This window comes from Primulina huaijiensis, chromosome 8, assembly GCF_012295235.1.
Source record: "Primulina huaijiensis isolate GDHJ02 chromosome 8, ASM1229523v2, whole genome shotgun sequence".
In the NCBI taxonomy this organism is placed as follows: Eukaryota; Viridiplantae; Streptophyta; class Magnoliopsida; order Lamiales; family Gesneriaceae; genus Primulina; species Primulina huaijiensis.
In genome coordinates this window covers 20,334,556-20,401,721 of record NC_133313.1, presented here as the reverse complement: position 1 = coordinate 20,401,721, position 67,166 = coordinate 20,334,556, and the positions used below count along the sequence as shown (strand labels likewise).

The following is a 67,166-nucleotide window of genomic DNA, read 5'->3' as shown; positions in this document are numbered from 1 at the left end:
TGCATGTAAAAATCAACCGTGTTCGTCTATGTGTCTATATACATATATAGGTCACTTTGATATCATTTTAAACGGATCATTTTCCAATGGTATTTTTGTAGGACACTCGTCACTTATATATGCAATCTTCATCTGTTTCTGTGTGTTTGATTCATTTCACTTTCTCCAAATGGTCCCTGCTCGCACTCGTGTACTAATCTGATGTCCTGCTCTGCCTAAGGGGATTGGATTGGGTTGGGTGTATTTACTCTGCCTTCTTCCATTTTTACTGCATTAAATTCTGCAACACTTTTGCATCATGAAATAAGTATTCAGATACTATTTTTTTTTATTTAGAAAAAATGAAGGTGTGGGGGACAATTTTGATTGGTTAGCACTCAAAATTATTGAAGGGAAAAGCTTTGTACTGATGCCTTTTTGGCATGTGTGTGCACTTAATGATTGTTGGAGACTTGGAGTACTGATGACTTTCAATTAGCTAGCTGGGTAAATTTTACCTTCTTAATTCTATTGACTGTGTCCCACGCATAATGAATGAGATTTCTCATTCAATCCCTGAACTTGAAGCTAGTTCCATAAGATACCATAAAGAAAAGTGGAAGTAATCAATAAGGCAATAAATTAAGCAACTAGAAAACTGGTCATTCATTTCACATACAATACAATTGAATAATGAATAATGAATAATGAATAATGAATAATGAAAGAAACACTACTCGACTATGTGGTATTCATCATCCGATCGGTTGATATAATATTTTAGGTTTGTAGCAGATTTGACAGTGTCTGAGTCTGACACACGTCATTAATGTCATTTTTGAAGGAGAGAGGCCAGCTAAACTCTATTGTTCTTTGCTTTTACCAGTAAGAAATATCTCACCACATTTGTTGACATCTTAACGTTTATAGAATTACTATTGGATCAAATAAAAGTTATAATTGGATTTCGAACATGAAATTTACTCTCGGATGTAAGAATTTGATGTCAAATAAGTTATTAATCATGTTTATAATTAATATTGGATTCTAAATAATATTACAATGCATCATCAATTATTATTTTGTAAATGTCTACATGGTGATGTGAGGTAGAACAAAACGAGAGACAATAATAATATTCTCGGTTGTAATTGAAACATCAAATAAACGTACGACTGTTAGAACCTCTTGGTACAGAGAATTCTTACCCGGTCCGTCGCTGGCGAATTCAGTCTCAATAATTGCTCCAACTTGTGTTTTGTGACATCCAACATTTGACCTTGAATCTAACATTAATTGTAAAAATCGAAAACTTGTTCCATTTGAATATCAATATATTTTAAGCTCATGTAACACCAATTGAATACGGAATTAATTTCATGGAATGGTGATCCGTCCAACAGTATCCCCCACCCAACCAAACCAATTTCCTCTCAGCTGACACACTGATTTCTTTTTTGGGACTAACTTTTTCTCACACCTACTCTCTTCTCTTTTATCATCCACACACTCAGTTTCTTGCATCTCTCTCTCTCTCTCCAAAGACAACAGTCAACAACAGTGAAAAAACACCATTAATACTGATCAAATACGACCAGTTTGATTGATTCCCAGGCCCCTAATCTGATCTCTCACAAGTTCTCTGTCCCCCTCTCTAACTTTGATAAGTTACCCTATGTTTTGGAGATTCAAGAAAAATTTTGATTTCTTGAATATTTGACACCAATTTCAAACATCTCTTCAATTCCCGAGAGATTCATGGAATTCATGGAGTCCCATACCAAGAACCAAGGCAAGTCAGACCACCATGAATCAGTTTCCTCCCTGCAACTCATCTCTCACCATAATAACCACCAAAGTCAACCCCAACCCGCTTCAGGGTCCGATCCAGCCCTTTCTCATGGCCCCTTCAGTATGGGCTCCATCTCCATGCAGCAATCAAGAAGCTTAGTCCCCTCCGTTTCCACGCCTACAGCCACTACAAACCCCCTTTCTACGAGTATCTTTAGTGCCGAAAACGACAGCAATCCAGTGGATGGCAAAGCTGTAAAGAAGCCATCTAAAGACCGCCACACCAAGGTCGATGGCCGAGGGCGGCGCATACGCATGCCGGCTCTATGCGCAGCTCGTGTTTTTCAGCTCACCAAGGAATTGGGCCACAAGTCTGATGGTGAAACAATAGAGTGGCTTCTACATCAAGCTGAACCCGCGATTATAGCTGCCACAGGCACCGGCACTCTCCCGGCTAATTTTTCAACCCTCAACGTGTCGTTACGCAGCAGCGGCATCGCTATTTCGGCACTACCGTCGAAATCTGCACCGCTCTTCATCGGCGGATCCCATGGAATGCTGGGTTTCCACCCCCAGCTCACATCGAACAGTAATTTTGGTCAAGACCCAGAAGAGAATTTCATGAAGAAACGGTTCAGAGAAGATAGCAGCTGCGCAGCGTCAGCTAAACCGGGAAGAACAGGTCTTCCAGACCAAGAACCGGTATCAGACCCGAAACCCGGGTTGACTCACACATCGAATTACATCTCCGCTCCCGCCATGTGGGCGGTGGCGCCTGCAGTGGGCAACGTGGGAAGTGCTTTTTGGATGCTTCCGATGACTGGAGGCGGGCCCACAGCACCGGTAGGACAACCTGAGTGGCAGCACATGGCATCTTCCATGCAGAGAATAGGTGGTTTCGAGTTTCCTGGTGCCAGCCGGTTCAATCAAGTTCCGATTGGTTCGATGGTACTGCAGCAGCCGCAGGCACAGCTACCGGCCGTTCAGCAGCTGGGTTTAGGTGTTACGGAGACTAACATGGGAATGCTTGCTTCAATCAACTCATTTAGTGTTGGTAATAACAGTAGAATTATTGATTTGGGCATGAATTTGGATCGAAACCAATCGCAAAATAGTGACAGTGGTGGTGAAAACCCCCAAGATTCTCAATAATTTCAAACCAAATCCAATATTTTTGCCTTTTCTTGGTTAGTTATTGGCGTGCCATTGGTTTCTGGGTAGATTAATCTAAGTACATGGTCATGTGCAGATCTTTTATTTGCCGTTTGTTGCGTTGTCAAAACTCAAACCATTTCTTTAATATGTTTGAATGCAATTTTCTGGGGATTAACAACATTGGAATGTTGGGTTTGAAATAGAAATGAGGCATTTGTCTTAAAACTGTAAAATCTTGGTAACTACGTACGTCATGTTATTCCCAACCCCGTTATTATTTCTGTGCTAAAAAGCTGTTCAATCCAAGCTAATTGAATTTTGATTGGAGGATGGATTAGGGTTTCACTTTGACTTTTTCTGGGAGTCTTTTCTTTTCTTTTATGATTATTGTTTTTAATCAGTAAATAAATGTTGTCTTTTCTTTCTGTTGAGCGAACCGCAGTGCTTCCGGTTTCCTTATAATTTTCTCATCATAAATCAGACCTGCTTTAACTAACTACCAAATGTCTTGAAATTTCAGAATAAATATTTGAGCGCAATCAACGGTATTCCTTAATTTTGGTGTTATAATTTGACTATTATATATGAGTATGTCTCTTGTGAGACGGTCTCATGAATCTTTATCTGTTAGACGGGTCAACCTTACTGATATTCACAATAAAAAATAATATTCTTAACATAAAAAGAAATAAGTTTTCATGGATGACCCAAATAAGAGATTCGACCGTCTCACAAGAGTTTTTTTGATTACATATAGTATGATTCAAGCTACAATTCTGCTTGAAAATCTGCAAACACAAAAAGATTTGAGGCCAAATAATAACTTAAAATTACTCTGTAGTTCATATTATTTAAGATGAAGAAGCATTCCCCATACATAACGACGTTCTAGTAGGTGAAACTCGTCTCATGTGCTAAAGCTAAATAATATATACAAGTATATAATGAGTTTTATCATTAATTATATAATTGCAGAGAAAACAAATTGCATGCTTTTAAAGCGAAAAGAGGATTAGGGTAATTAAAGTGATAATGAAATATTAATTAATCACTTTATGTCTTTGTTTTTTTAATCTTGTCGGTATTTTGTAATCAATAATATAACCAATAATTATTATTATTATTATTTTTTGGATTTTCTACGTTTATTAGTAAAGCATGCTAGGTCTTTTTCCCTTCACTTTAACTCTTTATGAGGGAAAAAAAGCCCTGAAATGTCCCTTCGCCAAGTCTTTGGATCCCATACTTTTTATTAGTGGCTAATACTTTTACCCTCGGCATTAGACCGATCATTATTAGACAAAGGAAATAATAGATACAATCATATATATGATTATTTAAAATAAATCAACTGGAATGTTCAAGATATATATTTATTCAACTGATCACTTTGAATGATACTAACAAATTGCTTTTTATTTGTAATCAAATATTTTATTCTTTCTTCAAATAATTGCCTTAACTTTGTCANCCCAAAGAATATCATCATGGCTAGAAGAATAACACATACGGGATGAGCATATTCTTTTTCCAGGATCGCGAATATATTTGAACACTTATTTCTCCAAAATTAATGTCGTTTTCTTGATTGTACTTACTAACTTGTGATTATGTAATTTATGTGAATAACATTACCACATTTCCATGAAATCAATGTATACTTAAAGTTTGTTTTTTCAGTGCGTAAATAATAGAACAAAGGACCCCATCGATTTCGAGTTTAAATTTCAATCAGTTGAAATGATATGTGTTGCTTAGTTTTTGAATTGATTGAATCTTCCAGAAAAGGTGAACCGGCCTTTTGATTAAAAATTAAGCCTAAATGCCCAATTATAACTTTATGGGGTTTGATCTTTTCGCTACATGGGATATAAGACACTGATAATCTTTATAAGAATCATACTATGAAATATGATTTATCATCGAGTTGGAGAGATAGTCCAACAAGAAGCAGCAGCAACCGAAGACTAACTAAGAGTTCTTTCCAATCCCATCGGAGCTCGTTCGATTCAAGTCAAACAAATTTATGAATTGTTTATGTTTTCTTGCTATTGAAGATGGTTTAAAGATTTCGCAACTTAATGATTCATCAAGTTACATCATATTCTCTACTCGCAGTGCAAGCTGTCACAAGGCCAAAAGAAAACCTCGATTACGTAGGGTCTATAGCTACAGATATCAGAATTATCCTGGATTCTCAAAATAACGTTACTCTTATTTATGTTCGACGATCTGCAAATGTAGTTGTACATTCGATCGCTATTTTTGATATTTCTTCCTCATCCCATTTCGTGTGGGAGAATGAGAATTTTGATTCATCTTGTAATGAATGACATCTTAGTTTTTTCATAAAAAAAACACGCACTTTAAAAAAAAAAAAAAACCTCGAAAGACCTTTTTTCCCTTGCTCAAACTCGAGCTTGAGTAATACTTTTTTGTTGATTCGAACTAAACTAGGTTGCTACTTGCTACGCCTCTGACTGCTGCTGCTCCTCTTGTAATTGTGGGTTTGCATTTGCAATACATGCAATATCCATGAGACATCCATTCATTTACATAGATAGCTGGAATGCAAAGAAAAGATCAACTACGAATACACCAAAGAGCGAATTCATATCGATCCCAAAGTTACGATACTCCACAATTCTAAAAGCCGTGGTTCGCGGGTAAACATCTTTTCATAGGAATCAAACCAAAACACGTACTTTGAACACGTGAACAAGGAGGAGTGACATTGAGCAACTGGGGCATACACGACATGGCGTGTCTAAATCGCAATGACTCGAGAGGTGAATTAGGAAAAGGTGGTGCACCAGGCATCCGCAGCTTTCCGTCACAAGGAAGTAAGACCTTGATAGCATATGTTAGTGATTGGTTAGCGTTAGTTAGATAAAAGTAAAAGTCGCATTTTGCATTACGTTTTTCTTATTCACTCATCTGTGGGAATCTATATAAAGAAACATGTACAAACATTTCTCAATTCTATATATCTTGATATTTCCTTATCCCTCCGAAGCGATTACTCCTTTAACACACCTGAGGCTGATTGCTCTTTGTTGAATCTTCTCTTCCAACCTTCGAAGTTGAAGCTTCTTCTTTTTCTGCACAAATTCAAAGAATTCGGGGACTTGGCTAGCATACCTTAAAAGAACATTATCATAAAAGTTGTTATTGGAAAACAATGATGACAGTTCAAGAGCAAAGCTTTGCTTAAAAGCTGTGAATGACAAGTTTAGAGCACCGCGTTCGAGACTTAACTGTGGACGACATTAAAGCATATCAAACTCATTATATGTTGTTTCGATGGGTCTAGGTGCAGCAAGGATAAAAATTCCAAAACTACGAACATTAATTCAGGGAATGTTAATTCACATACTCCAGCTTAGCTTCAATGTCTCTACTTATAAAATCAATGTCTGGTTCACGGTCAAGAACCAAAGCAGGAACCTACGCATCACCACAAAAGATAAGTACTGATTATGAAAAAAATCAAACTCCTCAAAAACAGTTGAGAATTTTTGAGATGCAAGTTTCTAACACATACCTTTTGGATTCTTGAGGGCATGAGGTGACCATCCAAATAAAAAACACACGATCTTGTATTTTGCGATGTAAAAGTCAAACACTGCTGTTTGGTAGCTTACTGACGGACAGAACTCCATGATGCCCTCTTTGGAATGGGAACAGACAGCTTTCCTGTTTTTCATGCAAGCCACGCAGATAATCCAGAGAGACTCCACCTTCCTCTGCTCTCTTACGCAACATCATAATTAGTTTGTGGCAAGTATCCGGGCTTGCTCTCAAGTAGATAAAACCATCAGGAATAAGAAGACTAGACAAACTTGAAACAACAGGATCAAACCATGAGTCATATATACCAATCTCCATTTGATTAATCCATGCACAGCTCTCACGAAGACCTATATATGTAAAAATAAAGGCAAATATATAGCATATGTAATATTAATAAGAATTCATGTCATGAAGTACTGAATATGGTAAACAAGATAAAAAGTATTTACCATTCTATCACTGAAAAGACTCCTTTCCATCGACCTCATTCTACCACTTTTCAACTGGATCAGGAAGAATTTCCACAAGATCTCTAAGCTCGAGAGTTTCTTTAGCTATTCTCTGCAAGAACGTGGTTTTTCAACACTGATATTTCTTTCTGAAGGGAAATAATATTTCCAAGTTTAAATATATATTGATTTAAATTATTTCCCCAATATACTTTTCCTTGTTGATTTGATTAAGTAAATATTTAATATGATTTTGCCCTTCTTAGATAATTAGACATTAATTCAAATATATTCGAAGATTTGTTATTTGTGATAGAAGATTGATGAGATATAATATTAGTGTTTAAAAAGAGTTTATTCCTATTAAAACTCTTACCTTCCTTGTGGTTTAGGTTTTCTTGTGGAGATAAAAGTCTACATCTATAAATAAGAGACCAAGGACATCATTGAAGCTTCTCTTCTCAATCACAAAACGCACGCAATTTTGCACATTGAAGATTTCAGAGAAAATATTCTGCAAGGACGTTGCTGTTTCGAAGTGTGCTGTCTCGAGTGTTGCCTTGAATGTTGGGAACATCTGCAGACAACATCCGTAACGAAGTTGGCTGAAGATCGTTTTCATGGATTCTCTTTTGGCATCACGTTTTGCTTTCTTGTCTACGTTTTATTATTGTTGGTTATTTGTTTTAGAAAGCTTTATTTTCTCAAAGTGTCGAGGAAATTGATATTCGTGAAAATCACTAGTGATAGGTTTTTGTGTAAACGATTTGATTTTCTAGTGATTAATTTTTGCCATAAGGCACCGTACAAGTATTTATACTCGTGCATATTTAATTTTGTCCATCGATTTATTTCAAGTCAATTTGTGTTATAAAAAGTTTTCGCTGCATGAAGATGTTGTCCGAGATGTTGTAACATCTGGCACAACATTTAATTCTGACAAAACACAAATTTAATACTTTTACTCTTATTCTGATATTTTCATTATTTATTGATATCTGTCGGACAAAATAACCCTAACAAGTGGTATCAGAGCTGACTCTTGACATACTAAGTGCTGATTCTGGTTTGTGTTTTGTTTGACAGAATTATTTGAATGGACACATCACTAGCAAACGCAGCACTTCGACCACCAGTCCTAGATGGTACAAATTACAGCCTATGGAAGGTCAAAATCAGATACTACATAAAATCCATAGATGAACGAGCATGACAGCGTGTCATCAATGGATGGACTTCACCAAGTGTGACAGATCAAGATGGTGACAGCCTGCCAAAACCTGAAACTGACTGGACTGCTAATGAGGTGCAAAACTCGAACTACAACTCAAAGGCCTTAAATGCTATATTCACGTCGGTTGACATGAACATGTTCAGCTTGATCACAAACTGTACGTCTGCTAAAAGTGCATGGGATATCCTCCAAAGACACTGTGAAGCTTCTGAAAGTGTGCGGCGAACCAGATTAAGGATGCTCACTTCCAAATTCGAGATGATGAGAATGGAAGAATCTGAAAATATACTAGATTATGATCATCGCCTACGGGAAATTGCTAATGAGGCGTTCAGTCTTGGAGATCCTATCTCAAATGAGCGTTTAGTCAGCAAGGTCCTTCGCTCTCTGCCTGAAAGATTTAACATAAAAATCTGTGCAATAGATGAGGCCAAGGACACTTCTCAGATGGCTTTGGAAGATCTTATCAGCTCACTCCGCACTTTCGAGATGAACACGCACATGCAGAAGAAAGATAAGGGGAAGACAATTGCATTCCAAGTCTCGAATGACTCTTATGATGATCTTCTTCAAATATCCCAGGAAGTTAATGAATCAGATCTTTGTGAGGGCTCTATCTCCTTTATCACAAAAAAATTCGGGGATTACCTAAAGAGAATCAGAGATAAAAAGAAGGATGCACAACCCTCGAAATTTTCAAGTCTTCCTGCACCTCAAAGACCACAAAAATTCCCAGCCAAGCAACAATTTCAACCAAAGAATGAAGGCAAGGGACAATACAATTCAAAGAGGTATGATTCGGTGCAGTGTAGAGAGTGCAAGGGCTTTGGACACTATGCCAATAAATGTGCTAACAGATTGCGGAAAAATAAAGGATATAATGTGTCCTTAAGCGATGAAGAGTCTGATGAGGAGGAGAAATCTAATGATGAAGATAATCACACCTCCTTGACTGCACTGCTGATAAAAAAACACTGCCTACAAGTGAACCCTTTAGGTGTTGCCACACCTGGTCGCAACATCTGCAAAAATTCAGTCTGCTTAAAATATGCAACTTCTGAAAACCCCAATGCAGATGATGACTTGGATGATGATGGTGAAGAAATCACTGTTAAGAGTGTCCAAAAGCTTTATGAGGAGTTGTATGCCGATTGGACCAAAAGAAACAAACTTAACTCAACTCTCATGAAAGAAAACACCGAACTAAAAGCCGTGGTTGCCAAACTTAAAGTAATTCTGAGCAAAAAGGACTTAGAGATGGGCAAGATCAAGGAAGAGCTTCAAATAGCGACTGAAACATTGACAAAGTTCAACTCGAGCACGTCTAAACTTGAGTCCATACTTTTGATGGGAAGAGATGACAAGAAAGGCTTAGGTTTCAAAGACAGTGTGTTTGAAATTGGTGAATCATCAAAATCTCCTGTCTTTGTGAAAGGGAAAACTGAAACATTCACACCGCCACAAACTACATCTTCAACTAAAAGCTCTTCACCGAAAAGACAACATGCTACATATACTCCTAAGAAAAGAAAACGTAGGTATGTTTGCCATTACTGTTTTAAGGCTGGACATATCAAGCCATATTGTTTTAAACTCAGGGAAGACCGCATGAATCAAAAGGCGAGTCGGATGTTGCCCCGAATTTTGCACAACATTTCCCGCAACACCTCCTATCATCGACCTACAGTAAGACAAATTTGGGTCCCGAAGGTAAAAACTCATTGTAATGTTGTTTATACCTCACTGAAAACTAACATTGCAGGTCATGTGTACTTTGATAGTGGAAGCTTACGCCATATGACAGGATCACGATAATATCTCATCGATTATGTTGATAAAAAAGGTGGTAGAGTGACCTATGGAAGCGGAGCTAAAGGAAAGATTGTTGGAAAGGGCACTTTGAATGTTGAAGGACTACCTAAGCTCCACAATGTGCTTCATGTTGAAGGATTAAATTCGAATCTTATAAGCATAAGCCAATTGTGTGATGATAATCTACTTGTTAAGTTTGATAAACATAACTGTGAAGTTTTCAATGAAGCTAACAAATGCATTATGACAGGTAGAAGGTCCTCAGACAATTGCTACCAAATAGGTGAAGAACTTTTATGCAAACATGTGCAAATCACCGAACTTGAACTGTGGCATCAAAAACTCGGACATGCAAATTTCAAAACCTTGAAGAACTTAAGTAAGTACGATGCAGTACGAGATATGCCTAATCTTTCATCTGGAATACCATATGTGTGCGGAGATTGTCAAAAAAGAAAGCAGACTCGCGTGTCGCACCCAGTGTTGCCAATTCTGGGACAACACGCTGTCTGGAATTACTAAACATGGATCTTATGGGTCCTATGGAAGTTGAAAGCCTCGGAGGTAAGAAATATTCCTTTGTATGCGTTGATGATTTCTCACGTTTTTCATGGGTTAGATTTATTAGAGAGAAATCAGATACCTTCGATGTATTCACAAATTTGATCAAAAGCATCATCAACTTCCACAACTTGAAGGTAAGAAAGATGAGAACTGATCATGGTAAAGAATTTGAAAATATTTCATTTTCATCCTTCTGTAGCAGGAAAGGTATTTCACACGAATTTTCTGCACCAAAAACACCACAACAAAATGGCATTGCCGAATGTAAGAACAGAAATTTGCAAGAAATGGCAAGGGTGATGCTAGCTTCAAAGAATATCTCAAAGCGTTTTTGGGCAGAAGCCTTTAATACAGCATGCCATATTTCGAATATGGTCTATTTAAGAAGTGGATCAACCATGACTTCTTATGAAATAATCATGAGAAGAAAGCCTAACCTTAAATATTTTCATGTTTTTGGCTGTGTGTGTTACACCTTGAATGACAGATATCAACTTGCTAAGTTTGATTCAAAGAGTGACAAGTGTTTATTTTTGGGTTATGCCACTAATAGTCGTGCTTATCGAATGTTTAACTTAAGAACTAGAACTATTATGGAATCTATTAATGTTGTTTTTTATGATTGTGCAGATCTCAGGAAGAAAGCTACTGAAGATGAAATTGAAGCCCTTCTGGAGAATCAAATGCCACTGGGAAATACAGATGTTGTCCCAGATGTTGCAACATCTGGCACAACATGTGAAAATGAAGTCACTAACTCATAAGAAGATGATCACAGCGATGATGAGACAGTAGATGATGGACCGAACATTACAAGCAAAATTCAGAGGAACCATCCATCATCTCAAATAATTGGACATATGCAAGAAAACGTTCAAACCCGTGAGAAAGAAAAAGTTGATTACCGAAAAATGGCTGGACTCATATGCATGAGCTCTACTTATTCACAGATTAGATTTTCATGTTTTGTATCCAATGTCGAACCTAAAAATGTTGATGAAGCACTAAAAGATGAATTTTGGATTAATGCAATGCATGTTGAGCTTGAGCAATTTGTTCGAAATGATGTTTGGACTTTGGTTCCACCTCCTGACCTTGGGAATATAATTGGGACAAAATGGATTTTTAAAAATAAAACTGATGAGTCGGGGAACATCATTCGAAACAAAGCAAGGTTGGTCGCTCAAGGGTACACACAGGTTGAAGGGGTTGATTTTGATGAGACCTTTGCACCTGTTGCCCGTATTGAGTCAATCCGACTTTTGCTAGCCATTGCATGCATTATGAAAATCAAACTGTTTCAAATAGATGTTAAAAGTGCATTTCTGAATGGTATCTTGTGTGAAGAAGTATATGTTAGACAGCATAAAGGATTCGAAGATCCACATAATCTTGATCATGTGTACAAGTTGAAAAAAGCTCTCTATGGCTTGAAGCAAGCACCTCGTGCTTGGTATGGCAGACTGACTGAATACCTACTCGAAATCGGATTCAAAAGAGGTGAGGTAGATAAGACTCTGTTTATTCAAAAATCCAAATGTGAGATCCTTATTTGCCAAATCTAAGTTGATGATATTATTTTCGGGCCTTCATCCCAAAAGCATGCAAATGATTTTGTTGAATGCATGTCTACTACATTTGAAATGAGTATGGTTGGTGAATTACACTTTTTTCTTGGCTTACAAATCAGACAAATGCATGATGGCATCTTCTTGTGCCAAAGTAAGTACGCCAAAAATCTGATGAAGAAATTTGTTAATGAGAACACCAAGCACATGAAGACACCTATGGGCTCAAATGAAAAATTATCCAAAGACGATGCTGCCGAAAATGTTGACAACACCCTATATCGCAGCATCATAGGAAGTCTCTTGTATTTGACTGCCAGCCGACCTGACTTAATGTTTAGTGTTTGTTTGTGTGCTAGATACCAATCTAATCCTAAGATTTCTCACTTAAAAGCCGTAAAACGTATCTTACGATACATAGCCGGAACCATTGACTTAGGATTATGGTATACACGCGAAACCAACTCTAATCTAGTAGGGTTCTCAGATGCTGATTGGGCTGGGGATTTAGACGATAGAAAGAGTACTTCTGGAGGATGTTTTTATCTTGTAAATAATTTGATCTCGTGGCATAGTAGAAAACAGAACTGTGTGTCACTTTCAACTGCTGAATCTGAATATGTGGCAGCTGGAAGTGGTTGCACTCAACTTTTGTGGATGAATCAAATGATTAAAGATTATGGATTAAAGAGTGAACCCTTAGTTATGTACTGTGACAACTCCAGTGCGATTAACATTTCAAAAAATCCAGTACAACACTCTCGAACAAAGCACATTGACATAAAACATCATTTTATTTGAGATCTTGTAGAAAAAGGATTGATTCGAATGGAGTTTGTTGATACAAATAACCAATTGGCCGACATATTCACCAAAGCATTAGATTTTGAGAGGTTATCCAATCTTAGGAAATCTCTCAGCATGTGTTCTGTTTAATCATTATTGGATGTTGTATCAGATGTTACAACATCTCAGACAACATCTACCATGCATCTGCATCTTTAGGACTGAGACATACTTCATTGCATTCATATTGTGATATGCTGTGTTGAAACTGTGTAGCATAATTTTCTGATGCACTTAATCACAAAAGAATTGAAGAATGGTCACTTAACCGTAACCAATGTGACAAGTAATCCAAGAAAAATTTGAAAAGTTGTGATTAAAATCTTGGGTCTGTGATTAGAAGACAAGATGGAAAAAGCTGCCTAAAGTAGCCCGATGAAGGCTGGACTTTTAGTGCGGGAGCTACCCCTTTTAAATGTTAACACAGAAATAGAAAAAAATGGAAAAAGCTGCCTAGAAGAGTCCTTGGAAGACTGTTCTTCTAGTGTGGGAGCTGCCACTTCTATGTTCAGAAAATTTACAAGTTAGTGTGGAGAAAAACTGAAAATTGGTTCTGGAATTGTAGGTGTTGTCAGAAGATGTTGCCAACATTTGTGACAACACCCCATCTGTACACAAATCTCATTTTTGTTTTCATGTTTCAATTTAAGTTGCATTCTGTTATTAGGCATCAATAAGTCATGCATAAACATAACATAGTGAATATTGTTGGGTCATAAGGATATTTGTATTTTTTTAACAAATGAAAATTCTGTAAAAATCCAATTTTTGCAGGAAATTGAAATCATGTGCTCTATAATGTTAAGTGGAGCTAAAATTCAATGTGGGTTTTATCTCTGGATTTTTTAAAGTAATTGCTCGTAATTATCAAGATAATTTTTGAAGATAGTAACGGTTAAATTTTGTATACCCATTTTTTTTACCGTTGGACTGAGTCAATTACTGATATGGCATGTTACCGTTGCACTGTAGGCTTATTTTTATCCGTTTTGATTTACTTAGCCTAAATTATCATTATTGGCCTAATTGTTTCTCGAATTTCCTTGCTCGCAAATTTCTCTTCTACACTTTGCTTTTGAAAAGTTTTGCTTCTCACAATCTAAACAATGGCAGGAAATGGTTTCGATCCCCAAGATATCCGCAGTGAAATGGGTCATACAGAGGATGTTGCCTCAACTCCCGCAACATCTGATGAAACACCCACAGCTCCGCATCTCCAAATCATCCCGGCTGTTCTAACCCCTGAACCGTTGGAGGTTATTATTCCAGGAGAACCAGGGAACCCAGTAGATCTTGACAACCCTCCTATGTTCAGGTTTCCAAATCCACCACAACCACCAAAGAGACGATGAAAGAGACAAGCTGGGTATAACCCAGACCTCACGCCTGGCAAACGTTTTCGATACAAGGGCCAGCCGTCCACTCGCCCATCACTGATTGATCCTGCTGAATCGTCAGGAGATGACTCGAATGATGGTGACTGTGAAATTGTGGCTCGCAAGAAGACTGTCCCTCCACCTAAGGACAGTAATACATCCAGTGAAGCCACTGAATCTGATGAGGCCGCACCACCTGTTCCTCCACCAAAGCCCTCACCGTCTACTGAAGAGGAAATCACGTTGGCCCAGTTTATGGCCAACTTGAGAAATCAAAGAGCTGACACTTTTGATGCTGCCGATGCACCCCAAGAATCGGGAGGTTCTACTGAATCTAGCAGTTCTACTGACAAACCTGCTGAGGAAACTATGATGTCTGAAGAACTGGGGTCTGATGAACAATATGTTGCCGAGGATGTTGTACACATTGAGGACATCACTGACCTCAGTGATAATGACTTGGAGATTGCCATCTCTACTAAATTCTACACTGAGCACGCAGTTGCTCAGTGGCCTCTTTATACAAATCGCGACTTGATTGAAGAAAAGAACGTTGACACTGATGCCTTTGAGAAGCAAAATTTGATTGCTTTTCTGAAACACTGCTCTCTGCTCTCCACAGTCTCAGCAGTCTCACCGTTTAGCCGATGGCCTGTGTTAGAATTTTATTCAAACCTCTCACCTGGAGTAGGTAATGCACGATCTGCGAAATATGGGAAAGTGTTTGTTCGGAACAAAGTCTTTGAGTTCAGCCCGAAATCCATCAATTCTCATTATCAGACTCCTGCCGCGTATGAGGATGGTCTTGATCCAGACATTCATCTAGTTACTTCCACACTCACTGGGGGCCTTGTGACTCACTTTCCAAGTCATCCACAGAAGCTATCAGCAGTGAAGTTAACTTCATTCTACTTAGTGCTTCACAAGTTGTCTGTTCGAAATTGGACACCCTCTACCAATACCACTGTTGTCACTCGACACCAAGCACTAGTGTTGTACTCAATTGGAACACATAGGGGCTTTAACTTTGGCAAGTTAGTATTCAATACAGTGCTGCAGTATGCTGATGGTGGACTTCAAGCATCTAAGCTTCCATTCCCTAGTCTAATATATGGACTACTTATCTCACAAGGTTTTGTCAGGGATATAAATGAGCAATTATCTGACCTTGGTGAACCTTTCAAGATTGCTCCTGCATTACTCAAGGGAAATCGCAAGATTGACCTTCCTTGGTCTTCATCTCCTACAGTTTCACCGCCTTCTGCAGTACCTCATGAACCCCCAATTACTCATGCTCCTCCACAAACCACTGATTTCATCAAGCTCACTGTTCCTGAAGTACAAGCACACATTGATCATGCTATAGCCAAGATTGAACAAGCCAAAGCTGACATTGCCTACTATGAAGATGTGGCTGCTCACTTCAAGTTACTTCTGGACGTAGGTATCTTTCCAGGACAAAAAAAGGGAGTTGGTCAAACAGCAGCTGACCCATCTGGGACCAAAGAAACTGATAAGGAAGAAGAAACAGATGAAGGGGATGATGAGGATGGAAACTAAGTATCTTTATGTTGCCTTGGTTCCTTGTTCTGGTTTTGTTTCTTATTTTGCTGATGTAGCGGTTTGGGTTTCTTACTGTCTTGATGAACTGTAAATGAAATGGTGCAGGTGTTGTCTCAAGTGTTGCCAACAATTCTAACAACACCCGTACTAACAGTGTCTTATTCAGGGGGAGTAAATCTCTAACTCAGGGGAGTTGAATTGAGCATGTCAAGTATTAATGGTTTGATCTCATTTTGTCCAAGAAAGGCAAGGGGGAGATTGAAAGGAAATAATATTTCCAAGTTTAAATGATATATTAATTTAAATTATTTCCCCAATATACTTTTCCTTGTTGATTTGATTGAGTAAATATTTAATATGATTTTGCCCTTCTTAGATAATGAGACATTAATTCAAATATATTCGAAGATTTGTTATTTGTGATAGAAGATTGATGAGATATAGTATTAGTGTTTAAAAAGAGTTTATTCCTATTAAATCTCTTACCTTCCTTGTGGTTTAGGTTTTCTTGTGGAGATAAAAGTCTACATCTATAAATAAGAGACCAAGGACATCATTGAAGCTTCTCTTCTCAATCACAAAACACACGCAATTTTGCACATTGAAGATTTAAGAGAAAATATTCTGCAAGGACGTTGCTGTTTCGAAGTGTGCTGTCTCGAGTGTTGTCTTGAATGTTGGGAACATCTGCAGACAACATCCGTAACGAAGTTGGCTGAAGATCGTTTTCGTGGATTCTCTTTTGGCACCACGTTTTGCTTTCTTGTCTACGTTTTATTATTGTTGGTTATTTGTTTTAGAAAGCTTTATTTTCTCAAAGTGTTGAGGAAATTGATTTTCGTGAAAATCACTAGTGATAGGTTTTTGTGTAAACGATTTGGTTTTCTAGTGATTAATTTTTGCCATAAGGCACCGCACAAGTATTTATACTCGTGCATATTTAATTTTGTCCATCGATTTATTTCAAGTCAATTTGTGTTATAAAAAGTTTCCGCTGCATGAAGATGTTGTCCGAGATGTTGTAACATCTGACACAACATTTAATTATGACAAAACACAAATTTACTACTTTTACTCTTATTCTGATATTTTCATTATTTATTGATATCTGTCGGACAAAATAACCTTTACACTTTCAACACATAAGAGCGATTCTCTTTTTCTGAGCAGGCTTCAATCGATCCTTGTTCTGCTCGGCATCCACACTCTCCTTGATAAAAGTGGTTATACCCTCGGCATGGTTCTTGTGTGTAATCCCAACCGAACTTGAAATTGCATCAGTGAAACTCATCTTACAATATAAATCTGTCAGACCGTCCTATAAGAGATTACTCTTGATATTTTTAAACTTGACCGATTAGAATGATTTGTATACGTCGTCCAATCATTCTGCATTAACAAATTTAGTATTATTATGTTTGAAATACGATATTTTTTGCTCATATTATCATTGGATTCAACATTTTTTCCTAACAACTATAAGACCGTAGATTCTACTTCATCAAAAAGTCTCAGCTCCTCATACTTTATAATAAATAGAATGATAATTTATCATTAAATTGCTTGTAGTAAACCTGATCAGCGTCAAATCTTGTTTACGGTTGGTTGGGTAGTTATTGGAATTGGGCTGGAGAAAATGCGGGTTGTGGCCTAATGGTCTGCCGTAGTGGGCCAATGGAAGCCCTTTCGTATTGGGATTCTAAGGTGGACGAGAGCTAGAAAATTAATCTTCAAAATGGGCCAGAGGATCCATCTTAAGGCCCAACTATTTGACTCGGACAAGACGGCGCAATCTTTCAAACCCAAGCCAAGGATGCTTGACAGGGTGCTTTTTTGTATAATCAGCATCTTCTACGTACGCTATGCTTTATTGATGACACACAATAGGCACTCTTTTAGATAACTGACTGGATTTTAATAAAAGAAGCATCCAATTTTGAAATTTGATGGAGTAGGGTATCAAAGTTTATATCTCTAATAAAAATACATAATCTATGCTTTTTCTTCCTATTTTTGGTTATTTTATCATTCGCGAGTATAACAATATATCAAACAACACATAACATATTGACGTTAGAGAAAATTATCGACGAGAAGTGGTATTTTCAAGGGAAAATCAGGTGGAAGCTATTATTGATATTTGTATGACAAACTCATCAAAGAAAGTCTTGATAGAGAATTGAATCTATGACCAATTGATCACGAATATACACACTCCATCAAATTAGATGGTAGGTTAGTTTAATTATTGATATAAGCTTGCCTGACACTGTTAACTCGTAACCTAGATATACATGATTCTCTGGCTAGTATATGATTTTAAGTAATCGAATTGTATCATTAAAACCTGGCACGCGCAATATAATATAACTTTTTTAAAATTTAATTCCATTTTCAACCAACCAATTTCCACTTTTCTAGGAGTACTTCCCTTTGGTGTCGTTGTCTACAAATTTTACCAAGTTATTTATACATTGTGTATATGTCCAAAATTGTCGACAATAGACTTAATATTATTTTACCGACTTAACTATCTTAGCAAGGATTCACGCCCGTCATTTGTGTTCATGCTAACCTACGTATATATAATATAATAATACAATCAAAGATCGAATCAGGACTTATTTTAAATATTTATATTTTTATAAAGTGACGTGTAAATTTCGATATATGATATAATAATATAACCAAAGATCGAATCAAGACTTATTTTAATTTTTTTTATTTTTATAAAGTGACATGTAAATTTCGATATAAATCAAGTTAAGATGCACACGCTCAACCTGTATGACCGCTTTAAATTTTAAAAACACAATTTCATTAAAAAAAATTAAGAATAAAATTATATTACGACGGACAGCAACGATTTCAACCTGTATGCCCGCTTTCAAATGAGTTGAGATTTCTCCAACTTAGCCCGTCCCATTTTTATGACAGGGCTGGCCGACTGACACAGCTCAACTTGACAACTTTATCGACAATATAGAGCAATTTTCCCCTAAATTTCAACGCCATCACGTATCGTATCGGATTGAAAAGATGAAAAATTATTGGATCAGCGACATACTTGTGTAGTGCAGTTGGATTATGGTTGAAGTTTAGCTTGGCTGGCTTAAAATTCTTGCATGAGTGTTGAATAGTCCACCGTGAACATGACTCATCCCCGACCATCTCCCACCTACTTTTTAACTACTCAACTGTATTATTTCCCCTGCCCTTTTTGTTTTATTGTTAAAATATAACCAAAAACATACACTATAAGGTTCGGTTACCTACCAGCCTAACATGCTCACGTGTTCTTCATATATCCCTTTCTCTTATCTTCATTTTTCATTAAAAACCCCGAATCTGCAAGTGGTCCTCAAAATTGACTATTCTCGATTATTTGTGAGAAGAACGTGGTTTATCAGACGGTCTCACAAATTTTTATCTTCGAGACATGTTAATTCTACCGAAATTCACAATAAAAAATAATACTCTTAACATAAAAAATAATAATTTTTCATGGATGACCCAAATAAAAGATACGGCTCACAAAATATGACCCGTGAGATCGTCTAAGACAAATTTTTGTTTTTGAGAAATGTATTTCAGCCAACAGCGATTGCCCGATTCCGATGCAGGCAGGGCACGTGACGTATGTGTAAAAATAATACATAAATATCCGCACAAATTAAATATAATTATAGTTAATACAAAATATATATTTCAAAAAATACTTACTTGAATTAATGGAATCTTTAGGAATGCATAATCCAATACAATATATATATATACATAGTGATATAGACATATTAAGTAAGTATATATTTTCTATTGTTGAGTGCGTATATGGGTGTATATAGGCAGAGGAATATGCGCCATTTTTTGTGGAGCACGAGCACAAGAACTTAATTCCATATTCAAATATTTTCNATTTGAATATGTATCTTATGATATAATATCACGTATCTTTTTACGCGAGACAAGTCAACTTGATTCATACTTAAAGTGAAAAGTAATAATTTCATCATAAAATTATTATTTTCATAATTGAATCGGGTTGAAGATTATCATAAAATCAATATGTAAAACCGTCTCACAAGAGTTTGTGAATATTTTTATATCGTAATTTTTAAAATTATGATTTGTCCTAGAATTCACGTATATACCACAAATCTTTCTAAATGAAATAAGAATATACTCGTCCATTCAATATATATTTTACTTATTTTTTTCATGTCCCAATTGCAAACCCTCAAACGTAACCGTATAATAAACTCCTACATTAGTTATTTTGTATCCGTATTTTCATTGTATGAAAATGATTAAGCTAAGTTATTATAGAAGCATTGCAACCTATTATAAAACAATTTAAATCCCATTTAATTATATATGTGTGTGGGATGTGTATCAAAATTTTTTTTTATCAATTCTTTATTATGATATAAATTTCAGTTGATTCTTTTTCTCAGCAAGAATTTTACCAACCATATATGATCTTGATAAAATAATTTGACGATAATTAGCCCTATGAAAACCCTACAAACGTCAAGATTGGAAATTCCTGATGCCTAATTGGAAACATTATTCCTTTGGATCAGATTTTTATGATCAAAATTTTTTTATTGATAACCGATTTTGGGAAATCTTAGATTTGATTCACCAGAATAATCCAATTATATAATTCTATAAAATATAAATATTTTTATTTCATAGACAATAATTGTAACAGGTGCATTCGTCCAACATCGCTCGTTAGTCCCAAAAATATTATAAGGTCTTATATTATATATGATTGAATTATCGATGATAAAAATTATTAAAGAATTACTAATAAATTAAACATAATTCCCGTTAATACGGAGCCGCCGTGGGCATGAGGCATGGCAGTATATATTATTAATATTTATTTTAGAGTAAGATTTCAAAAGTCAATGAAGACAATAATAACATAATTCAAAAATTAATACAAATCAGTTGATTAAATAAATGACAACGAGGTGAATTAACAGTTACGCTACTTCAAATTAACGAGGTATGTTATTTTTCGCCGGTAATAATTCTCTTTGTATCTCAATATCATTTAATCGTGTAAGTCCGAGGTTCATAACTAAAATTTAACTTCATTACATGTGTGAAAAACTTCATGTATAGTATAGAAAAATCACAAATGAAGTCGTAGAGAATTATTTTGATGTACAAATGTAGCTCTCAATTCTCAATTAAAATCTAGATTAACTGTTTAATTTATTAATTATATTAATCGTCATTGAATTTTTGTCATTTCTCTGATGACAGACTAGATTAGTGTTATAATTAAATATTAATATATTATATAATTTGCTTCTATTTTGTCAAGATTAACGGTGTTTTAATATAGGCCTGTAACCGACCGTTTAATAATTAAATCCATAAGCCATGTGATTAGCCAAATCATATGTTCTGGAGAAATTTTATTCCTCATACGTGTAAGAATCTTAACTCTTGTAGTAAAATATTATGTAATAAAAATAATTGATTTCAAGACATGTAAATATTGATTTTATAGACAGTACTTATATGAGTATTGCTATCATCCATTCAGCACATGACAAATGTGTTAAGTAATGAATCAGAATCACTCATCTATATATCATAGTTGAATGAATGATCAAGATTTATCTATTCAATACCCCACAATAATAACACTATTTGGTGGCATAAACTAAACCGTAAATATGTCATCTTATGAGGTTTGGTAGAATGTTGGGGCCAAATGTGTGCCTGTAAATATTTAATTAAATCAAATTAATAGGCTTTTCCTATTTTATTTAATCTATGTGTTGGTACTGATTTTGCATGAATTGTTTTCAAAATGGATGGACTGAAACAATTTCACACGTTGTATTTTGTGAGACGAATCTCTTATTTTAGTCATCCATGAAAAAATATTACTTTTTATGCTGAGAATATTGTTTTTTATTGTGAATATCGGTAGAGTTGACCCGTCTCATAGATAAAGATTCATGAGACGGGTCTTACAAAAACCTACTCATATCTCATTCAACTCGATCGAGGAAATATCAACTAGTTATAATCAATATTCATACAATATCAACTTAACTTGATTACTGGTCAGATTAGCTAGAACGATCACCCAACTAATTTTATGTTCGCTTAAATTCAGAATAACACCGAGCAGAGGACCAATATTGATAATATGTAAAACAGTCTCATAAATCAATTTCATGAGACGGATCGAATCGATTCATGAAAAAAATATTATATTTTTATTTCATATATATATATATATATTTTAAATACGGATCGGATTGACTATCTCACAAAAGACAAGCTCAATACTCCACAGCCAATTAAACTCCTTGACCAATGAAACCAAAAAATGAATAGTTAAACCTGCATATCCATCTACATAACGACGAAACAGAGGCGATTCCCCTATTATACTCAGTAGACGAAATTAAATATCTTTTTTTTTTAGTAAAAATATATTAAACATCCTAAGTACATGAACTCGATAAAGTGTGAGAAAACAGTGATTTTAAAGTTTTAAAAAATATAAAAAGGGGCATTAATTTCTAAATCTAAACATCTACAAATTGATTGAGAGCGTCAGCGAGGTCTGTCTAACCCATAAGATTGACAATTACTACACGACTGACCCTTCTGAAACCCCAACTGCCAGCACAAGCACATGGCTTGCGTCACCACCGCAGCCGAACTCGCCGGTGGTCGCAGGAAGTCGTAGAAAGCCTTGAACTCGGCTGATGATAAGTTGAAAGAATCATTCTTTCTATAGTTGGACCGAGAAGGAAAAAGTCCTATGGACAGCTCAAGGTCCAGTGCAATTGCGGTGGTTTCCTCCTCCTGAAGTGGGAGTGGCGGCGGCGGAGGCTGAGACTCCTCTGTCGTGCTGCTGTTGCATCTGGTGTCATCGATGGATGACGAGTTGTCTGTCACTGGCTTGTAAACAATATTCTCATTCGTTGGAGCGGATTTTCTGAAGTCTAGGCAAGTGCTGGAGGCGGCGGCGGCGGCGGATGCGGTCGTGGCGGTGGAATAGAGTGGACGATGGGTTTGAGGGTCGATGCCACTGCCAATAAGTTTGCGTTTGATGTGTGTGTTCCAGTAATTCTTGATTTCATTATCTGTCCTTCCAGGTAGCCTTCCAGCAATCAAAGACCATCTGTTGAAAGAGAACACAAATAGCCCAAGCTTCAATGTTAGAAATCTCTTACTTTCACAGAAGTATTAAAATCCTTCATTTAACCAACCAAGACAAGAAAATTTATGACTGCGTTATTTAATAAATCTTGATTGATTCTTGAATTTATTACTCTGTTCTCCAATTTCACTTCCATAGCATTCAACCATGGATAAACGCAATATTTATTTCCTTTTTATAAACTAAACCAAGTTTTCCCTTTTATTGCTAATAATAATAGAATTACCACCTATCCAGTCCAACCAAAAACCAAAATCTTTGATAATCCAAACCAAGATTAATACGAAAATGAAAGGCATGCATACTTATTTCCCAGCAAACTGTGAAGTTTGATAATGATCTCATCTTCTTCATCACTAAAATTGCCTCTCTTCAAATCAGGCCTCAAATAATTAATCCATCTCAATCTGCAGCTCTTACCACACCTGAGAAGTCCTGTACATAAACTCACACCATAAAATACTCAGAACTTCAAATTCAAGAAACAAGAAAATCCCTCACAAAATCTCGATACACGCGGGTGGAGGGATTATATGGTACCTGCAGCTTTGGGGAGTGAACGCCAGCATCCTTCACCATGAGCGCGGATGTAATTAATAAGGCGCTGGTCTTCTTCTTTAGTCCAAGCACCTTTGTTGGTGTGAGCTTTTTCACAGCAAGGTGAGCGCCCCATCTATTTGGAAGCGTTTGTTTTATTCTCTCAGAAATATGAAGAACACCCTTGTTTTCTGTTGATTTCTCGCAAGTGCCGATGGTTTGATTGAACGGGAGAGGTTACGAATAATGAGAGAAGTGGGGAAGGTGCGTATATATATTGGATGATGATGATGAGATGAAAATAGAAGAGTAACTTGTATTTTTAAGGAGGGAGGTGAAAGGAAGTTTGACCAAGTTGTTGAGAACGACAAGTATTTAGTGGATGAGGTGGGGATTTGGTAGGTTGGTACACTTTTAACATATGAATAGGCCTTTTTTTAATTTAATNAGACACATACATTTCAGTGTAAAGTATCCCGTTTGACGGTTCGATTGAGATGAACCGGCCAAAACATTTAGCAAAGGCTGAGCATATCAGAAGATAAACTAGATCGTGGAGGGGTTTGGTCAATCTAATGACTCTCCCCGTTAAGAAAAAAGTTGATTTGGACCCGTTCCGTCCACAAATCCAATTAGATTAGATCCGCGACTCTCTTTAGTACTAGCAAATATATAATTAAAAAATGGTATATATGGAATTAGACAATCATTACTCCTTAGCTAGTTTTTGGGTTGAATTTGGTCAAATTCTCAATTTTAACGTGATACCAGAGTCCAAACTCAATGTTATATGTTAGACTGTCCTGTGAGCCACCCGATATCATATTTTAAACTTCACGCTCCATTTGTTGATTAGTGATTGTGAAGGGTATGTGTTAAATGTCTCACATTACTTGAATTAAGTCCTTAAGATTTGTATATATGGATTTAGACAATTCTCTATTAAAATAATTTTTTGATGTTGAATTAAATTCAAATCTCATTATTGAACACATAATACTCATTGAATCTCATTAACTTATTTCAAGATCGTTGAGCTCTTATATATCACTTTTTCAATTCAATTTTTGACTAATTTTTATATATGCCCAAGCAGTTACATCTTTCTTGGCTACTCAAAGAGTCACTTTGATTTTCACTAAAAATTTAGGGTCTGATTTCAACAAGTGACATTAGTCCATACGCAGGTTTCGAATTTGCCCTGAGCCTGAAATCACGAAGAAAACCGTTAGAAGGGAGCGGGGAGGGTGTCCCGGCGTAGCCCTTCCGACGCTCAAGTCAGATACTGGGATATAAGTGGAGAGCATCTAAGGGTGCTGCTGAAAAATAATATATGTTGAATGTATAACTAGACTCCAAAACCTGATATTTATAGAAAAATATCTGAATATGTCATGGGTCTTTTACCTTAACTAGGGATGGACCGAGGGTTTAGATCTAATCTAGATGGGCCTATCCATAAGATATCATACTTCATTGATCAACAGTTAAAAAAACTTGACCCCTTGTATTCTTGTTTTATCGGAAGTCAAAAACTTTTGAATTCAAATGAACAAATATGTGCAACTCACGTTTTTATTATAAAGTCGATTGTTATTATACAACTGCCATATGGTTGGTTCATCTACCCTATTAATGACGAAAATGTTATCGCACCCAATCTATTTATTTGATGTATGAGTCAGTTTAATGCTGTAAAGCTCACATGGTTGAAATCAAGATTAATCTTTGTGTTAAAGAATGTTTGTAATAGTCAGAATGCGCGCGTGCACACACACAGTTATATTACTTTGTCAACGAACTGTGCCCAACTTTGTGTTCACAAATGAAATGACACTAACTTATTAAATATAAAATTTTAATATTTATCATCACATCTAATATGGTGGACAACATAACAAAATTATATATATATATATATATATGTATATATATAAATAAATGATATCATATAGTTTAATTTTTATCCGTAAATATCGTGACAGGCTTTATGAAATTTTATAGGTTTTAAATAATTGCAATAACATCCAGATTAAATGAACATACGTATGTGATCTCACCAAGATCATTCAAGTTGGAAGACTCGCAATAATTATTATGGATATATTATATTATATTATATTATATATATAGTATCCAAAAGCATCAAGATTTCCCTATCACAAGTCTTCGGTGGCAAAAATTTCCCTAATCAAATAATTGCTTTTAAGCCCATTCAGATTATAGGCTTGGTGGAAACTCTCTAGCACAAAGTATGAGCCCATCTTCTTTCTTTCTTTATTTATACTAGGAAGAATCTAATTAGTAAAATACAATTATTCTCCGTTGTTGTCGAATACATTAAATTCCAACCTCCATGTATAGCTGTTAAAGCGAGTTAGGCCTGTCCCGATGGCCCGTTTCGACATTTAGGAATCATCACTTGAACTGAATGAATTATTTCTGGAGTGTACGTATATTGATAGATTGACAAATTGAATCGTGTGACGATGAGACACGACGAGAAACTTTGTAAGAATTTGGATAATTGTTTTATAGAAGCATGATTTATGCGAAACATATAGTTGTTGTCGAATTCATTTTCTTGAGTTGCACTTGCATTGGTCCACACGTCATCGCTTTAAATTATATTACGAGAGTGTTTGAGAGAGCTTTTGCTTATTTTAAAGTGCTTTTTCTAGAAATTATTTGAAGTGGATGAAAACAAAAGTATGAATTATTTGAAAATAAAAGTATAAAGTTAATATAAATTAAAATTTGAGTGTTTGAAGAAAAATTACTTCCAAGCTTAATTTTTAGTAAAATGATAATAATATATCCTTACTCTATACATAATTATATTTTTAATCATTTAAAGTTTGATACTCAAACCATTGACAATGCATTTATATAATTATGATTATAAATATTTTGTATCAAAATTAATTTATTTTTCTAATATGAATGCTTGAAAATTTATATAAGATTAATAAAAAAAGCACATGAAAAAATTTGTATAAATGCACAAAAAGATGTAAAAAAAATCTGAAAATGCAAATTATAAAAAAAAAATAAATGCTTGTAATAAAACATGATTGAAATGTTATGAGTTCAATTCGTAACTCTTAAAAAGTGATATATAAATAAAATTTAGCATTTTACAAAATCTCAAAAATTTTTTTAATAGAAATTAAGAGGAACTGTGGCATATGATAAATGTTTTAATGATACAAATATCAAATTATAACTTTAAACTATTAGAAAAAACAAAAAAAGAAAAAACATGTCAATTTGAAACAGAAGCTGATATTCACAAATAACTAAGACTACTTCCACCGAGCTAGAATGTAAAAGTGCAGCTCCTCCAAACTCTCCCTCGACTTGTATAATCTATTGATATTGTTGACTTCTACAACCGTGCAAGATAGCTCTGTAGCAAATTTAGCATCTCGAAAGGGTACGTTTCCAGTTGACTTCTCTACTGATATCCTATTCAATCTCGAAATGTAAGCCCTCTAAAAACAAAGGGTAACACGTAAAAATAATTTCAATATTATACTACAATTGCCTAAAATTTCCAGTAAAGGAGGTTTTAGCAACTTTAAGTTAATATGGGGATTTTTCTGCAATTTATCCAAAGATTATCGATCGAGTATTTGATTTTCTCCATTAGTTTTCCTTCGTTTGCTAGTTATAGATCATGCAAGCCCTGTAAAGTTCAGAACTCAAGCACCACTGAACGGTTGAGGAAGAATGTGTAATGTACATTGAACAAAATTGTTTCTAATAAGGTTAACTTGATTGGTCAAGATTCATTGGATCAACTCGTCAATTAACGTGGTTTGACTATTGGGTATGCAGAATAATAACCATCTGCCTAGAATTCAACTATTGCTGCTTGAGGCCATCGATTTTCAACTATCTTGACTGCACGTCATCCTATAGAGATAGCTGATTAGTTGCCATGCGAACAAAATGTGTTTAAAATATTTCATTTTTTAGTTTGTCTTCTCAGAAACAAGAAACCAAGGGAACAATTATGGCTGCAGATGCTAACAAAGTTCAAGTTGCGGTGTTTTTGTTGTATGGTAAGTGCATCTATCCCATATCTGATCATCGAATTTATCTCAGCAGCACTACTGATGTTTGTTCGGAGAAGAACGACGTTTAGCTTCGACTATATATCCTCTTTCCTGCTTCAAGAACAAGGGTTAAGTGGCTTGATAATAATCCAAATATTCTTATATTTAAGTGTTGTTGGATTAATCTCTTGGGAATTCAAACTTTTAACACTAGTATTTTATATCATAGTAAGGTCATACAAATGTACATATGCCCATCTCAGATGTTTTATTACACGCTTACGTTCCCCCCTCTCTATGATATATATGTGTTCAAGATATATGAAGCTATATATTATTTGTTCATCTACCAATAGCTAGCTTGTGATTTATTTTCTCCGAGTTACGGCTACCATGAGTTTCGCTGAGTATGTTTTGTTTGTGATGTTCATTATTTGCATGTTGCAGCTGCTAAAATTATATTGTTGTGGTTTTTTATTGTGGTGGTAGCAAGCATTTTTCTGTTGGGAATGAATGGAGCAGTCATTCGAGTGAATGCGTGCCCTCTGTACTGCTTAGATGTGGAATACATGACTTGCAATGGGACAACAGTGAATCGGCCTAGTTGCACTAACTGCTGCCTGGCGCCTAAAGGCTGTACACTTCACTTTTCAGATGGAACCTCGGAGTATTGTGGATAAGAAATGCAAGCTTGTGCATGAAGATGTACCCTGTACTTTTATCAATGTAATAACAAGAACACATGAATAAATGTCAGGACTTTGGCCTTGTGGCACTACGATTTTGATAATAAACAAGGTTTCAGAGTTCGAGATCTCAAGCAGATATTAATAATACATATGACGAATAAAAATAAAAATAAGGACAAATAATTAAAACCAAGACTAATTTGATCCACGCCTATTAAAGATAGTGCTTGGTTGTAGTTCTCTTTATAAGATATTTTTATTATTTTTTAACATTAATTAAAAATATATACTTATTTATTTACTAATAAAAAATAACTTTTAATATTTTAATTTTTAGTGGAAATGCGATTTACAGACACTTTTCTTCTTGCTGACTATTTAGTTGACAGCTTGGAAGGAGGAGCAAAAATGGCGGGAAGAAGAAAATTTGTAAAGGCATAAGGTTCTGCCTAAACGAAACTGTTGCAGTTCCCTTCAAATCGATTTTAATTCATTCAGTTATCAGTTGAAAGATCCTTTCTCTTGGATAGTTTCAAGAGAATGAAATCCTCGGATTTGAAAGTGAGGACTCTGTGGTTTACCCTCATCGAGAAGTAAAGAGCTTGCTCCAAAGGATTGCTGAGGGTAATCGTGCCACTGGAGGGTTAAATTTTGTTGCCAAGGTATATGGCATTGTTGGTAAGTCTAGATAATGAAACACTTGTTGAAGTTCGATTTTATCAAATGCATTTCGGACGTTAGAATGATTTCTTTGCGCCCTTGCATAATCTTACATCGTGGTTTCTTCCTTTTTGGTGGTTTAAGGCTGCATTAAGTTCTTGGAATCATATTATCTTATATATATATACTGGCGACAAAGGGTCGGCAGATTGGAAGTATATCTGTGGCCACGCTATATATCGTACAGATAGATGAGAGCCAAATAATTACCATTCCACACGTTGCAGTTCAAACTTATGTTGCTCTTTCGAAAATTGAGTTGCGGTGACTTCTCTATTTACTTCCGTTACACACTTATGCATTATATACAATTTTTTGGCGCAGTAGAGTTGCCCTATGATTTTATTACCAGCCTCCCGTAATCGGACCCATAATTCCTTTTACTGTTGCTATCATCACATGAACATCTATCATTAACTTTCTTCTTCATCATAGTTGTAAAAGGCGCGCGCCGCCTAGGAGGTGTGTAATGGGCGTACCCCTTAATAAAGGCGCGCAGTAAGTGCCCTTCAGGCATCTCTAGCTTCTTCTTATGCCAAGCAGGGTCCTTTTTAAGATCGAGATTTGGATTTTATTTATTCATATGATCTGGGGAGAAAATGGATTAATTCTTTTAGGTCCAAAATATCAATTTGTGCATATTGTTTGGTTCAACTTTGGACAAGAGTGATCTGTTTAGTAATATCAATTGTCTTCAAATATATATTGGAGCAGAACACGTGTGTGTAATAAAATATTGATTATGTCGTTTCGGCTGATTATAAAATTTGAGATTGTGTAATGTATATTGGACAACATTGTCTCTAATAAGGTCAACTTGATTGGTCAAGATTCATTGGATCAACTCGTCAATTAATGTGGTTTGACGATTGGGTATGCAGAATAAATAACTATCTGCCTAGAATTCAACTATTGCTGCATGAGGCCATCGATTTTCAACTATTTTGACTGCACGGTATCTCATACAAATAGCTGATTAATTGCCATTTGAAAAATGTGTGTTTAAAATATTTCAATTTTTAGCTCTGGTTGTCTACTCAGAAACAAGAAACCAAGGGAACTATCATGGCTGCAGATGCTAACAAGGTTCAAGTTGTGATCTTTTTCTTGTATGGTAAGTGCATCTAGCTAGGGTTGTGGTTGGAGATGAACAACGTTTAGCTTTTAATGTATTTTCTCTTTCCAGCTTCAAGAACAAGGGTTGTGGCTTAATATATAATAATCCAAATATTCTTATATTTGTCAGTGTTGTTGGATTAACCTCTTAGGAATTCGAACTTTTAACACAAACATTTTATGTCATAGTAAGGTTATACATAGTGATGTTCATTCTTTGCATGTTGCAGCTGCTAAATTATACATTTTTGTTGTGTTTTTTTTATTTTGTGATAGCAAGCATTTTTCTGTTGGGAATGAATGGAGAAGTCATTGGAGTGAAGGCGTGCCCTCTGTACTGCTTAGATGTGGAATACATGACTTGCAATGGGACAACAGTGGATCCCCCAAGATGCAACTGCTGCCTAGCGCCTAAGGGCTGTATACTTCACCTCTCAGATGGGAACTCGGTGCATTGTGGGTGAGAAATGCAAGCTTCTGCTGTGAATGAAGACTGACCCTGTACTTCTATCAATGTAATAACAACACATGAATAAATGCCACGGACTTTGGCCTACTGGCACTAGCATCTCAATAAGGAAACGAGATCTTGAGTTCAAGATCCAAGCTGTAATCCATTCACCAAAACATTAAAAAAAAGTAAATTATAAATATAATTGATTTAATACTAAATATATAAATTTTAAAATTTTGAATTCGAATATTATAATGACTGTCATTATCTGAAATAATTAACTGCCACATCGTGTAACAGTCAAATTAAATTGACTAGAGTAAAGTTACGGAGGCTTTAACATGTCGAATTCTCTTATCTATGTTACTATGTATGCACCTCACAAGCCAAGTACCGTTTGGAATTTACCAAAACCTTTACAAAATCGTAAGGGTCTTTGGCCTACTGGTAAAAGTGAGACGTTAAAGTCCCAACATATGTTCAATTAGAATCCTACCGACCCCGATTGTTTATGAAAAAAAATTTACAAAATTGCTCAATAAGCACGCGCATGGGATGATCACTATACATTACATAAAATTGTTCGGGTGATTCAACTTTTCAGGCATGACCTGTGGGAAAGGGCATTGACAAAGACCTGCGTTAAATCAACTGATCAATTAATGCTATTTGACGATTGTGTGTATTGCAGAATTTAGAAGACAAATCAGTTTTACTTATCAAAAAAGAAAGAAAGAAAGAAACCAATTCAATTTTCTATAATACGAGCTATTTGCCTAGAATTCAACTATATGACTGCTTAAGGCCATCGATTTTCAACTATTTTGACAGCACATTATCCTATAGAGATAGCTAATTCATTAGTGCTACCGTTTGAAAAAATCTGCTTAAATAGTTCAGTTTTTAGCTCTGGTTGCCCATTTAGAAACAAAAACCGCGGGACGAATAATGGCTGCAGCTGCTGACAAGGCTCAAGTTGTGGTCTTCTTTTTGTATGGTAAGTGATGTTATCCTGTATATTTAAATCATAAAATTTGAGCAGGCACTGATCAACTGCTTGTTTGGAGATATACCATGTAGCTAATTTGAATTTCTTTTTGCTTGGCTTCAAGGCGAGCCAACTTGTGGCTTGAGACTCTTATATAAAAAAAATCTTTATTTTAATAATATTTTACGGTTTTGTTCAATTGTAACAATTATTTTCTCTGTATACCTATGAAAGTTGCATAGATAAAGCCCTTGAATATACAATAGGTATAACAAGACCTGTCTCGCAACGTAAGATTATGAAACTCATTAGGAAGTGTATCGTATATTCTAAACAGATTCCTAGTCGAATCAACCGCCTAAAAAAGGATAAATGTCACATGAGTTTGAGACTAGAATATGTGATGTAAACGTCATGTTTCTTTGGTAAAGACATGGAGATGTCCATCTATACAGATAAATGATCATTTGATGATGCACTGAACAACCCTCTCTCGAACTGTCCAAGTGGTTATCACTTATCTAGTGGAATAGTCCGCGGTTATGGTTGTACACCATTAGTCCTTTGATCCGCGACAACGTAGAGGCTCTACGTACTAGCATTCACTTTGATCCGTTTACCGACTCTACTGAACATCATCAGATGGCGAGGTTTGGTGTAGTTTCGAAATACATAGGAGCCAATGCATTGTAGTCGATGATTCATCGTTTGCTTATGGATGAAGATATTCTATGTGATCAAATGAGTTGATAGTATAAAGAATCTCTGGCCAGAGTAAGATATATGCTTTAGAGAAGGTGGTTCTCTAGTTGCACATTCAATGTAACTATTATTATTCAAAGATATATCACATCGTTATCGAATTTATTTACAACTCTCGATATATCAATTGTTGCATATTCGACCGGGATGTATGATTTGAAAGGACCGTATGTAAGCTAACCATAACTTAATGTTCTTGCGCGCCCAATTAGTGATACATAGGAGATCATGAGACGATGCTATTAGACGCTCTTACCATGATCCGATGGGTACGATCTGACTTGGGTTTTGACATTTTTGATCAATAAGTTGATGAAAAGAATAAGTCTAATTATGTTATAAGCCCGGATAAGAATAAATGTTATTATGAATCATAATGTAGTTGTGAACTCAAGGCTAGTTGTGTCCCTGAATCATCGAGGATCACACAAGTATTGGATTCTGTGTTCTCATTGAGATAGTCAAATTCAAGGCATTGGATTTGGTGTAGTTTGATGGAGATCAAACAAATTGCTTATAAAAGAATTTACAAGTTGATTACATGTAATGGAAATTGCAGAAGTTAGCTTAACAATTCAAGTGAGGAGATTGAAGCTATTTGTTTTAGTGAAGAAGTTCACAAAACTGACAACAACAAAAATTAGATCAATGGAAATTTTGTCTTTTGAAAATTTCCATTTTCATTATATGAACAAGATTTGTACCCTCGATACATCGGCTCATCTGATCGTCGATCGAGATTATAATAAGTTCACAATTATTTATTTAGTAAATTTAGAATCTACTAATTAAATAATAATGTTAGTAGTTGTGACTATTATATGTACATGGTTCTCATAAAATATTCTAGAAAGGTATTGAATTAATTAATTAATTAATTAACAATTAATTAAAAAAATAAATAATTGTTATTTAATTTTACACATATAAATATATATCATGTATTATCAAGAGTTGACTTTGCATGATATATACGAAATAAGAATTTTAATTAATGATAATAAAGAATCCTAATGGTACTAGGATTATGAATCCTAATAGCATTGGGTAAGTGTATTTTTATTAATATGTTATCAAAGGTTGGTAACATGTAACATAACCATACAAGAAAATACACAAAATCCCCTCCTCCTACACAAGCAAATTTTCGGCCAACTTGAATTTTTGAAGGAAAATTTTAATTAATGATAATAAATGAATACTAATGGTATTAGGATTAATATGAATCCTAGTAGCATTGGGTAAGTGTATTTTTATTAATATGTTATTAAAGGTTGATAACGTGCAACATGATCATACCAAAAAATACACAAAATCCTCTTCTCTAACAGCTCGTTAGGAGATGTGCTACAAATATGAAGCTACATTATTCAGTTTATCTACCAATTTAGTGACATGAAATATTGCTTATTATTTCACTGTGTGTGTTTTGTTTGTGATGGTCCCTGCAATTCTACCTTTTTTTTTTTGTGACAGCAAGCATTTTTTTGTTGGGAATGAGTGACATAGCCATGGGAGTGGTTTGCCCTTTGTACTGCTTAGATGTGGAATACGTGATCTGCAATGGGATCAGAGTGCTGAATGCTAGTTGCGTTAACTGCTGCCAGTTGCCTAAGGGCTGTGTAATTCACCTTTCAAATGGGAACTTGGAGTATTGTGGGCGATAAATGCAAGGTTCTGTCGTGAATTAAGGTTTATAATAACCTTGTACTTTTATCCAATAAGAACACAAGAATAAATTTGTGGAATCTTGTGAAATAATAAAATTATATAATACTCTCAATCGATGCATGTGTACTCTCGAAGCAATATTAATTATTCATCGGCCGATTGCCCATGTTAATGTAAAGCTGATTTAGATATGCTTGTACGCAAACCCGGAGCCAAATAATGGTTCGATGGCATTGCGTGCTAGCTGTTGATCGGATGCGATTGCAAGGAGCAACCTCAGTTCGAATCTCTCGTTATACTGCATTAGAAGCAACGATGGGTTTACATGGCTTGCCCTTCCTCAGTTTATGCTGCAGCCTAATTTTGCATCCAAAGCGTGAAGCTAGCTAGTATATGATGATAAAAGAGCCTCCAGACTTGTACCAAAAACTTAATCAAATGGCAGTAAAATGAGCTTCTGTCCGGCCATCTGATGTTAAGTCAATAATATTGTTACGGAATTCTCAAGCTTCTGGATTCCTGGTTTTCTGCAGGGTGAAACGACTCTTTTATTTACTCCTTCAAGCTATTCAATTACAAGAAAGTAAAGTTTCCAGGAAGGCGCATGTAAAATTGCATAAAAATAGGCTGCATGATTTTGTCTCATATATATCATGTAATGAAAAGTACATAATTACTTCGAATTATATTCATCATCTTTCTCCTCGCTGTTCAGGTGTCAATCCTCCTTTGCCGCAAACGGGACAACTCTTAGAGCCCAAATCCTTGACAGTCGAAGCACCTTCACAATTTAATTGAACTCGAAATATAATTAGATCACGAACAATTAATCAGATTAATTATCATAATTTCATTTGGTTTACAAATCATGATATATATATATATATATATATAAATTTGGAAAAAATCATGATAATATATATATTTATATATATATAGAGCTAACTTACTTCCATCTCTCAAATATATTGCCATTCTTTTTGTTCTTTCCTGTTCCCTGCATATGAATTTGGAAAAAATATTATAATGAACAACCTATTCAGTCCAAGAATCATAGCATCAAAAAGACGAAAAAACATATGGTTAAACATCAACCTTGCATCCCGGACATTCAATCGCACCTTGCCCTTTACATTTTTGGCACTTTGTGCCTGTCTGAAACTGTGAAACACCATAGAGAAATATACTTGAACTTATCTCTCCATGAACCATGCACTTATATATGATACCAATTACCAACAAAGCTCGGTTTCTAATTCCAAATTAAGAACGATAATTTCCAGAAATAATCTGAGAAAAAGGGGGTGTGTTTATATATATATATATATATATTATATATGAAGCGTACGTGTACATACAGAAATCTTTGAGAAGCCAGCAGATTTTGCTGCATGTAGTGTGAAAATATTTCTTTCTCGACTTTGTTGCTTTTCTACTTTCTCCGAGGCACTACTGATAGTACTGTGGGGCTGGCGAAACATCGATGTTTGAGTGATGAGGGCAGTGCTACTGATCAACCACAAATTCTTCATCGTTTTTCTGGGTTAATCTTCTTTTTCTGGTTTTAGAGATTTTTGAGCTTTGAATGGATAATGAAACTATGGCATCCATATCTTTACTATCGAAATATACACACATACATATGTGTGTGTATATGTATACATATAAATAAATAATATAAGATATAATATCATACAAAATATTGTTTAACGGTATTTAGTATATGTCAAAAACTTGTGTGAGACGGTCTTACGGGTCGTATTTGTGAGACGGATCTCTTATTTGGGTCCTCCATGAAAAAGTATTACTTTTTATACTAAGAATATTACTTTATATTGTGAATATGGGTAGGATTGACCTGTCTCACAAATTAAAATCCGTGAGACGGTCTCACATGAGACCCACTCTTAGTATATATATATTTAGTGTTGTACGAACTTTATATTTTAATAATTATATTTTTTTTAAAACAATTTGTTAATGCTGAAAACATGTGGTCTTAATCATTATTTTCTTAAATTTTAAGTTGATATATCACCTTCAAAATTCATTAATGTTATTTCTTAATTCCGTTTCCTATTTTGACAGCAGATTTCTATTGATATAGATTTCGAAATTCTTTATTATAAAATTAATAATTAATGAAGCTAATTAGTACTTGTTTAATTTGTAAATTGTAATAAGCAGTTTTCAAAATTATTAATTAATATATGTCTTGTGATTAATAAACTCATTATTTGATTTATGTGAAACATAAAATAATATGTTTATAGTTCTCTCTCAATAATATATTTTTTAAATTAATACCACCTTTTCCAGATCTTAATAATACATATGATGAATAAAAATAAAAATATGGATGAAATACTATATCAATAAATTTTATTTGAATGGACTTTAATATTAGATTTAAATATGTATTGTAAAATTGAATATCCAATTACGCCAATTAAATATGGTACTTGGTTGTAGTTTTCCTTTTAGAAAATATTTTTTTATTAATTTTTAACATTAAAAATATATACTTATTTATACTATATTTACTAATAAAATATAACTTATTAGAAAAAATAAATAAAAAACGTGGAGTCTGAATGTTAATTAAAATATCATGAAATATCAATTAATATTAGTATTTGGATTAAAACAAATAACTTTGATAGATCGATGAATTTTTTCTATGTACGGAATTATTTTATAAAACGTGTAAAAAGAAATGCGATTTATAGACACTTTTCTAGTTGCACGCGATTTAGTTGACCGCTTGGTAGAAGGGGCACAAATGGCGGAAAGAAGGAAAGCTGTAAAGACACAAGGTTTTGACTGAAGGAAACCTTCAAATTGATTTTAATTAATTCATTTATCAGTTGATATATCCTTTCTCTTGGATAGTTTCCAAATGGCCAGACCCGAGACTATGAAATCAAATTCCGTGAATCTTCCTCCACAATCCGGGCCTAATTCTATGAAAACTCGTCAGCGCAATGATCCGGAAGCCACACCCGATCCGAACTCGTATTCTCTGGAGAAATTCGGCCTGTACGAAACTCGCGCGGTAATGTAGTAATTAATCGATGGATTCGTGTTGAAGTCTTAATTTTTTATTCGTTCCAATTAGTTTCTCCATGGTTTAAGTTGAAGCTAGCGAATTTGGCTGTTAGGGTATCTTTTCGGTTGTGAAAGTGATGGCCGAGGTTCAGAGAATTTGTCTGTTAGGGTATCTTTTTGGTTGTGAAAGTGATGGCCGAGGTTCTGTGGGAAGTTTTCTTTTTCTTTTTGTATTCCGCTGTTGTTCGTTTATTTCTCTTAAGAAAATGGAAAGTGTACTGGACTTGTTCTACTTGACAATGCATAATTTTGTCATTAGTTTTTTGGTATATATCAGGTGTGTATAGTTTATTGGTTTTAATTTCCTCTATTTTTCATTCGATTATTTAATAAGATTGATCTGATTGAAATTTGCTTTATCGAGAAATTTACTTCTCTGTTTTGTTGCATCCACTTGCTAATTGTATTGGATCAGGAACACTTACTCTTCAGCATAAAAAAGATACTGTGTGTACCATTTGAATTGCTAACAAAGTGCTCTATATGATCTCCGAGGTGAACTCACATAGTACTTAGATACAAAGAGTTGAAGCCTTGGAATTGAAAATAATAAAAGAATTTGTGTGAGCATAAGTTGAATTTTAGAGCTCCATTTTTTTTAATGATTTTATTAAACTGTTAAAGTGCCATTGACAAAGTTTTATGTCACACTGGGTAAGGCTTCTTTTATGATCTGAGGGATTGGGATGTATGAACATAGTCAACAATTTCTACAGCTAATGGTAGCTTTTTAAATGCATATTTTTAATGTGTTCTGACATTTCCTTCAATTATTTTCAGAGGTTTTATTTGATTGGAAGTAGTAGGAACAAGAGATTTTTTAGGGTGTTAAAGATTGATAGAATGGAACCCTCGGATTTGAATATTAGTGAAGACCCTGTGGTTTATCCTCCTCAAGAAGTCAAGAGCTTGCTCCAAAGGATTGCCGAGGGAAATCGTGCCACTGGAGGGTTAAATTTTGTTGCCAAGATATATGGCATTGTTGGTAAGTCTATATAATGAAGCACTTATTGAAGTTCAATTTTATCAAATGCATTTCTGATGTAAGAATGGTTTCTTTGTGCCCTTGCATAATCTTACATAGTGGTTTCTTCCTTTTTGTTGGTTTAAGGCTGCATTAATTTCTTGGAATCATATTATCTGATACTGGTGACAAAGCGTCGGCAGATTGGAAGTATCTGTGGCCATGCTATATATAGTATAGATGAGAGCCAAATAATTACCATTCCTCACGTTTCAGTTCAAACTGATGTTGCTCATTCAAAAATTGAGTTGCGGTAACTTCTCTATCTACTTCCGTTACACAGTGATGCGTTATAGAGTATTTTGGCGCAGTAGTATTGGGCAGAGTTGCCTTATGATTTTATTTACCAGTCTCCCGTCATCAGACACGCTATCCCTTTTAGTGTTATTATCATTACATGAACATTTGTGATTAACTTTCTTCTTCATCATAGTTGTAAAAGGCACGCGACTGGCTTGCCTGAGGGGCGCGGCCCTTGAGAAAGGCGAGCTGAAGGGCGCGCCTTTCATGGAGCTTAAGTTGTGCCTGAAGGCTGTAAGGCGCGCTTCAGGCATCTCTAACTCCTTCTTATTCCAAGCAGGGTTTTTTTAAGATCGAGATTTGGATTTTATTTATTCATATGATCTGGGGAGGAAATCGATTAATCTTTTCAGTCCAAAATTTTCATTTTGTGCATTGTTTGGTTCAATTTTGGACATCACTGATCTGGTAGTATCGATTGTCTTCAATATATATTGGAGCAGAACACCCATTTCAGCTCTCGTCCCTTTTCCTGTGGTTTATTGGGGAAAATATACGAAGGGTTTCATTACTTATCGATAAAAAAATACCTGTAGGTGCATATGTCTATTATCGATTGATTTAAAGGCCATATTCACAATTTCTTCATTGGTAAAATTTGTTTCATTTTCTGCAGGTACAAGAAGCTTTTATCCAGTGTTGATTTGACAAAAGATTTTTTCTATAGCTATACATATCCTATAATGAAAAGTTTACAGAAAAATGTGTCATCAACAGGAGAAGAAGGGATGCCATATGAAAACATGTTTGTTTGGAATGCTTTTCTAACGCAAGCAATTCGATTAAGATGCAAGAATACCATCTGGACTATTGCTCTGGTTCATGGACATTTCAAACAGGTGGCATATTTAGTTTTTTTGATTTAATGTTTTCATCCTTTCCTGCTTGTTCACCAACAACTTACTTGCATTCAATTTGTAGTCATTAAATATAATCACATCTATGTTTCTCTGCTATGTTGATGTCATTACTGCCATAAACTTTCACTTTAGGCTCCTAGCATTTTTTTTCTTTTTTGTTAACTTAGAAAAAATTACTCCTGTCAACTTACAAAAAATACTCCTGTCAACTTAGAAAAAGTTAATTTTTTTCATTTCATAAAAAATATCATAAAAACCATTAGTAATTCACTTATCCTAATTTCTTTCATGACTTAATTCACTTATTCTTGGATATCATTTCAATATAATTGTTCGTAATTTTATATAAAAATTAACTAAAATCCGAAATAATGTACAAGGACACTGGTGTTTATAAAGTGTGGATTAATGTTTCCATAGCAAAGAACAAGGAGCGTGAACTAAGGAGTCTATCCTATTATCCTAATTTCTTTCATGACTTAATTCACTTATTCTTGGATTTCATTTTTGGATGGACCCTGTCCTATACTGGAGGAAAATTGGACAAACCTTTTTTTAGCATGGCAGAATAAGTGATCATTTTTTATATACAATCTTCTTGATTGTTTTTTCTAAATCACATGGAATGTAGGTTAGACTATCAATTTTTGGACGAGATATTTGTGTTTCTCTGGTTTCGAGACGTTCACGCCATTTTGCAGGGACACGGTAAGCTTTTTTCAAGCACTCAAGGTTTATATAATGTCTCATCTAAGAAGTTAATATATAACTTCTTTTTAGTGGTTGATACTTGCATTCTTTTTAGTTGGCGACCGGAATAATTTTTCTAACTGTGTTACTGAAAGGCTGGTTTGTATCCATTTTTCTTTCCATCTTTATTTTCCATAGCATGTTTGGCTTAAGTACTTTATTTCTTCCTTACAGAAGTTTTTTCTTTGCTCATCTAATGTTCTCTCTGTAGTTATTTTTCTTGGCGAATAATATCGGATCCAACAGCATAACTGAAACTTGTGTTGCAGAGTCATAAACTTCGAAATGTAGTGTTGTAATGGTTGCAAATAAATTTCTTCTTGTAAGATGTGATTATTTATTAAATGAAATGTTTCTATAATAATTGTTTTATCCACATATGAGAAATTTAAAAATGTACAGGCAGAAACTGTTGGAAAATCAAACCACTTTCCTTTTTTCGGTCAATTAAATCTCTGATTTTTAGGGATTAAAATCCTCTTATTTTGTACTGGTCGCAGTTATTTAAAGCGTGGGGTTAATGATCATGGGCGTGTAGCAAATGATGTTGAAACGGAGCAAATTGTCCTTGATGAAGATGCTGGGTCATGCAAAGGAAAAATGAGTTCTGTTGTACAGATGAGGGGTTCCATTCCTCTTTTCTGGTCTCAAGAAGCTTCAAGGTTGAGTCCAAAGCCTGATATTATATGTGAGTGAGATTGAATGAGATGTTTTTTCTGTTTTGTGTATAGACATTTTAGGCATAGACTCCTCGTCTGTTTGTTCGTATCTAGAATTCTAGATAATTTTTGGTTTTTAACATGAAGTACAACGATATGATCCTACATATGAGGCTACCAAAGAGCATTTTGAAGACCTCGCCGAGAGATATGGCAATCCAATCATAGTTCTTAATCTCATAAAGGTTTGTACCAGGTTCCCTCTTTTGGCTTTCAGAAACTATATATCCTGTCCTCTAACATTGCCACCACCCTATGAAATTTTCTTTTAGTGCTATGGATTTGCATGATGTTTATTATCTTATCCTTTTCCTTAGTTTTTTGATATACAATTTTATATTAGCACCCTGATATTTGAAGCTCATCCAATAAATTGTCTGGCTGAACTCATCATCCAGACAGTTCAAGCACTAAGGCACAGGGTCTTATTTTCTGTTGGTGTGATATGCCATCTGATTTTATATTGCACGATATATTTCTAAACTACGTAAACTTGGCTGGTGCTTTATGATTCTTGCCCCTATTCCGCCTCTGCTAGTGAATTGATGGGCTTCTTGATGATGATTTTGATGCCCAATTTCTCTTGTACCTGTGGTTTCTTAAAAACAGCTTCATTAATTGCTGTGGCATCATTTACTCACTCAGCATAAGAATCTCCTGGCTAAGAGTTGCATCATTTACTACAATAGCTGGAAGCTGAAATCAAATGTTTTTCATGCGATGTTCCTTGACAACTTCCTCTTCCTCATATGGACAAATTCAATTTCAGAAAGTTGAGAAAAGACCACGAGAAATGATGCTAAGGCGTGAGTTTGCTAATGCTGTGGGGTATCTTAACCAGATTCTTACAGAAGAAAATCATCTCAAATTTATCCACTGGGACTTTCACAAGTTCGCAAAGAGGTATATGGGTATTTCTATTGTATGTACCACATGGTATCTCTCTTCTCTGCCGACTACGCAGTGTTTTTTTATTTTTCCAGCAAGTCTGCCAATGTGTTGGCTGTTTTGGGTGGTGTTGCAAGTGAAGCACTTGATTTAACGGGATTTTATTACAGTGGAAAGCCTTTGGTTACAAACAGAAAGGCTGTTCAACTTTCTAGAACTAGCACCGGCAGGTATTATTTCACAATTTTTAATTATTATATGGGTGATTTTCAAATTGTAAGGCCTTTTGAACCCAGTATCCAGTTTTTTCTATGTGGATAATCTGAGTGATGTTCTTGCTTTGGTTTTATTGATCTCCTACTTTTTGATTTTTAAATAAATTGAATTATGGTTTAGCGTTCTATTCAGGAACTACAGCAGCTGAATAATTGTCTTTCAGGTTTTATCGACGACAAACTTTGTTTGTGTGTGATGCATTAGACACCTGAAACAATACTTGAAAGAAATTTCCTGCTTAATTATTCATCAACCTTCGTACAAGATATATACACATTCTGCCATATACAAAATTTTATTTTTTTTTGATAAGAAACTAGATATTATTAATAATAGAAGTTTTACAAAGCAAGCGGATGAGTAATCCGCACGATAACTAAGAACACAACATATTATGCACTATCCTAGTAAGATCATGCCCATACATAATTCCAATTCCTAATTAATTCAGAAATAGACAAATGTTGAAATTCTGTAATAATGATTGTCCAGCTCGCCACCTTGAACTTTATCTTCTCCCATACTTAGTCTGGCGTGTCGGAATTGTCCTGAAAAATTCTTTTGTTTCTCTCCAACCATATAGACCAAAGCATACAGTGTGTGACAATTGGCAGGAAGGTCGTATATACAAAAGTAACTAATTAAGGAAAAACTCTAAGTAAGAAATCCCTAATTGATATGCACAAATCCTGCTAATATTCTTTCTTATACTGGCTAAGTCAATTAAGGAATAATACAATCAAATATAATGACAATATATTATATATTTAATAATCTCCAACATTCCTCCTCAAGCTTAGAAATAAATATTTTTCATTCCAAGTTTGCTAAGTTGACCTTCAGACTTGGTTTAGTGAGACCTTTTGTGAGGATGCCTGCTTCCTTTTCAAGAGTAGGGATGTAGCATTAATTGATACCTCCCTCAATTTCATTCTTGGTAAAACTTTGATCAATCCTCACATGTTTCATTATGTCATACTGAACTGGATTCTTCACAATGTTGGTGGCAGATTTACTGTCACTATGCAAATTGGTGGGTTTGTGAATAGGAATTTGCAAGTCCAGCATGAGTCTCTCAAGCCATGTAACCTCACACTCCTTGAGCAATAGCACAGAACTCCACTTCAGCACAACTCCTTGCCACAACTGATTGTCTCTTACTCCTCCGTGTAGTGTTCTAAATGGCAGTCGAGACGGCCACCAAGGCAGTAGGTGGCCCTCGATCATCCCGCCTTTGCATCAGGCGGCCTCTTTAGGCAACCCTAAGCTATCCGGCGGGGGAAGCGGCGGTCGAGGCGGTCGAGGTGGGCGAGCAGGCGGGCGAGGCGTGTAATGTGAAGACGAGAAGAAGCCATTTGAGCTAGTGTTTCGAGTTTGAAAGAAAAACGAGATACAATATCAACTTTAAAAGAAGACAAGAAGAAGCGACCGAGTCATATAAAGAGAAGACAAGAAGAAGTCATTTGAGCAAGGGTTTCAAGTTTAAAAAAAAGCAAGATACAATATCAACTTTAAAGAGAAGACGAGAAGAAACGGCCGATGAATGTAAAGAGAAGACAAGAAGAAACCATTCGAATATAGGGGTTTGTATTTTTGGGCCAATCAGGCTTTAGCCCATCAAGAAACTGGCAATGAGTCTTCTATGATGAATTGTTGGGTTCAAAACAACCCAATAGGTTTGAAATGAAAATATTATTGCTTAAAAAAATTCAATTGCCTAGGCGGCCGAGGCGGTAGGCAGTCACTGACCCCCGCCACTGCCTCCCTCCATTGACAACAATGCCTCCACGTGACCAAGTTTCCCCACATCTTGGCGCAAACTCTTGCCCAATCGGCATCAACATATCCTTCAACACTTAATTCATTCTTTTGGAACATCAGTCATCTTCCAAAAGTTCTTTTTTAAGTATCTCAAAATGTGATTTACTGCCTCCCGATGTCTCTGAGTAGGTGAATGTATGTATTGACTCACAACACAGCATACGCAATGTCCGGTCGTGTAAGAGATAAATAAGTTCATACTGGTTTGCAGCCCAACTTCCCAGTTTTTAGTAGCTCGAGGATGTATTTCCTTTGAGAAATTAAAATGTGTCTTCTTTACTTCTAGCAACTTCCATGTCGAGGAAATATTTTTCAGGGATCCTAAATCTTTAACCTAAAATTCTTTTTTCAACTTCCGTTAAGCTTCTGAATCTCAACTATGTCATCTCCTGTAATTATGATATCATCTACATACACGATCAAAATAGCCTTCTTGTCACCTTCTTTTTTCTTGATGATGATAGTGTGATCAGTCTTTCTTTGAATATACCCTAGTCGAGTGAGAGCTGAATTGAATGAACCATGCACGTGGAGATTGTTTCAGACTGTACTAAAATTTCTTTAGTCTATAGACTTTACCCCATTCTTGCTCTAACTCAATCCCTGGTGGAACTTCATATACACTTCCTCGTCAAAATTTCCATTCAAAAAACATTCTTCACATCTAGCTGGTGTAGCTCCCAATCTAAATTAGCTGCTAGAGATAAAAAGACTCGGATAAAGTTGAGTTTTGCCACCGGAACAAATGTTTCTTCATAATGTATCCCATATGTCTATGTGAAGCCTTGAGCCGCTAAACGATCCTTATACCTTTCTACTTCTCCATCTGCCTTGTACTTCGTTTTGAACACCCATTTGGTTCTTACCACTGTTATATCATTTGGTAAGTCAACCACGTCCCACGTTCCAGTATCAAGCAGTGCCTTCTTATTGCATGGCATCCTTCTGCTTTGGATCCTTAAGAGCCTCATCAATATCTCTTGGAATTTTAATGCCATCAATCTTTGTTGTGCAAGGTTTAAAAGTAGAGGACAATTTTTTGCATGTTAGAAAATTTGATATATGATGTTTAATGTATGCTCTTACCCCTTTCCGTACTGCAATTGGTAGCTCAGAGTCATTGTTCAGAGTAGGATCCGATCCTTGGTTCAATGATTGATCTTGCTGAGAAGCTTGTGGTCTTCGACAATAGGTGTGAAGAGGTTCCATAAGTCTTAGTTCCCCCGTCTCGATCGTGATGTGGACTTTGATGACTTAAAACAAGAATATGAGTAAGGACTAGACTTGGATCCGAGTGGGTGGGTGGTGTAAAGACACGGTCATTTTTTGTTTCGGAAAGGGCAGAATTACCGGGTAGAAGGAAGACATCTGAAATATCATGTGGCTTTGGAAAAGATAGACCATGTGATATAAGAAGTGACACGGTGAGATCCCAATGACTGTTTTCATCAATATTCTCCCCTGGAGACGGGTGTGGGAATAGAACATCATATTTTCAAAAAAAGGTCACGTCGCACGAGACAATATTTTTTGAGAAGGGGAGAATACCATTTGTATCTCTTTCGGGTTGGTGAGTATCCAACAAAGACACATTTAAATGCTCTAGGGTCGAGTTTGCTTCGATGTAATTGTTTATTATTGACATACACTGTGCAACCAAACACCTTGGGGACAATGGATTAAATAGGTTGACATTTGGGAAGCGATCGACAAGAACATTCAAGGGAATTCTGAATTGAAGTGTCTTTGAAGGTAGACGATAAATCAAATAGGTTGATGTAAGAATAGCTTTCCCCCAGTACAAATTAGTAACAGAGCTCGTGAACATTATTGATCGAGCTACTTCCAACAAATAACGATTTTTTCTCAGAAGCCCCATTTTTCTTAGGTGTGACAATACAAGAACTTTGATAATGTATCTCACGATCCCCTAGATATTGACATAATTCATTCGAAAATTATTCCCAACCATTATTCGTTCTAAGAATCTGGTTCGTGGACTGAAAAACATCGAGGACAAATTTGTGGAATTGTTTAACTTTAAACCAATAAAATGCCTCAGATTTCTTTCATCTAATACACCCAACAAACCCTTACTAGGGTACCCTTATATGGTTATCAATAAAAATGATAAACCACTGATTTTTATCCAAATTGATTATTCAAGCCGGACCCCAAATATCACTGTGAACTAATTGGAAATGTCTACATGGTTTGTATATGTGAGGTGGGTAAATTACTTTAGATTTTTTTGCTAGGACACAATGCTCGCACTGAAATGAAAGTTTTTCTTCATTGATAAAAAGATTTGGATACAAAATATGTATATAAGAAAAACTTGGATGTTTCAGACGTTGATGCCATGACAAAATTTCAGAATTTGACACAATTGACATAGACCTTTTATTTTGTGACTTAACGCTATTGGGACCCTCGACTCTCGAAAGGTAATACAAACCATCTTTCTTCTCAGCAATGTCAATCATCTTCCCCGAAGAACGGTCTTGAAATTCACAATGAAAGGAGAAATAAATCACAGCACAGTTCATATCTTTTGTTATCCTACTAACTAACAACAAATTATATGTCAATTTAGGCACAAAGAGGACAGATTTCAGTATCATATTTGGTAGGCAAACCGTGCCCTGTCCCACGACAGGTGATGTTTTTCCATCTGCGACCCACACGTGGATCTTGGTGTTGCATTCGATGTAATTTTTTAATACCTCCATAGACCCGGTCATATGGTCCAATGCCCCTGCATCGACAATCTAACAATAAGGTTGCTGTGATGTTGACAGAAAAGCGTGACTTATTGTGCCTGTTTGTGCCATGACTGCTGTGTGATTCTTAGAGCTTTGACTATCAGCTTCTGCAGAAATCTTACTTTGTCTGAGAAATTGTCATAGCATTTCTTCAAGACTAGCAGTAGTGCTTGAATTTGATTCAGCCACATGGGGCGATCTCAGTTGCCAGTGCTGTTTCCGAGGTTTCCAATCAGGGGGTTTGCCTTGTAAGTCCCAACAGGTTTCCCGAGTGTGATTTGGTTTGTTACAATAATCTCACCGAATTTTGTCAGGTTGCTGAAATCCTCATCCTTTGTCTAGTTTATTTGTCACGAGAGCAGAGCCTTGTGTTTCCAAGTTATGTGGATCTTGACTGGAAGGATTCATCATCACTCGTTTCCTGCTTTCTTCCCGTCTTACTTCAACAAAGGATTCACGAAGAGTAGGGAAAGGCTTCACACCGAGCAGCCATCCACGCTCTTCATCCAACTCCGGATTCAGCCCATACAAAAAATCAAATGCTTGCTTTCTTTCAAGCATCTTTTTGTATTTTTTCCATAAGTAGGGCATGCCCATCCAATCTCGTATAAGAGATCTGTTTCCTGCCACAATTCCATTAAAGAATTGTAATATTTAGTAATTGTAACTCTTCCCTGTTTGATGTTGCGAATTTTTGAACGAATTTCGAAACATTGAGATGAGTTTTCAAGATCGGAATAAATTTCTTGGACTGCATCCCAAATCTCTGTAGCTGTCATGTAGAATAAATATGTCCGTCCAATTCTTGGCTCCATAGAATTTATAAGCCCTGCCTCACAAGAGCTATAATCATCCGCTGTTGTCGAAGGGGCTGTTATTGCTCCTATCCAGTACCCAATTATTCCTATCCCTTTGATGACAAGAATATGGACTGGAATCATTCTCGAAAATTCAGCCATTTAATTTGTGCTGTGTGATTTGCAGAGAGTGGCTGTCAAATGAAAGTTTTGGAATGGATTTTGACTTAGGTGTCTGAGGGACTTGGTTTACAACAGTAGAAGATTCATCGGAGACAATTTTTATTGGTTGTTTTACGAGGAAAAGAAAGAAGAACGAGGCACCAGTATCGGTGACTCTGATACCATGTTAAGATTAGGAACTTGGGCCTAACTCCACCCCAAAAGCTTGTTCTAGGGTGAGCATTGTCCATTTCCATATAAACAACTCCCAAGAATCGAATGCAACCAATGTTGGAGATCTAACACACACCACATTCACACCCAAAAATAAACAACTGGAGCGTGGAGTTTACGAGACATTGGCGGGTGGCATAAGAGCAATCCAACACATAACAGTAACTTGGACTCTGATACCATGAGACAAGAGTCGGAAAGAAATTTTCTTGCCTTAATTATTCATCAACCTTCATAAAAGATATGTATACACTCTGCCATATACAAGAATAACTAATTAAAGAAAAACTCTTACCTAAGAAATATCTAAGGTTGCGCTTGGATTGATGAATTTCAAATATAATTTTGTTTTTTAGATATCTAAGACCATAAACTTCAAATTCACCCCTTGCATGTTTATATAATATTTCATGCTAATATGGATGGATTTCAAGTTAATCCAATAATGATGTCATTTGAAATTCATTCTAATTTGTATTATTAATATGTAAATAAAAAGATGTGAATTTAAGATTTGATATATTTTTCATTAAAACAATAAAACTAATCAAGATCCATTGATATCAAATTCATCTCCCAGAGTACACCCTAATTGATATGCACAAATCCTACTAATATTCTTTCATATACTGACTTGGCCAATTAAGAAATAATCAAACATGAGCACAATATATTTAGTATATCTTTAATAATCTCCTACAACACCAAATATGAAAGAGCAAAAACCAACTGCAAACTTATGAGCCATCGGCTAAGTGGCTTGGAACTTTATGCATAACAAAATTCTCCAATGACAAGAAGGGAATGTCCACCACTAAGCTCATATTTCTTTGAATTGTAATTAAGAGGTAACAAAATGCATTAACTATTTCAATGGGTTGAATGATAGAAATAATGAGGAAAATTATTAGGAGATGAAAAGGCCGAGCTCAAGTGCAAGGATAACTGGGATGTCTGAAGCATGCATTCGACGCCAAAAAATATGAGAATTGGGCTTCAGAACTTAGGTAGCCTTTTATGATGTGCACTATTTGGTATTGACATCCCTCTCCTTTGACATCTCATTGGTGGGTCTTTTAATTCTCAAGGCACAAAATCTTATGACTTATTTGTTGGGCCTATGTAGTGAAGTTGATCGATATTAAATGGAATGAGTCAAATGTAATATCATTAAATTCTTGGGTTACTACAATTTTTGCTTTTTGTCTCCTACTTGTATGCATGTATGATGTCTACCCGCCTTCTCTGTATTTTTTTCTTTTGTTGCGGACAATAACATATTTTTCTTCCATATTTTTTATTCTTTTATAATGCATTTTATGGATTGCCCACTGTCCAGATTGTAGCATTTCCCGCATTTGTAATAACAGTTGACTTTCATCTAGACATGAGTGCTAAATTTAAACATTATCTTTTGTCGTGAAGATTAGAAAAGTGATACTTCCTCTGTATTTGTAGTTGTTTACTTTCATTGTTTCAACCAACCTTCATGCATTTTGCTTCATTTTCTTAATGTGACCTGGAGGGGAGGGGCGGTGCCTCCCTTTATATTGTCTCAGCCTTTGTGCATCACAAGTATTTGCAGGGATTCTTCTTGTAGAGATTTAATAACCACCTCTGGAGATCTTTCAAGGATTAATAACAGCACCGATTCTTTGACGTCCTTGATCAAACAAGACAGGGAGTCTGAATGTAGTCAACAGAGTAGGAAAGAGACTAATGGCTATGTAGGATCACGATATCAGAGTGGAGTTCTTCGGACGAACTGCATCGACTGCTTGGATCGTACAAATGTTGCCCAATATGCTTATGGCTTAGCGGCTTTAGGTCGCCAACTTCATGCATTGGGCATGACGGACAATCAAAAAGTTGACCCTGATAGTAGCATTGCTGCTGCTCTCATGGATATGTACCAGAGCATGGGTGATGCCTTGGCGCAGCAATATGGTGGCTCGGCAGCTCACAACACTGTATGCCTTCCTGTTGAATGCCAGACTATGTGTGAACACTTCAATTGCCATTTCTTCTCCTTGTGATTGCAAAAAGTTTGATTAAATGGTGCTTTTCTTACAAAATATAGGTGTTCCCAGAGAGGCAGGGGAAGTGGAAAGCTACAACTCAGTCTAGGGAATTTCTGAAGTCTATAAAACGATATTACAGCAATGCTTACACAGACGGTGAAAAGCAGGATGCAATAAATTTGTAAGTCATGCCCCTTCTACATCTATGAGCTGTCTTTATTGTCTTGTCTTAGTTTTGGAGGAACTTTCAATTGTAGAACTCTTGTGAGGTCTCTTGTGAAGCCTTGGTGTTTCTACTTTTTTAGATCTTATCTAAGTTGTGGAATCCCTGTGTCTGAATCGAGTTCTCTGGTTTGTCTGGTTTCTAAGCCTGTTTAATGACATGTGCAGATTTTTGGGTTATTTTCAACCGCAAGAAGGAAAACCTGCCCTTTGGGATTTGGATTCAGATTATTATCTTCATGTTTCTGGAATTTTAGATGATCTCATGCCTGAAAGGTATAGTCTAAGTAGTCACAGATGCAAAATGGCTATTATTCGTGCTAAACTAGGAGGCCAAGACATAAATTTAATTTATAATGTCAAATCATCTTTTTCTTCTTATATTCTTCTGAATTTTGTTATGGACTAATCTTAATCATATGTTGGAAACCAAGTTGTGGTTATTGCCACTTACAGGAAAAAGTGGAGTAAGGGATGATGAAAGTTGTGCTTTGATGATTACTGTTTCACATGCAGAAAGTTTAATTTAAAATTTTAACTTCTCCATGACTTTCTCAGTTTCCATTAATATTTTTTGTTCAACACGAGTGATTGTGAGATTTTTTTGCAATAGGCGAAGTGATTCAGAAATTGTTGGCCACTGAAACATTTATTCTTTAGCTAAGATGTCATTAACTAGCTTTATTCAAGTGATTCATTCCCATCGACCGCCTAGGTGGTAGGCGGCCCTCGACCGCACCGCCTATGCATGAGGCAGGTGTTTTAGCGGCCCAAGCTATACGGCGTTGGGGAGGCGGGTCGAGGCGGCGAGCAGGCGGGCGAGGCGGGCAGTCAAGATTTTTAAATTGTAGTCAACAATTTTAAAAACTTAGTCAACAATTTTAAAAATTTAGTCAAAGTCAACTAATTTTAAATATCGAAACCCTAGCACATCTCACTTTCTTTATTTTATTTTTGGTTTTCACTCTCAAGTCTCAACCACCACACACAGCACGCCGCCGCCGACCGCCGCTAGCAGTTAGAATATTTAGATTAGGCATTGCATATTTATTATTTATCATACTTTTTTTATAATTTGCAATGCCTAACTTAAATATTCTGTTTAGTCTATTACTTGTTCTAATGATGAATAATTGATTGAAACTTTGAAATTTAAACTTAGTTTTTTGGTAAAAGTAATTATATTACTTTGTTAGCATAATAGCATTAATATGATGATGAATCTTTATTAATTGCACATTAACTAGATGATATTATATTGTATGAAGCTTCTTTGTGTTTAAACATTATTTAATTGCACATTTTACATAAAAAAAAATGATGACTATTTGTGATTATATTGCATGATTATTTATGATTATCTATAAAAAAAATTACTTAAAAAAATTCAACCGCCTAAGCACCGCCTGGGCACTGTTTGGGCGGCCGAGACGGTAGGCGGTCACCAACCGTCCCGCCACCGCCTCCCGCCATTCACAACCTTGCACAAAAGGCATTAGCAAAAATTAGTGAGTAACGCGGTTGTTATGAATGCTAAAACCATTTTAATCAGTAGCAGGTCAATTACAATACCTTCACAATTTCCTTTTCCCAAGCGATCTGTGCTTTGATATATCTTCTGTTGATGCTAAGTTACAGTCCTTTGGAAGATGCCAAACCTTTGAGAGACAAAATTCCTCTGACCCCAATTCCAGCTTGCCGTGAAGACTTCTCACGTTTGAAGTTAACGTCATTTGATAAATTGATAGAGAGAACATGCAGTTCAATCAAGAATGTACGACTCTGTAGTGAGCTAGATCAAAAATCAGGAAGCTTTGGTGTGGCACCTGATGCTGCGTAAGTATCTTCTTGAACTAACAACTTCTAATTTTTGGATCATTTTATCATGGACATCCACCTGTATGCAAACTATGAGCTGATCTGTCATTTGAATTTCGGAGGAAATTAACTAACTGGAACTTCGATACTTTTGAAGTGCATTATTTCATTTAGCTTACTATCATATAAGTTTACATTTCCAAGCACTGTACTCCAGTGATTCTCGTTAAAGAATTATTTCTGCCATATATTATTCTCTGTTTCGGCTTTAGACTATGGAAGAATGATTGGAATCGTGTCTAGTTTGGTAATTGTGCATCTGCCTTTTGTGGAAGGTACATTTCACTCTTGATCAGATTTACTATTGAACTCACAAAAGACCAAAATGTGTCTGTTGCAGTGAAATACAGCTCAAAAGTCCAAATTGGCTTTTTGGCCAGAGAAAATACGATGATAGTACCTCTGCACCAAAGATGGCATCACATCAATTTGTAAACGAAGGAGCTCATGACGATAAAAAAGATAGACTATGTGAACTTAATCTATTTTCTCCTGTTGTTGAGAGTGAAGAAGAAGATGTTTTCCAACGGTAATATACCTTGTTTTCTTTCATTCTTTCTCGTTCCATATTTATTTCTTTGTGTGCTGTCTACTCGGTTTAGAAACTCCATCTTATATTTATAGATATTTAGCAATGACTGCGGTGGATGAGACCAGTGGTTGGTGTGGTGGTACGTTGTTAGGTGATCAAGATGAAAATAGTGAGATTTTTCGGCACTATGCTGAACTTATTCAGGTAAGGAACATTGTGCATCCTTCATCTATTAATCCGTAATGTGCATGGACAGAGAGTTTGGACAATTATGGATGCGATTTTCCAGTGGAACCATGTCACTATATGAGCATGATCAAGGTCGGGGAGAATCATCGTTTTTTACGGTGTGCTATGTTTTATGCATTCATTTTCGTACATCTTTGATCTGTATCATCTTGAGTTCATCGGACTCTTCAGGTACCTTCAGTAGAAGCCTTTCAGAACGATGTTGAAAAAGAAAAATATTACACCGATCTTCTTAGAGTGAACATGGTCGACTGCATAGAAGATTTTGCTGTTGAAACAGAAATGGAAACCGCTGCCAAGGAATATGACCAAGCTGGTGCTGATCTGGGGATTTTCCCCAAATCATATAATGCTCTAGCTGTCGATCCAAGCCAGCTAACCAGATGGATTATCGGTGAAGAACGGTTGCTCAAGCTTTAAAAGTCGAGGCGGCGTCGCTATCATTTAAAAAATCAGTCATCATTGGCACACAAGCCGCAGAAGAACAGTAACATTATTGCAGTTTCTGGCCAGCTGGCTGCAGTTTTGAAGGCCTTTTGATGGAATTACACAATTACATTTTAAAGTTCCTGAGCGAAGAAAGGCGACGATCTATTGGAATTACACATTTTCGTTTGTAAATGAAAAAATGTTAATTCTATCTATCTATTGGATCAAGTGAAGGTGATTCCATCTGACGGTGTAACGTGAAAATACCTCGAGGGTTAATATATGTCCCAAATTAAGGGGAGATATGCAAAAGTTTTTATAATTCTTATTTGTGACCGGTTTTTTTTATGAAATGTTAAACGGTTGAGCCGGAAAGAACGTAGATTCGAGATGTTTTTCGAGTTGGCCTTATAAGCATGAGGCTTAGCCCAGCCTGCGACAATGTATGGGCCCCCATCTGCTTTATATAATAATATCTGTTTCGACGAAAAATAATTTGAAATACATGATTTTATTTTTATTTTCAGTTAAATAACATGTATTTGATTTATAATTATTTTCCATGAAAATAAAAATAATGATTAATTGTTAAGTTATTAAATTCATGTTTCTTAAACAAAGGCAATAAAGTGTAAGTTGGAAAAAAAGAGTAATAAATTTCAGGTAATTCGGGTTTTAAGTGTTAAAATGTAAGAATGTTGGGGAAAAATAAAATCTACAGAAATTTTGAAAATAATGTTAATGTTGTTCGGCCCATTAGTACTGGGCCTGTAATATACTTGTTTGTTCTATTGGACTACCCTTTTTACTGGGGCCTCTGATCCATTAGGCCCATTCTTATTCGGCCCATATGGTCACGCCCCTTCAAATTCCAGTCACTCTTTCACTGCCTCCCCCAACTTAAACGCTAAGAAACCAAGAAAAGCTTTTGAACACAAAGTAAATGGAAGACATAGAGGTTTTACTGGTGGTCGGCGGCGGCGGAGTGATACCCGGATTCCGGGTTCCAGTGTCTGCTGCGGTTGGTGTTAACCATCGGCATGTAACGAAGAATAGGATCTCCGGCAGTATTTCAAATTCTACATCCTACAATTCTTCCAAGATTCCAGGCACTCAGGTCTTTCTCAGTTTCTGTTAAATAAGTTAAATATGAATTTTTTTTGTTTATAAGTTCTTGTTTCATTTCTTTTTAATTGTGTCATTTGATGGGCAGACAATTTACATAAAGACGTTTGGGTGTTCACATAACCAGGTAAATTGATTTGGAGATTCTGCATTTGCTCTTCACGGGTGCTTATTTGCTTCTATGCATGCTCATGTTTTTAAGTGCACTTACTGAAAGTGAGTAAAGTTGTGGCGTTTATCAACATCCAATGGTCCATGTTAACGGAACCATCTTAGAGTGGATTATGAGAAATATTAGAATCCATCTCCATTGAGGGAAAAAAAATCATGAATTGTTACCGGAGCTTCTGGTGTCCAATGTTATCAATGTGGGAATGAAGACAACTGAAAGAATTGTAACATGTACTACAAACCAACTCTGTGCTCTCAGCCACGTGAATACGTTATGTATCAGAATTTTAAGAATCAATGGTAAAACAAGGCAATCTTTTTATAAAGACAATCAGTATAAATGCATAAGTTCTGGCTAAGGATTAATACAAGACCTGTTAATCGGGACAAGTTATCTACTTCACTTGGTGCTCCGAACCGTGCTCCGTTTTGTTTAAACAAGCCTCATTTGCGCGAATTACTAAAAATTAAATACATTACAATAAAACGCCGACAAAGCATTTGATTCATTTTTTCAAAAAAATAATTTATTTTGTGTGAGATTTTTCTTAAAATAAATAGAATGGATCGAATGTTGTCTATGATTTATTGTATTTTGTTTATATATAGTGTTTAATGCGTTTAATTTTTAATGATTCGTACAAACTAATCTTGTTTTACCAAAGTGTAGAATAGTTTGGAGCATCAAGTGGAACTAAGTGTTTCGTCTCTTGTTGGGACGATCTCTCAAAAGTGAATGATTAAAATTCTTCTTAATGTTATGGATAACACTATTAAAAGGAATATAACTGTGAATGGAAAAAGGAAGATTGGGCCGTCAAAAGAGAATCTCCTACTGCAATGCTAATGCTATTTGGATGACACCGGATAAAATATTATTCAAAAGTTCAGAATAATTTTCTCCACGATGAATAATTTAATTGGCCGATTGATTATTGTGTTAAATGGTCTAAATACGATCCATGACTTCATGATTTTATCTTCTTTATTTTGTCAGTAACTTCAGAGGTCATAATTCTTGAACAAAGCTTGAGATTTCTCGAAAAATTTGGGTCTTTTGAAGTTGGTACGTTTTCAAACTTGATTTCCAGAGTGATAGTGAATAAATGGCTGGTCAGTTCTCTGCATTTGGATATAATATGAGTGAAAATGAAGACGAAGCTGACCTGTGGCTTATAAACACGTGAGACTCTTTCTTAGCATCCATATTTCTTTTTTCTCCATTGTAATTTGCCACCGTCTCTGTTGGTGGCATTTTGTCCATTTCAATGTATGGATGCAGCATTTGAAGCAATGATATCGAAGAATCTTCTGGGTTTTTTTTAAAGGAATCTTCTAGCTTCTAAGGATTAAGTTTTCTTACCGTCTTGTCCACAATATTTTCCGAGTTCATGTCTTGCAAATCTGGTAGAAATACTCGTATTAGTTGCTGAGAGATAGTTCGAGTGTGAAACATTCAATCTGGATATGTAAATCATCTTCCTATTGTTCCCATGCTGCAGCTGTACAGTTAAGTCTCCTAGTCAATCTGCCATGGACACACTTATAGCAAAATGTAAAAGTGCAAAAAAGTGATTGGTAGTCGCCGGATGTGTGCCTCAAGGAAGTCGTGATTTGAAAGAGCTTGATGGAGTAAGCATAGTTGGAGTCCAGCAAATTGATCAAGTGGTAGAACTTGTTGAAGAAACCCTGAAAGGTCACGAGGCGCGGCTCCTGACTCGAAAAACATTGCCAGCACTTGATCTTTGAAGGTGTGAAATTTTAAATTATGGCTTTAATTTTTTGTATAGTTATTTAAATATTTATAGGACACAGTTTTTTGAACGCATTAATGAGTTATCCTAGGAAATCACTAATTAATTGAAGTGCCCACATGTAAATTGTAATTCAGTTGTAAGAAAATTTTCATTTCTTTATTTTATCAGGTGAGGAAGAACAAGTTTGTTGAGATCCTTCCGATTAATGTTGGTTGTTTAGGTGCTTGTACTTATTGCAAGACAAAGCATGCTCGTGGTCATTTAGGAAGCTACACAGTTGACAGCCTTTTAAGCTAATTGCCAGATAATCAACCCAATTTACATGATTTCTCAATTCTCTTATTTTATCAACTTTTAGGTGGGTCGTGTCAGAACTGTCATAGCCGATGGAGTCAGGGAGATTTGGTTAAGTAGCGAGGACACTGGTGCATATGGTACGTAGAATTATATTTTTTATGACTTGTAAAAATGGGAGACTAAATGAAAATCCAAAAATGCTACCACGTGGCACTTCAGGAAATGTCAAATGCTTGAGTTGTTGGATATGACATTAGAATATGCTTTGCAGGGCAGGAAATACAATGTTTATGAATTGTACAAGTTTAATAGAACGTAAGAGAGTGAAGGATTTTCTGAAGCGCACCTTGTCACCTCTCTGATTCCATGCCAGTGACTCAAATTATTGTGGATGTTGAAATTTTGTTATCTGTCTGGTTCATGAATGAAGGAATTTTGTATGGCAAATGAACTATTAAAACTGTAATGGCTTTTGATTTATGATTGAAAATGTTGTATTTAACACCCTATGGTTTTGGCTTGGATATTTCACAGGTCGAGACATTGGAGTTAGTCTTCCACTTTTTATTGAATTCGTTAGTCTCTAAGTTTCCACCTGATGGAAGCACAATGCTCCGAATTGGAATGACCAATCCTCCATATATTCTGGAGCACTTGAAAGATATAGCTGAGGTTTTGCGACACCCATGTGTTTATTCGTTTCTTCATGTACCTGTTCAGTCTGAAAGTGACTCCATCTTGAGTGTGAGAATTACTTTGGCCATATTTTCATGCTTGTCCTTCTGTTGAATTTTCTGAATTGGCGATTATTGTCCTTTGTCACTGCTTCAAATTTCTTAATTTGTTTCCTTATTCAACTGCATGAGATTGTATATTATATGGTTTGAATGTGTACTGTGCTTCCACATCGTGATATAGTGCTTCGTTATATTGGATATCAGGCAATGAACAGGGAGTATACTGTTAGTGAGTTTCGGACAGTGGTTGATACATTGATTAAACTGGTTCCTGGAATGCAGATAGCAACTGATGTTATATGTGGATTTCCTGGTATCGCTAAATATCTTTACCTAGTTTTCACTTTCGTGTTTCTCATTGAAAATTTCTGGAGAAATTGGGCAAATTATTGTTCATTTGATTACCGATAGGTTTTGTTCCTGATTTTGTTGTAGCATTTGAGTTATATATCGAATTGATCTGTTCAGTTTTTAATATTTGCATTCCTAATTTAATTCAAAGCTATGTAACCTTTGTGGTGAGATAATGTTGTCAATTGAAGAACGAGCATGCCTTTCTGTCAAAGTGATAAAACTATGACGTTGAAGTGCTCTGATGGAAGGAAAAATTCCTTTCACATCATTATATGATTTTATTATGGGTAATTTAGTGGAAAAAATTTCACTATTGTTTGAAATTGGACAATTGTTTACCAGTTGCAAAGTAACACTCCAAATTTGTATGATGTTCATATTATAATGTTCTGCTTCTCAGGTGAAACTGATGAAGATTTTGAGCAGACGATCAATCTCATCAAGGAATACAAGTTTCCTCAAGTTCACATATCACAATTCTATCCTCGGCCAGGTAAGTTGTATTTTCCTTCTTTTATATCAGCAAATTATAATTTCGAAATTTCTGAGTTAATTTGAACAACAGTTGGGGTTTCCTATTGACTATTTATTCATCATGTGAAATTTTTAAACGGGGAAGGCTAAATCAATATAGTTCGCCCTCTAACGCACATATATTTTACTTTTTTAAGGATGATAGCAACTTTATAACACCATATTTGTGGAAAAAGAGTAAGAAACTTGGATGGAGTACTAGAGTGTTGTATGCTCTAGAAATTATTTGTTGTCCTCTGTTTTGGGGGATGTTGTGCTCGGTCGCAAATCCTACATTTTTTAATTTAACCGACTCTGAAAATTTTGACCATGTTTAAATGTGCTCTCATCAAATTAGCCATCTACTGCGAAATAAAGGGCAACGATCGTGTATTTTATTTTGATATTTTTTCAAACAGGAACGCCCGCTGCCAGGATGTAAAAGGTTCCTAGTAATATCGTGAAGAAAAGAAGTCGTGAGTTGACTGCCATCTTTGAATCCTTTACGCCATATACTGGAATGGAAAGCAAAATTGAGCGGATATGGATTACTGATGTTGCCACGGATGGAACTCACCTGGTAAAGATCATCCTTAAACTTGTATCAAGCGAACTATCACATGCCACGAGGGCTCTTGAAAATATTTTACCCATTCAGTATCGATCAATCTCATTTACAGCTCATTTTGGACTTTCATGTTCTAGTTTATGGTCCCACTTTTTTCTAATTATGTTTTTTTATCGCTATAGGTTGGTCATACGAAAGGATACATTCAGGTGCTGGTGGTTGGGCCAGGAAGCATGTTAGGGTCTTCTGCTATGGTAAAAATAAAATCTGTGGGAAGCTGGTCTGTTCAAAAGATTCAGAAACATGTGCCTGTGAATCGGCAAGTAGCTGTGGCCAGACGCCAGAGGGAACTATTTCAGTTTCAAAGAACGACCAAAAGCCCAGAAGTCAAAACCTGTTTGGACGGTTACGCCGGAAACGAAAGAACAATTCCCACAAAGAGATGGAGAATGATGTTGTGTTGAAATTTGATGAAAAGCAAAGAACCGCTGAGTGGGCTTTTGTTGATAGTGCTCTTCTTGCAGTCATGCTCACCAGCTCGTGGACTGCTATTGATATATGTTTGTATCTTGGATTTAGTGGTTTCTTATCTTCCCTCTTGTTTTACAAAAGGAAACAATAATTGTTGATTTGGAACAATTTTCATCAACCTGGAATTGACATTTTTGTACATCGCATCAGATATTATTTTGACTCATCTAGATTTAAATGAGATAAAATTTAGAAGCTGCATGCGTGGGCTCTATATTCTTTTAAATGGATTGAGTGAATACTCCATGTAGAATCCAGTGGCGTGAGAAGTTGTGATCATTCGCTGAAAAGCTAGTATGAATTATGTAAAAGCATAAAGCTTGAGCAAAACCAAAATGATTTTTCACGATCATATTTAGATCCATGATTGACTAGATGATTCTATCGAATTTTTACATGGGCTGAACAGTACTGGTTATATCCATTCTTAACTAAGTAAGAAGCTCTAATCTTCGGTGTTTCAATAATTAGGAAATTTTATAGCTGTAATCAGAAATGAAATATAGGCATGAACCAATCAGTATTCTGATAACAAAACCAATGGTAGAACAGAAGGACTAACGTGAAGTGCGCATCTATACATTTGGTGCAATTCAGGCCTCCTAGTAAGCTCGTTGCAAGTAGTAAAACGTTGAATCGATGCATGCACAATTAAATGTCCTGTCTGTAGCCAAGCTGATGATAGTTTATCCCTCCTGGTTCCTTCCTTTCGTCAATGTTGCATACCAAGTTTCTTGATTTATTGACTTAATATGTTCATCTGTCGGTTTTCCCATAAGAAACATCAATGGTGCAGCTTCAACCATTCTGATTCCACTAGTTGGTATGCTTCGCTTAGCTTTGGCATCGACAGTAGGGATAGGGGTTGCTCTATTTCTTGTGTTCGGTCCATTAATGATCTGCACGAGATCGCCATGCTCTTGAAAGTAATAGCTATATGGTACATGATTTTGGGAAAATGGTAAGAAATGGTTTTGAGGGGGTAAAGTACATGATATGTACGGCAATTTTGGCTGCCATGGAGAAACTCTCTGCAGCGGTTCCATTGGCTGTAGGGCATTTTTGGCTGCAACCAGGAACTGTTTGGAGTGAGTCTGATTTGCATCCCGCTCCTGCTGCATATTACTCGAGTTTGTCAAAGAGGCACGGCTAATGAAATCAATCTCTCGATCTCCATGATTTGTAGAATGATCTGAAGTCTTGTTTCCCAATGGTTCATGATCTTGGCCTAGCCACTGAAAATTCTTGGATGTCTCTTCTTTACATGTGTAAGTATTCAAGCTCAAGCCATTGGCATCGTCATGAAGAAAATGGAGATCATCGCTGAGACTCTTGGCTCGTTTTGAACCTACATCTGAACAAAAATGTTCTTGTAAAGTGGAAGAATGTTCTTCTACAGCAGCGACATTGAGATCAATCCCAGTAAGACCTCGTGGGCTATACCGTTTTTTGGAGCACGATTCACTCGAAAACCTTTTGGAAAGAGGAACTGAACGGAAAGCACTCATTTCTGCAGAACTTTTCCAATTCCGTCCACCTTCAAACTTCAATGGCGTCGTGGGTAGTCCCCCAGGAATCCCAGCTTTTGCCACCACTTTTATTACACTGCAAGAAGATACAGTTTCAACATCAGGCTGAATAAACTCGCCTGTTCCATCTTCATTGATGTCTTCATTCAGATCAAATACAGTAGCAGCTGAATCCAGTTTGTCGACACCATCTTTGCTCAGTCTTGCCATCGATGTCTCTGAAGATTCATTGCCATTTGCACCTTCATCAATCACAACAGGATATGCATCTGATGATTTGCCTTTGAAGGATATTTTTTCACTTTCTACTGATATTTCAGAAACTGTCATTCTTTCACCTGATGATTGCTTACCAGCTTCAAGTAATCGTTCCTTACCATGATATATGAGATTTAATCCATATTTACTGGAATTAAAGGCCGACTCAAAAGCATATCCACCAGATGTTCTTAATGACTTAAAGATCGAATCTTGTGATTCATTGCTGCCTACATAATCTATTTCCGGGTTATCACTGGTCGCAACAGTATCGTTACTTGTGATCTCTTTACTTTCAGGCAATGAACTAACTTCACAAACCTCAACTTTTTTATCAAAATCAGCCATATATTTCTGCGTCTAAAAATTATGTGCAAGTCATAGCTGAACCATGAAGAGCCTTCAAAAGAAGGTTCAGCATAAGCAAATACAACACAAAAGGTTATACAGAGTTGAAGCTTACGGAGTTAAAGCTGGAAAAGCATCATAAGTATTAGCATACTAATATTTGAAGTAGAAACTCGAAAACAAAAACAAAAAAAAGCTAAAAAAAACATAAAGACGAAGGCTAAAAATTTGACAAAACGGATTACTCGATTTTTTTGTTTGGGCAAAATAGAGATACAAACACCAACATAAGCAGAATTATAAAACAGTGAAAATTGAATGGATCGAACATAAATCCGCTAAATATATGATAGCCAAAGAGCGAGACTCTAGATGATGGTAGTTCAAGTTTTACAGCTTCATCCATGCATCCCACACAAGAAGAAAAGAAACAAACTTGACATGAACCTAACCTTCAAAAAGGAACCACAGGCAAAGAAATGCATGTTCTCTCATAAATGACACCATTAGATGAAAATATCGAGCAGAGAAACAGACCTGAGACTGAGAGAAAGGTAAAAACTTTGGTCTGTATAAATCTTAGAAGGTCGTCTCAACTCACTAAGAATAGAGATAAAATACTAATGACAAATGAAAAAAAAATGCTGCACAACTTTTGGCTTCAATCTCTCTCCCTTTTGCTAATCTAACTCCACTTTGAAAAGTCCCACCAACCATTACTAAGCTGTCACCTTTTCCTCCCAGAAACAGAAGTTGAAAGTGACAGAAACTAATCATACAAATATACACCAACACAACTCAAGAAAGAAGAGAACTTTATCACTTCCAAACGCGTGATTTGCGAATGTAAACAAAGTGGGGGTGTCCAGCCGACGCCAGTCAATATATGTGATGTGTGCTCCTGACTGCCGAGCGCGACAGATGAAAGTGCGGAGATGGTAGGCGGGACCTCCTGAAACTTGCTGAAACTCGGGACCGTACATCCAATCCAGTGGGTCCCATATTCTACAGACTTTGGAATCATCATCGTTGATGCGCCAAACAAACAAAGTACAATATTATATTATATGGTCTGAGTCTCAGTCTCTCTCTTTCTTCTGTGGAGCAAGTCACTTAAGGCTTTGTTTGGATCTAATTTTCCTTCCTGTAAAGTGTACTTCCTCTTACATGCGTAAATAGTACTTTAAATAAAAAATTTATGTCACTATCAAAATTTTTTATTTATATGTAACACAAATAATATTTATATGGTATGCGACTAGATAGATCACAATATTTTAAATAATCAATTTATTTAAATTAATGATTAATTACTCGTTCTGGCTCATTTGTTATCATTAAATTTTCCAAAAAATATTTTCCACCTTTTGCTACTTCTCTCTCATTTCTTTGTTCACTAAAATGGAGAAATCAATGCATTCTTAATTATAATTTCTTGGCTCGTATAATGATGTGTTTATCTATGTATTCGGAAAAAAAAATGAATTGTAGGTAGGTGTAACCGAAAACATATATTTAGGTTTGGTAAAGATTTGATATAAAATGGGTTCACTGCCATATTAATGGAAAACAACATGGGGACATGTTCATCAAGAATGTTTAGAAACCAACATTTAGGATTTTTTTTTTCTAATAAATTGGACAAGAATTTTAACTTTTTAAAATATTTAAGATTATCATTCCAAGATCTGACATAATAATCACATCACGGACAGAGTATCATGATCATATCCATGCGATTGATTGATTGGTTACTTTCTAACTCAAAGATAGAACCTAAAAAATAAACTCTAACATTGTCCTAATGCTAACAAGAACTCAACCACGGGTTATAAACTTAGTTGGAAATATGCCTTAGTTACGTTTAGTTAAAGATTTGCTAAATAATTGGTCAATTGACAAGTCTTTAGGAAATAATTTTTGAATTATTTTGAATTGATATTAAGAAGATATTTTGGTTTCTGTTTTGTTTTTTTAACTCTATATAAAGAGTATTGCAATGAATAATAAAATGAAGAATTCCAAATGCATTCTTTTGTTTCTTTCTACATAAACTTTTATACTCTGTTTTTGTTGTTGTAAAACAACAAAATGGTATCAGAGCTTTCTTCTTGAGGGACCTTTTGAGTGGAGTGAATCCAAACACATAACCCAAATTCAAGAATGGAAACCGAAACAAGTTTCTCTCATATAGCACCACCAATTTTTGATGGCGATAACTATCAAGTCTGGGCTATTAAGATGACAACATATCTGGAAGCATTAGATCTTTGGGAAGCTATAGAGGAAGACTATGATGTACAACCACTGCCAGAAAATCCTACGATGACTCAGCTTAGGATCCACAAAGAGAGGAAGACTAAGAAGTCCAAAGCTAAAGCTTGCCTATTTTCTGCTATTTCGAGCACTATATTTACAAGAATAATGAGCTTGGATTCAGCAAAGAATATTTGGGATTACCTCAAAAAGGAGTACCAAGGAAATGAAAGAACCAAAAATATGCAAGTACTCAATCTAATTAGGGAGTTTGAAATGCTGAAAATGAAGGAGACAGAAACCATCAAAGAATACTCCAACAAGTTGTTTGGTATAGTAGATAAGGTGAGGCTGCTTGGTAAGGACTTTTCTGATGAACGAATTGTGCAAAAAATTCTCGTATCTCTGCCTGAAAAATACGAGTCCAAAATTTCTTCATTAGAAGAATCTAAAGATCTGTCAAGCATTTCCTTGGTAGAATTGGTGAATGCATTACAAGCTCAAGAGCAAAGGAGAATGATGAGAAGAGAAGAATTAATGGAGGGTGCTCTTCAAGCAAAGACAGAAAGTTTAGGAGGAGGTAAAGATGGCAAAAACAAAGATTGGATCTATCCAACATGCCCATATTGCAAAAAAACAAACCATCCTCAAAGGAGGTGTTGGTGGAGGCCTGATGTCAAGTGCAGAAAATGTGGTATTATGGGACACATGGAGAGGGTTTGCAAGTCCCAACAATCTGAAGAGGCAAAGGCTTCTACTGAGCAACATGAAGAGGAGCAACTCTTTGTTGCAACATGCTTCTCATCAAGTAGTTATTCTAACTATTCATGGTTGATCGACAGTGGTTGCACAAATCACATGACTAGTGACCGAGAGCTCTTCAAAGAGCTTGATAAAACAATTACTTCCAAAGTAAAAATTGGAAATGGTGAATTTCTTCCAGTCAAAGGGAAAGGAACTGTGGCTATAGAAAGTCTAACAGGTTTGAAATACATTACTGATGTTCTATATGTGCCTAATATTGATCAAAATTTGCTTAGTGTTGGCCAGTTAATCGAAAAAGGCTTCAAAGTTATATTTGAAGACAAATGGTGTTTGATCAAAGATGCAAAAGGTAGAGATGTGTTCAAGGTGAAAATGAAAGCAAAAAGCTTTGCTTTAAATCTCTTGGAGGAGGAGCAAATAGCATTTTCAGTTACAGAAAGCAATGCAGAATTATGGCACAAAAGGCTTGGACATTTCCACCACGATGGACTTCTATATATGCAGAAACATAACTTGGTGAAAGGTGTTCCTTTGCTGGAAGACAAGCTATCTGATTGTGTGTCATATCAATATGGCAAGCAAGCCAGAAAGCCATTTCCTCAAGTAACATGGAAATCAACACACAAGCTGCAACTTGTACACACAGATGTTGGAGGACCTCTTAAAATGCCATCTTTAAATGGTAGTAAGTATTACATTATATTTATTGATGATCATACCAGATTTTGCTGGATTTACTTCCTCAAAATCAAATCTGAAGTTGCTAGTATATTTTGGAAATATAAAGCATTTGTGGAAAATCAAAGTGGTTGCAGGATGCAGAAAATAAGGTCCGATAATGGGAAAGAATATACAAATAACATATTTGAAAAGTTCTGCGAGGAAGATGGCATTGAACACCAACTCACAACTCCTTACACCCCACAACAGAATGGTGTAAGTGAGAGAAAAAATCGAAGTATAATGGAAATGACAAGGTGTTTGCTGCATGAGAAGGAATTGCCAAAAAGGTTGTGGGCAGAAGCTGCAAACACTGCTGTTTTTTTGCTGAATAGGCTGCCTACAAGAGTTTTGCAAGAAAAAACTCCATTTGAAGCTTGGTTTGGTTATAAGCCAAAGTTACAGAATCTAAAGATTTTTGGTAGTCTTTGTTTTTCTTATGTGCCACAGGTAAAAAGAGACAAACTTGATAAAAAGGCTGAACCAGGAGTTTTTATTGGATACAGTGATTCTTCAAAGGCTTATAGAATTTTCCAACCACAAAATGGAAAAATTCTTGTGAGCAGAGATGTCAAATTTATGGAGGATAAACAATGGAACTGGGAGGAGTCTGTGAAGAAGCCATTGGAAGAACCATCACAGTATTTTGATGATGACATAGATGATGTTCCAGTTCGAGGTACAAGATCCTTATCTGATATTTATGAACGAAGTAATGTTGCTATTTTTGAGCCTGCAGAATATAAAGAAGCAAAGAAGGATGACAAGTGGATTGAAGCAATGAAAGAGGAGCTCAAAATGATTGAAAAAAATGACACGTGGGAGTTGGTGGATAAACCTCAACACAGAAAGATCATTGGAGTCAAATGGGTCTACAGGACCAAACTTAATCCAGATGGTTCTGTGAATAAATACAAAGCCAGACTTGTGGTCAATGGGTATAGTCAAGTGTTTGGAGTAGATTTCTCAGAAACTTTTGCACCAGTGGCACGCTTAGATACAATTAGAATGTTGCTTGCTTTGGCTGCACAAAAAAGATGGAAGATTTATCGGTTGGATGTAAAATCTGCATTCTTAAATGGTTATCTTCAAGAGGAGATTTACGCAGAGCAACCTGAAGGATTCCAAGTCAAGGGACAGGAGGAGAAGGTCTACTTGTTAAAAAAGGCCTTATATGGTCTTAAGCAGGCCCCCAGGGCCTGGTACAGTAGGATTAATGAACATCTTCAAAGTCTTGGAGTTGTTAAAAGTCCAAGTGAAGCTACATTATATGTAAAAGGGACAAATGCTGACTTAATTATAGTTTCTGTTTATGTTGATGATCTTCTTGTTACAGGAAACAACGAGGAAGTAATAAAAGAATTTAAAGTTGAAATGCTCAAAGTATTCGAGATGACAGATCTTGGTATAATGTCCTATTTTTTGGGTATGGAGGTGAAGCAAGATCATGATGGAGTCTTCATAAATCAAAAGAAGTATGCAAGGGAAATACTCAAAAAATTTCACATGGAAGATTGCAAAAGCACCAGCACACCAATGAATGAGAAGGAAAAATTTAGCAAAGATGATGGAGCAGAAAGAGTTGATGAAAGCAAATATAGAAGCTTGAATGGTTGCTTGATGTATCTTACAGCCACTAGGTCAGATATAATGTTTGCTGTAAACTTACTTTCGAGGTTCATGAATTGTGCTAGTGAAGTGCATTTTCAAGCTGCCAAAAGGATTGTAAGATATATCAAGGGCACAACAAATTATGGCATCAAATATTCTTACTGTCAGTTTTTTAAGCTTCATGGTTTTTCTGATAGTGATTGGGCAGGTTCTCTTGATGATATGAGAAGTACAACAGGTTTTTGTTTCAGCTTTGGATCAGGTTTTTTTTCGTGGTGTTCAAGGAAGCAAGATGTGATAGCTCAAAGTACAGCAGAGGCAGAATATGTAGCAGCCAATGCTACAGTAAATCAAGGAATTTGGATAAGAAAAATACTTGCAGACTTACACATGGAACAAAATGAAGCAACACAGATTCATGTAGATAACCAAGATACAATTGCAATTTCAAAATATCCTGTTTTTCATGGCAAAAC

The 67,166-nt window shown here is 35.8% G+C and overlaps 6 protein-coding genes, 2 long non-coding RNA genes and 1 pseudogene across 14 annotated transcripts; 7 read left to right on the top strand and 2 right to left on the bottom strand.

Annotated features, from left to right (window-relative positions):
- Nucleotides 1–1,035: 1,035 nt before the first annotated feature.
- LOC140983525 (transcription factor TCP23-like) lies at nt 1,036–3,012 on the top strand. The gene has a single exon (XM_073450610.1). The coding sequence runs from the start codon at nt 1,738–1,740 to the stop codon at nt 2,920–2,922; it is 1,185 nt and encodes a 394-aa protein (XP_073306711.1). The 5' UTR covers nt 1,036–1,737; the 3' UTR covers nt 2,923–3,012.
- A 9,239-nt stretch (nt 3,013–12,251) lies between these two features.
- LOC140982159 (secreted RxLR effector protein 161-like) lies at nt 12,252–13,061 on the top strand. The gene is made up of 2 exons (XM_073448576.1): nt 12,252–12,816; nt 12,937–13,061. The coding sequence occupies exons 1-2, from the start codon at nt 12,252–12,254 to the stop codon at nt 13,059–13,061; spliced, it is 690 nt and encodes a 229-aa protein (XP_073304677.1).
- A 9,406-nt stretch (nt 13,062–22,467) lies between these two features.
- On the bottom strand, nt 22,468–23,954 carry LOC140982327 (myb-related protein 330-like). The gene is made up of 3 exons (XM_073448804.1): nt 23,658–23,954; nt 23,423–23,552; nt 22,468–23,078 (listed from the first exon to the last, which is right to left on the bottom strand). Exons 1-3 carry the CDS (start codon nt 23,788–23,790, stop codon nt 22,505–22,507), a joined length of 837 nt encoding a protein of 278 aa, XP_073304905.1. The 5' UTR covers nt 23,791–23,954; the 3' UTR covers nt 22,468–22,504.
- A 3,434-nt stretch (nt 23,955–27,388) lies between these two features.
- Nucleotides 27,389–28,395, top strand: LOC140982634 (uncharacterized). The gene is made up of 2 exons (XR_012176323.1): nt 27,389–27,721; nt 28,205–28,395. It is a non-coding gene; the product is annotated as an uncharacterized lncRNA (long non-coding RNA).
- A 1,633-nt stretch (nt 28,396–30,028) lies between these two features.
- On the top strand, nt 30,029–30,898 carry LOC140982633 (uncharacterized). The gene is made up of 3 exons (XM_073449231.1): nt 30,029–30,079; nt 30,148–30,238; nt 30,517–30,898. Exons 1-3 carry the CDS (start codon nt 30,044–30,046, stop codon nt 30,702–30,704), a joined length of 315 nt encoding a protein of 104 aa, XP_073305332.1. The 5' UTR covers nt 30,029–30,043; the 3' UTR covers nt 30,705–30,898.
- A 395-nt stretch (nt 30,899–31,293) lies between these two features.
- On the top strand, nt 31,294–34,603 carry LOC140982363 (uncharacterized). Of its 2 annotated transcripts, XR_012176248.1 has the most exons (3): nt 31,339–31,691; nt 33,921–34,407; nt 34,460–34,603. It is a non-coding gene; the product is annotated as an uncharacterized lncRNA (long non-coding RNA). The 2 variants fall into 2 exon arrangements; XR_012176247.1 differs by lacking the exon at nt 34,460–34,603 and having other exon boundaries at nt 31,294–31,691; nt 33,921–34,227.
- Nucleotides 34,604–34,704: 101 nt separating this feature from the next.
- LOC140982362 (uncharacterized) lies at nt 34,705–35,742 on the bottom strand. Its single transcript, XM_073448842.1, has 4 exons — nt 35,474–35,742; nt 35,211–35,270; nt 35,066–35,112; nt 34,705–34,896 (listed from the first exon to the last, which is right to left on the bottom strand). Exons 1-4 carry the CDS (start codon nt 35,506–35,508, stop codon nt 34,808–34,810), a joined length of 231 nt encoding a protein of 76 aa, XP_073304943.1. The 5' UTR covers nt 35,509–35,742; the 3' UTR covers nt 34,705–34,807.
- Nucleotides 35,743–36,861: 1,119 nt separating this feature from the next.
- LOC140982632 (phosphatidylinositol-3-phosphatase SAC1-like) lies at nt 36,862–53,472 on the top strand. 6 transcript variants are annotated; one of them, XM_073449226.1, is made up of 17 exons: nt 36,862–36,931; nt 37,008–37,170; nt 38,004–38,208; nt 38,335–38,500; nt 39,164–39,386; nt 40,039–40,115; nt 40,658–40,845; nt 40,964–41,061; nt 41,646–41,779; nt 41,860–41,994; nt 49,396–49,789; nt 49,900–50,021; nt 50,231–50,338; nt 51,695–51,898; nt 52,281–52,469; nt 52,565–52,676; nt 52,893–53,472. In XM_073449226.1, exons 2-17 carry the CDS (start codon nt 37,015–37,017, stop codon nt 53,139–53,141), a joined length of 2,760 nt encoding a protein of 919 aa, XP_073305327.1. In that variant the 5' UTR covers nt 36,862–36,931; nt 37,008–37,014; the 3' UTR covers nt 53,142–53,472. The 6 variants fall into 6 exon arrangements, 5 of the variants coding, with proteins under 5 accessions (XP_073305327.1, XP_073305330.1, XP_073305326.1 ...); XR_012176322.1 differs by having other exon boundaries at nt 36,868–37,170; nt 52,565–52,793; nt 52,893–53,071; XM_073449229.1 differs by having other exon boundaries at nt 36,870–37,170; nt 49,405–49,789.
- Nucleotides 53,473–54,018: 546 nt separating this feature from the next.
- Nucleotides 54,019–59,398, top strand: LOC140983224 (uncharacterized; annotated as a pseudogene).
- The last annotated feature ends 7,768 nt before the right edge of the window (nt 59,399–67,166 follow it).

Bases quoted from the DNA above. Each gene is read 5' to 3' on its own strand.
- LOC140982159 (XM_073448576.1), top strand. From the start codon at position 12,252: ATGCATGATGGCATCTTCTTGTGCCAAAGTAAGTACGCCAAAAATCTG. The intron at 12,817-12,936 runs GTGAACCCTTAG...GAGATCTTGTAG, and splicing joins TAAAGATTATGGATTAAAGA to AAAAAGGATTGATTCGAATG.
- LOC140982327 (XM_073448804.1), bottom strand. From the start codon at position 23,790: ATGGGGCGCTCACCTTGCTGTGAAAAAGCTCACACCAACAAAGGTGCT. The intron at 23,553-23,657 runs GTACCATATAAT...GTTTATGTACAG, and splicing joins TTCACTCCCCAAAGCTGCAG to GACTTCTCAGGTGTGGTAAG. The intron at 23,079-23,422 runs GTATGCATGCCT...CTCTTTCAACAG, and splicing joins CACAGTTTGCTGGGAAATAA to ATGGTCTTTGATTGCTGGAA.
- LOC140982632 (XM_073449226.1), top strand. From the start codon at position 37,015: ATGGCCAGACCCGAGACTATGAAATCAAATTCCGTGAATCTTCCTCCA. The intron at 40,116-40,657 runs GTAAGCTTTTTT...TACTGGTCGCAG, and splicing joins CGCCATTTTGCAGGGACACG to TTATTTAAAGCGTGGGGTTA. The intron at 51,899-52,280 runs GTAAGTATCTTC...TGTCTGTTGCAG, and splicing joins GGTGTGGCACCTGATGCTGC to TGAAATACAGCTCAAAAGTC.
- LOC140983525 (XM_073450610.1), top strand. From the start codon at position 1,738: ATGGAATTCATGGAGTCCCATACCAAGAACCAAGGCAAGTCAGACCAC.
- LOC140982362 (XM_073448842.1), bottom strand. From the start codon at position 35,508: ATGCAGCAAAATCTGCTGGCTTCTCAAAGATTTCT. The intron at 35,271-35,473 runs GTATGTACACGT...TCACAGTTTCAG, and splicing joins CTGGCTTCTCAAAGATTTCT to ACAGGCACAAAGTGCCAAAA. The intron at 35,113-35,210 runs GTTGATGTTTAA...ATTCATATGCAG, and splicing joins TTGAATGTCCGGGATGCAAG to GGAACAGGAAAGAACAAAAA.
- LOC140982633 (XM_073449231.1), top strand. From the start codon at position 30,044: ATGAGGCCATCGATTTTCAACTATTTTGACTGCACG. The intron at 30,080-30,147 runs GTATCTCATACA...TTCAATTTTTAG, and splicing joins TCAACTATTTTGACTGCACG to CTCTGGTTGTCTACTCAGAA. The intron at 30,239-30,516 runs GTAAGTGCATCT...ATTTTGTGATAG, and splicing joins TGTGATCTTTTTCTTGTATG to CAAGCATTTTTCTGTTGGGA.